Source organism: Pangasianodon hypophthalmus, chromosome 4 (genome assembly GCF_027358585.1).
Source record: "Pangasianodon hypophthalmus isolate fPanHyp1 chromosome 4, fPanHyp1.pri, whole genome shotgun sequence".
NCBI classification, from domain to species: Eukaryota; Metazoa; Chordata; class Actinopteri; order Siluriformes; family Pangasiidae; genus Pangasianodon; species Pangasianodon hypophthalmus.
The window spans coordinates 29,183,042-29,243,161 of NC_069713.1; the positions used below are offsets into that span (position 1 = coordinate 29,183,042).

The 60,120-nt window shown below is 38.6% G+C and overlaps 1 protein-coding gene across 1 annotated transcript; it reads left to right on the plus strand.

Moving 5' to 3' along the window:
* Positions 1-31,354: 31,354 nt before the first annotated feature.
* Positions 31,355-58,584, plus strand: rbm33a (RNA binding motif protein 33a). The gene is made up of 19 exons (XM_053233393.1): positions 31,355-31,532; positions 32,378-32,456; positions 33,642-33,690; positions 33,782-33,855; positions 34,212-34,446; positions 36,536-36,658; positions 36,787-36,955; positions 37,039-37,265; positions 38,496-38,802; positions 39,877-39,938; positions 42,085-42,211; positions 42,407-42,690; positions 42,857-43,117; positions 43,253-43,549; positions 46,153-46,638; positions 48,936-49,121; positions 50,334-50,513; positions 51,079-51,167; positions 52,280-58,584. The coding sequence occupies exons 1-19, from the start codon at positions 31,514-31,516 to the stop codon at positions 52,326-52,328; spliced, it is 3,303 nt and encodes a 1,100-aa protein (XP_053089368.1). The 5' UTR covers positions 31,355-31,513; the 3' UTR covers positions 52,329-58,584.
* Positions 58,585-60,120: the final 1,536 nt, after the last annotated feature.

The window sequence follows — 60,120 nt, forward strand, 5'->3', positions numbered from 1 at the left end:
ACTAGATGTTTTGGCTACAGGACTAGTTATCTAAACTAGGGGACTAGATATTTAAGGGACTAGACATTTAAACTAAGGGAATAGATGTCTAAAATAAGGGACTAGATGTCTAGACTAGAGGACTAGTTATCTAAATGAAGGGACTAGATGTTTAAACCAGAGAACTAGATGTCTCAACCAGATAATTAGTCATGTTAACAGTGTTGTGTTGCTGTTTCTCTCTCTCTCTCTCTCACACACACACACACACACACACACACCCTATGGGGAGGGGGCGGGGTCTTTAACGAGTGGGAAAAGGGAAAAGCTCCAGTGGTCGTGTCAGTGACCTCCAGTGGAACCACAGCAGGGCTCTGACAACCAAAGGAAATGAGACTCTGTGTGTGTGTGTGTGTGTGTGTGTGTGTGTGTACTAAGCACCTTGGCAACTCTTGATCTCCCATGTATGAGACTCCTAAGAAGTCGACTCGGTGCAGTGGACAAAAGAAAGCAGATTTATTGTGGAGAAGATCCTCTCTGTCCACACACACACACACACACAAATAATACTACAATGCACACAATATATATGGTCTTTATACATGTTGTAGTAAAAAAAATTTAACACCTTCTGATTTATAAGTAAGGAATAAACCAATCCGTGTCATGCTGTTATAGAAAAATAATAAAATATCAACGGCGGGATGGTGTGATGAAGCGGAGTTGATTAGTTTCCCGTAATGGCATGTCCCGCAGTGTTTTATTCCTCTTATATGACAATGACTTTTTGCCTGTACAGAATTACAGTTGGGGGGACACTGTTGTTTATTATTTTCCTATAACAGCATGACACGGAATTGTTTATTCCTTACTTAATGAGGTCCTTTTAACCCTTTATAGTTAGCACTATAGACCTGATTTGTCTAACATCAGATAGCTAGCTATATGTTTAGCTAACACTCTCCTCGCCTTATAATATAAACATTTAACGCTAATCATGTCGTCACTGTATGTCAAGCACGAGTTTCGGTACTTTTCAGCAAATTTGAATTTTACGTGGAAACAGAGAGTGCATGTTCTCTTGTTACACACAATTCAATGCGTGGTGTGTGTTTCTGGATCTCAGCTGTCAATCAAACTTCACTTACACACCCAGTGGGGGACAAGGTGTACAGAAGACGTCTATCACGTCTCGTAGCTGCAGTGTGCACGTATTTACAAGCCTCATGCGTGTCCCAGACAGACGGATCGACGGTGTACCACGGACAAAGAGCAGTGCTCAGTTAATTAGAAGTTAATGAGGAAGTGGGAGGAGTTTGCATTGAGTGTGAAATTAAAGAGACCCCAATGTGTAACCCTGGTGAAAATCTTCAAACCAACTGGCTGACTAAGGAATCTGAAGGCCTGTTAATTCAAATGTAAGAATGGGAGCAAAATGAATTCATTTAAGGTAGCAGTGCTCCAACATTAAACCCAACCGAAGCTTTTTATGTGCGGAGAAACGGACATCAAGAGCCGAGATAGTGTCAAGCTAAGACTGACAGCGCCATTACAAAGAAGGCGCTCAGCCGTATAAAGCCCGGAGTATCCGCTGTTATTCAGACGCTAATCAAAAATCGCACCTCAAGCGAAATGCGGGAAAAGCGAAAAATGTGTTTGTTGTGAGCGTTTCTGTACACATGGTTAGCAAAATCATTTACAGTGTTATCACTACGGCACTATTTTACACGCTCTGCTCCATTATTTCTCTGTTTTTCATGACCCAAAAGCATGGCGGACTTAAAGCTCATGTAGTTTTCCACCTTTGCTATGCATTTTGTTGGGTTTTTCACATTCACTGAGGTTTGATGTATTGCATGTGTTTATGTGTTCAGTACGAATGTTCAATATGAAAGCATTGTATAAAGGATATATTCAAAATAGAGAGCAAAAACATTTGTGTTATAATCCTCAAAGATAATTTTGCGACACGTAATGTGTGCAACGTGTTGAAACTAGTTTGAAACGAGTTTCAATGTTTATATATTTAATGTACAGGAAAAAAGTGGAGGAAAAATAAAACAGCGGAGTACATATAATAAAGAGTATATATAATAAAAATAATGAAGGAATGATTTTGTCAGTCAGTTACAGAAGCACTGACGATACATGAGGTACATGAGGAAAGCATATTTTGATGCAATTTATCATGTTATTTACATTACATCATTTCAACACCCAGCCCTATGTATATAATGACCGTATTATATGCAGTGTGAAGGTTTAAAATGATTGTAATGTACATATTATGCATGGACTTTGAACATGAACAAGCATTAGGTTGGTTTGTTTGAATATTTTGCACAAATATATTGCAGGGGACGGATGATCAATTAGAATGCATTGCTCACATTATATACATTCGCAATAGCAACAATGATGAAATTAAAATTGACTGGCACCTGCTTTGTTGGTCTACAGCACTAACCGTATATCTGATTAACTAACTGGGTGGAAGATGGAGGGAAAATAGAGAAATGGCGAAATGGAGAAATGGACGTGTGGTTATTATATTTTAATGCAAATCACAAGCTGGACCGAAATGAAGCCTAAATGAATGCGTTATTATGCATGGAGTGTACACCAATCGAGCATTTCTGTGCACGTGTATATCACAGGTGCTTTCCAGACAAACCTCACACAGTCACAGTCTCGACCAAAATCAAAGCAGACGCAGCTCTACAGTGTCGTACGGGATTGAGGGAATGGAAAATGGAGGGGTGGCTCCCACACATTAACTACATATTCATTTTAATTCTAAGTTTCAGCTTTGTAATCAGCTAAAAAAGAGGCAAAATTAATGTTTCATGCAGTAACATAGTGTGTTCAAGTGTCCTAAGGTGTTATGCATTTCTAATCTCAGTGTCAATCCCGATTGTCATTTATTATAAAAACGGAAGTAGGAAATGACAAAACAACTAGACAAAATAGATGTGTCTGATGGAAGGAATGGAAACTGGAGTGTGTGTTGATCACATATTATTTCAAATTATTATCACAAATCCAGCCCAAGTACTAGCAACTGGCACTTTCTAATTGATTTAGCTTTTAGTATTGCGGCTGCACAATATACTGTGCTTTAATCATCATAGCAATATTGGCCTTTAGAAGTCAATGTAGAATATATAAATGAGCTCTCTGTTTTGCAAACCATATTGTTATTATTAATAGATTCCAGATTTTAAAAAAATTCAGTGATCACGCCATTGGAAAGATCCAGAAAAAAAAAATTATCCATGGTTAAATCAATACACGTACACATTTTGTCCATATTGAGCAGCCTTATGAGGTTGTAAACCAAAAAATATGTGATTTTGAAAGAGAGACAGATGAGAATGATGAAGAAATGATAGAGGGAAGAGGAAATGAGTGGTATGGTGGCGCATTTTTAGACAGATCCCACATTATGTGAATGGCAGTTAGAAACTAGCACTTTGGTCTACAGCAAAATTACACACTTGTGGCATTGGTACTGAGAGACGGGTGAAAAAAAAAAAACAGATGGAGGAGAGAAAAAATGGTTGCTAATCAATGATATTTTTAGATATTTATCTCACGTAATCAACATACTAGCAACTAGCAACTGGGTCTACAGCAAAAGGAGACATATTTTATTTATTTAAGTAGCTGGCATAAAAATGAGTGAGAAAGAATGAAAAAAAGATGGAGGAATTGGAAGACATAAAGACCGTGAATGGTAAACCAGACACAATCACAATATCAGTCATAAATCCTAGCAATTAGTAACTAGCGCTTTAGTCTAGGAAAAAAAAAAGCAACCTATTTAATCAGTTTCAATGAAAATGTGGGATTGGTACACAGACAGACAGAAAAATGATGGAGGAAATCTGAAATGGCTGCTAATCAAGGACATAGGGGGATTTTTACCTCACAAAATCAAAATACTAGCAACTAGCAACTAGATCTACAGCAGAAGGAGATATATTTGAGTTATTTAGGTAGTAAATATGAAAATGTGTGAGGAAGGATGAAAAAAGATGGAAGAATTGGACCTGTTTATTTGAAACATCTCAAATCAGAAGCAAACCAGACACAACCAGAATGCTAGCAATTAATAACTAGCGCTTTAGTCTAGAGAAAAAAGGTGACCTATTTAATCCATTTAAATAAAAATGTAGGATTGTTAGACAGAGAGAGAGAGAGAGAAATGAAAAAGGATAGAGGAAAGGGGAAAATGGTTGCTAATCAAGGGTATTTTTAGACATTTACCACGCATAAACAAAATGCTAGCAGCTAGCGACTGGATCTACAGCTAAAAGTAGATATAGTTGATTTATTTAGGTAGTATATATAAAACTGTGAGTAAGATGAAAAAAGATTGAGGAAATGGAACAGTGGGTTTCATAAGGACTGTTTTTAGACACATTTCAAAAAGAAACCAGGCACAAGCATATATTCACAAAATATTCACAATATCAATCAAAATGCTAGCAATTTGGTCTAGAGAAAAAAAGATGACCTTTTAAATTCATTTTAATGAAAATGTGGGATTCATACACACACACACACACAGAGAGAGAGAGAGAGAGAGAGAGAGAACAAGATGAAGAGATGATGGAGGAAATGGAAAATGGTGGCTAATCAATGATATTTTAGTCATTTACCTCAAATATTAAAAAATATCAACCAAACTAACGATTAGATCTATAGCAAAAGGAGACATTTGATTTATTGACATAGTAAATGTAAAATTGTGCGAGGAAGGATGAAAAAAAGATTGGAGGAACTGAACGAGTGGGTTTCAAAAAGACAGAAATCTCAGAAATCATGAAACATGCTAGCAATTAGTAACTAGCACTATTGTCTAGAGAAAAAGTTGACTAATTTAATTCACTTAAATGAAACTGTGATTGGTACAGAGAGAGAGATAAGAGATGAGATGATAAAATGATGGAGGATGTGCAAAAAGGTTGCTAATCAATTTTATTTTACCTCACACATTCAAAATACTAGCAACTAGCAAACTGGGTCTATAGCAAAAGGAGACATTTCAATTAAATGGAGGTAGTAAATATAAAAACGCATAAGGAAGGAAGAAAAAAGATGGGGGAATTGGAAAACTGGGTTTTTGTAAAGATCGTGATTACGTGAATGGAACAACAGACACAAATGTGCTAGCAATTAGTAACTAGCGCTTTGGTCTGGAGAAAAATCGACCTACTTAATCCATGTAAATGACAATTTGGGATTGTTACAGAAACAGGAAGTGTGAGAGAGTGGAATTTCATCATATACCTCTAAAAAAAATATAACGTTATATCAATCAAAATGCTAGCAATTAGTAACTAGTGCTTTGGTCTACAGTGCTAAGCATATATACCTCAGTGGATTTACATGCCACCTTCTGTTTGGACCTCAAAGCACTTTCCGTTAACCTAAATTTCAGAGGTCAACCCAAAAAGTCTGACTCACATTCCACAGGGTCGGAGGCTTATAGCTAGAAATTCTGCTTTTAATATAAGACGAACACCACAATATCAATACTAACACTAGCAGTTAGCAGCTAGCCCTTGGTACAGCACCAACTGCATGTGTCTAATATGTTTAACTGGACAGAAAAGCTTGGTATCACGACGGAGGGATGGAAAAATAGTCGAGTTCATCACAGACGTCTAATTTTCATATAATATTAAAGGGAAAAAAACCCTGACCTGATCACAATCTCAATCAGAATACTAGCGACTTCTAGCACAGTGTATCTGATTTGTTTGATAAATGTGGTGAGTTTGTGTTTGTAAAAAAATAGAAGACTAAAAGAAAGATGGAGAGGTGGGGATGGGAAATGGTGGAGTGGGTGGAGCGAGGGAGTGTTGCATTGCGGCTGCCATTTTCTCGGCCTCGCTGTAAAAAAGAGCTTGTTCTCATCGGACTGATCTGAGATCGGATGACTGGGAGAACGAGGCGCTCAAACCGATCCTAAACCTGAGGAGATGGTTTCTGCGTGAACACTGGGAGGAAATAACGAGGCCCACCTTCAGAAACCAAGGGTACTCTGTGTACTGTCTACGGAACCACTGGACGTTTAGATGTTCTCACTAAATTCCACAAAACATAAAAGCGTTTTGAAAAGCGACTCTAATATTCACCGTCTATCAACTGATACCGATTTGCTTTTTGCTGCTGTGTGTTTTAGGAAGCTTTAATTCAATTTATCCCTAAAATTCGTTTAACCGTTTGAAAAATCTACCTAAAATTGAATTTGAGAAGTAAATTATAATTTAATGTGTTTATGGTTTTTTTTCTCTTCTTCTTAATGTAAGATTGCGAATTAGGGCCTGAATTTGTATATTCAAGTTTATATATAAACATATAAACAATACACAAGCTGGCTCATTCTTGGCCTTGCCTAATTAAAACACTTTAAAAAATCAGCACTCACCACAATACCAGTAACACATTTTTAAGCACTGAATATTTTATAATTCTGGGTTAAAAATATTTTTTTTAAAGAAAAAAAAATGGCTCTGTATAAATTTTCTAAAATGAGGAGATCTAGAAAAAGAGTTTGCACTGACGAAATTTAAAAATGTTCATGGCTGATTCTTTTTTGGAAACAATCTAAATGGAAAAGGCTAAAATTGATGCTTAATATAAAATTTAATAATTAAAAAAATATATTAAAAAAATAAGAGAAACTTTTATCTGCTGTATATTTTAACTCATATAATTATTATTAATAGTATTTTATTTTATTAATTTATTATATTATTACATATAATATTTAATGTTTTTTTATTATTTTATTATATATATATAAAATTATTAAATTGTTAATATAATATTAACTTAATCATGTTGCAATTTTTCCACATGATTATTAGATGATAAGTTTTAATAATAAGCAGTTTTGAAATGTAGAGCTTAAACAGCTTCTAGACCATTCTAAATATTTCTACATTTTAAAAAGAAATTAGATTACATTGAGCTGAATCAGTTCTACAGGAAATGTGCCACTAAAACAGGTTTAAAATTCAGGTCTAAAAAATATATATAGAATTGAACATGATGTAATACAGCGAACCAAAGTGGTACTTACAGGAAATGTGGAATTACACAATCACACTGGGGGAAAAAATAAACCGTCCTCGGTATTCCAGTTGCAACAAAAAGCAAAAATAAATAAATATATAAATATATAATAGAAAAGAAATAGGAGGGGAAAAAATCTAAAAATTGTCTGTAGCTAAATAAAAATATATTATAAAGGTGAGTTTTTAAGTACAAGTTTTACCTCACATAGCAAAAAAAGAGAAGTTTTAGTTTCACGCCCGCATGTTAATGGAATAATGTATCTTTAGCTTTAAATAATTTATCCTAAAGACTTAGAAAAATAAAAATTAAGAAAGTTAAAAATAATAATAATAAGTGACATGAAAAGGTCAGAGTTCACTTGGCCTGCTTGGTAACAAACAGAAACGGATAAAAGCGTCTAGACGGGTCAAGGTGCACGGCGTCGCGTCCCGAACGCCCTCGTGCAACATTTCCACTTTCCCACTGCAGACGTTTCCGGAAGGAGGGGTCACCGGTGGACAAGTGCGCACTCCGGAGGGTGCTGAGGGGGTTGAGTGGCGGGGGTCAGTGCTCCCTACTCGGCTAATCAAAGGGTACGGAGGGCAACGGGGCCAAAGAGAAAAGGGCAGAGCTGTGTGTCCGCTGTGCTTTGTCTCCATTCAGGCAGCTGGGATGAGCTTCCGCTGGCATTTCACACACACACACACACACACCACCTGGGGCCTTCCTAAGCTAAAAGCTCTGTCCTTGATTATGGAACGTGTGTTTAAACAGACACGCAGGATGGACACGGCAAACACACAGAAATGCCCCTCACAATCCTTATGAAAACCAAACACCAAGCTGTGTGTGTGTGTGTGTGTGTGTGTGAGTGAGTGAGAGGGAGAGACAGAGAGAGATGGAAAATAATTATCGTCTCCCATTCTCTTCCTTTTCCTTCAGAACAGCAGAAATAGTGATTAAACACATCTACGCATCATGATTTTAGTCGCTGCTAGCTAGATATTTCACGTACGAGTCTTTTTCCATTGAAAAAATCTAAATAATGTCGTAAGTTCACGAAGGAAATTGATCACTAGTGTTTTCTAGTGTCATTTTGACATTCTGCACAATCTATAATGCATAATGTAATATCATAATGTAATATCACTGACAGTCCGAATCTAAACGGGTACAAAACACCTGTGTGATCTGACGAAGAATATCAGACTCGTAGCTGTACCTTCCGAACATCTTACGACAATAAGCGATTCGTTACACATTTCGGAAAAGGAGATAACACAGCATGGGGCTGATTGGAGGACAAGCGCCCGGTGAATGAACTGATTACAAACTGAGAACCTTTCCAAGGTCTAAAAACTCGTTACGTTAAAGTAGCTATAAACAGTCGCTCCTTCGCCAGCGTAAAGCGTAAACTCCTCTGTCCTGAACATGGCAGAGAACTTAAAGTTGCAGCTTTACCTCTGACACTGGAGACTCCTTACAGATAAACATCTCCTTAAAGAAAACGATGACACCCTTTTTTTTTGTTACTGTAGAACCGATAACGTATTAGAACGAGTTCATTAATACATATAATTACGTGTAGCTGCACTACTGTCAGCATTACTGCATCGTCGCCTTCTGACCAATCAGAATGCAGAATTCTGTTTTACAGGATAATGCGACATAAACGTCTGGGAAAAGTCTTCAGAAGTTCACGCTTTTGCGGTTTCTCTGTAACACGACAAGCTGCGTTTCACTGGAACTAACTTCTTTCAGGGATGTTCCACGACATGTAACTATAAATGGATAAAAAGTATGATGTGTTGTTCTTTAATAAATAATGAATGGTAAAATTGCTGTGGTGTGAGAGGAATAAAACACTTCAGGATAGCAACAGTCGCTCTGCTTCACACACACACACACACACACACACACACACCTGATGCTCTGTTTTGATCAGCGATCATGTTGAAGTTGTTGTGATGCAACATGAAAGTGCGGCAGTTGAAATTTCGCACGGGAGCGGCACGTGCACATTCACACCATCGGATCAATTCGGTGGATGAAAGCAAACGGCCCTTACAGCGAGCATTTATTATTAATCATTTATTATTTACAATTTAAAAAAGTCATTTCAAGAAGGAACAGTGTAAGTGTAATGATCCAGTTTCAGGACGTTTGTGTGTTTGCGGTTACTTTATCGGATTCATACAAAGAAAAAAGAAAAAAAAAAAAAACAAACCAAAAGATGAAAACAAAACAAAGATGCTTGAAATGTTTGCAATCGTGAACGAAGTAGAAAGTAGAAAAGTGAAAAGAAAGAATGTTACAGTGAAAAAAAAAAAGGTAAAACGGAAAGTAGCGTGAAGGAGAAGCACGTTATGGACGTAAACGTGAAAACGCTGAGAAAACAGACGAGAGTGTGTGAGGATCGGTTTTAGAAAGAAAGAAAGAAAGAAAGAGTAAACGAATGGTTAGTCAAGACAAGGAGACAAATGAAGAAAGGACAACGTTTAAAAGAAGACTAAAAAGGATCGTGAAACTTCTCCAAATGACACACTATGATATCTATTTTATTGAGTAATAATTCATGCAGAAAAAAGTTATGATTTTTTTTTTTAGATTCTTGTAAACACATCATTAACTCTCTTTAACTTCAGCACAAACTTGTAGCAATATTTTTTTATGTCGATATAAAAGCTCTTTTTTTGGTTGCTGGGTTTCGTGGTGATTGACAAAGCTGTGTGTTTGCCTGAAGCAGCTGCTTAATGAAAGTGTGAAAGTGTGCGCCGTCGTCTTTATTAAACACACCCCCCCCCGATAAAGTGCAGATCGTTTTTTACCTCCGCTGTCTGAGGAAGACACAGAAGAAGACAGGATTAGGTTTAGTTTAGATTTGTCACAAAATGTTTTATTTTAAACTGCCTGGGAAAAAATAGCAGCGAGTGCTTATCAATAAATCTCACATGACCGGAAGGAAGGAAGGAAGGAAGGAAAGAAAGAAGACAGTGAAAAAACAAGAAATAGAGGTGAAAGAAAGAAAGAAAGAAAGAAAGAAAGAAAACCACTTTAATGAGTGGTAGGAATTAAAGAAGGAGAACGAAAACAAAGAGAAGACACAGTGAAAAAAAACAATGAAAGAAACTGATGAAAGAAAGAAAGAAAGAAAGAAAGAGTAAAGAAATAGGGGACAGAGAGAGAGAGAAGCAAGCAAACCAATAAAAACAATGAAAGAGATGGGGTGAAAAGAGAGAGAGAGAGAGAGAAGCAAGCAAGCAAACAAACAATAATAGAAAGAAAGAAAAAAAACAATAACAGAAAGAAAGAAAGGCAGTGAAGAAACAATGAAAGAGATGGGGTGAAAAGAGAAAGAGAGAGAGAGAAGCAAGCAAATAAACAATAATAGAAAGAAAGAAAGAAAGAAACAAACAAACAAATAACAGAAAGAAGGAAAGAAAGGCAGTGAAGAAACAATGAAAGAAACAGAAGTGAAAAAAGGAGAGAGAGAGAGAGAGAGAGAGAGAGAGAGAGAGAGAGAGTGTAAAGCAAGCAAAAAAAGAAGAGAGTCTTTATTACTGAAGACTTGCAGCGTAACAGCCACAGCCTGGGCACTGAACAGAAGAGGTGTGAGCAATAGTACACTGTGTGTCCTGCAGGATTGGGAAAATAATCACAGACGGAGTGGTGTGATGAAGAGGAGTTCCTCTGACTGAGTGTTTTATTCCTCTTATTCCACAGCAGTCTGCCAACAATGACAGCATTTTCTTTATTACAGAACGACGACTCATACTTTTTATCCGTTTAGTGCTGTGGAGCGTCTGCAAAACAACTCAGCAGCCTCGGGACTTTCCCGTGGTTACGACGTTACAGTGACAAAGCGCTGACACTGGAGACTCCTTCCACAGACGTTACGTAAACACCAGGAAGCGTCAGCGGATCGATGATTACGCAAACCCGTCCGCCGTACACGTCCCCGTGAGTGAGCCGTTACCATAGAAACGGTAACGTGCTAGAACCAGCGCTGCTGTTACGGAAAATTCATCAACACCTTCTGACCAATCAGAATGCAGCATCCAGCAGGTGTAAATGAGCTGATTGGCTGAAAGGGCACGCTGTTCAGATGGATAAATAATGTTTGATAAACAATGAAATCCAGGCGTGTTTTGTCTCCTCTGCTTCGTGTCCGTTATCCGCAGCTCCGTTGCTCTTACGTTCCTCCGGATAACGTTACAAAGCCAGGGCTCCGAGTCATCGGCTCGCATTGTCTGTTAAACGAGTGAAGGGAGAGAGTGAGTAGAAGAGAGGTGGTGAGTGATGAGGTGGTGAGGTGACCTCTGCTATCCGCTGGCTCTCAGTGCTGGAGGTTAATCCTCTTCAGGCTCTAATTGATAGGAGATAACTCTGACACCGCGGCCGAGGCCTTGTTTTTTTTTCGGGAACCTGACGCTGTGTGTGTTGAAACGTGAAATTGACATCTGGGGGGTGTGTGTGTGTGTGTGTGCGTGTGTGTTTGCGCTGGGCTCTGGCTTATCGACGGGCCGCAGCTCGGACGCAGTGTTTGTGAGGAGTGATCGGCGCGGGGCTTTAATCACTCGTTCACCTCTCACACCTGTTCACACACACGAGGAGAAGTGACTCTGCTGCTCTTAATGAGATCAACAGCGGACGGAGTGTTAATGCTTTAAAGAGCCGCGTGTTAAGGCGCTGGAATGCCTTATGGATCTCACGGCTCTCTCAGGGGACGACCAGAGAGACGACAGAGCGGACAGATGACAGAGCAGCAACGTTAAACTACACCTGCATGTGAGCGAAGAAGTCCTGCGCTTTTAAAGAACGACGAAGGAGGAGTAAAAGAAAGAGTTAAAAACAAACAAAAAAAAGTTTTTCAGAAACGTCCAAAAACCACTTTAATGAGTGGTGGGAAGTAAAGAAGGAGAACGAAAACAAGGAGAAGACGCAGTGAAAAAAAAACAATGAAAGAAACTAATGAAAGAAAGAAAGAAAGAAAGAAAGAAAAACAATGAAAGATATAGAAGAGAGAAAGTAACTATGAAAAAGAAGAAAAAGATTGTAAGGTAGAAATAAATATGCAAACAAAACAAAACTAAATAGCAAAAAAGAAGACTATAAAGAAAGAAAAGGGCAAAAACAGTGAAGAAAGAAAGAAAGACTCCATAAAAACTATGAAAGAAATGTGTGTAAAAAAAGGAAAGAAAAAGAAAGAAGATAAACAATGAAAGTTATAGAAGAGAAAAAGTAATTATGAAAAAAAGAAAGAGATTGTAAGGTAGAAATAAATATGCAAACAAAACAAATAGCAAAAAAGAAGACTATAAAGAAAGAAAAGAGCAAAAACAGTGAAGAAAGAAAGAAAAAAAGAAAGAAAGAAAGACTCCATAAAAACTATGAAAGAAATGTGTGTAAAAAAAAGAAAGAAAAAGAAAAAAGATAAACAAACTAACAAAAGAGACAAAAGAAAGGAAAGAACAGAAGAAAAAAAGAAAGAAAGAAAGAAAGATGGGAAAAAAGGATAGGGAAAAAAGAAAGAAGACGGTGAAAAAACAGCGTGTGTGTGTGTGTGTGTGTGTGTGTGTGCGTGTGTATTATCACTCCACCCTCCTCCAGTCCTCTCCCTCACTCACACCTGCAAGATGTATTACATTTATTGCATATTTATTACATTTATTACACATTTATTACATTTATTGCATATTTATTACATTTATTACACATTTATTACATTTATTACATATTTATTACATGTTTATGCTCTACGCTTGTTGCCACATTGATAATATAGGCAACTTGAATTTTCAAAGAGAGAGTGAAGGAGAGCGAGAGAGAGAGAGAGAGACAGATAAACAACAAAAAAGAATGCATTCCATTAATATTCAGCTATAACAAGCATGTCATTAATATTCAGCTATTAAAAGCGTTCCATTAATATTCTGTTATTAAACACGTGTCGTTAATATTCCGCTATTACAAGCATGTTGTTAATATTCAGCTATTAAAAGCGTTCCATTAATAATCCGCTATTTAAAGTGTGTCGTTAATATTCAGCTATTAAAAGTGTGTCGTTAATATTCGGTTATTAGAAGTGTGTCATTAATATTCAGCTATTTAAAGCGTGTCGTTAATATTCAGCTATTAAAAGTGTGATGAGCGATGATTAGCATGTAGAACCACAAACAAAGCAATGACTAGCATGTAGAACTGCAAACAGAGCGATGATTAGCATGTAGAACCACAAACAGGATGATGATTAGCATGTAGAACCACAAACAGGATGATGATTAGCATGTAGAACCACAAACAGAGCAATGATTAGCATGTAGAACTGCAAACAGAGCAATTATTAGCATGTAGAACTGCAAACAGGGCGTGATTACCATGTAGAACTGCAAACAGAGCAATGATTAGCATGCAGAACTGCAAATAGAGCAATGAGTAGCGTGTTGAACTGCAAATAGAGCAATGAGTAGCGTGTTGAACTGCAATAGGATGATGATTAGCATGTAGAACTGCAAACAGAGCAATGATTAGCATGTAGAACTGCAAACAAGGCGATGATTAGCATGTAGAACTGCAAACAGAGCAATGATTAGCATGTAGAACCAGAAACAGGACAATGATTACCATGTAGAACTGATGATGATGATGAGTAGTAGGTAAAATACAGCTCTACATGAACATGAAATCTCTCAGCTGCATCACACTGCAAAATAATATATCTAATGGTGCATACGGGTGTTCAGCTGTGTCACGCTTTTCTTGAAACAAACTCCTCCAGCAGTTATAGCTGCTCTTGGATAAGTGAGAACAGGAACTAACTTGCTTCACAGACAACAGTGAATGTAAGCAAATAGCAAATAGCTGTCATATAAAAGGAATAAAACATGTCATATCAAAAATATCATATATATATATATCATAAATATATCAGGTAGAGAGGTAAAAGGAAGATAAAGTATATTAGGCAATTAATAGAAAGAAAGAAAGAAAGAAAAAAGCACAAAAAAAGAAAGAAAGAATAAAACAAAAGCACACAAAAGAGAAAGAAAGAAAGAAAGAAAGAGAATGAAAGAAAGAAGAGCACAAAAAGAGATGAAGAGATATAAAAAGTGAGAAAGAAGGGAAAAATAGAAATAAGATTATACTATACTACTGTAACAGAATGACACATAGTGAGTCATTCTAGTGTTTTATCCCTTACCTGACTATTTGTTTGCATTAAAGATAAATTTCACAAATGGAAGAGAGAAGTAAAGTAAAAAAATCTGGCAGGTGTCTGAGAATGAGAAATCCGCTACATCTCATCTGAAAACTAGAACTGTGTCTGTAATGTAATGCACTAAAACACTGTAGGTTTGGGGTTTTCTCGTTATATTAATAAAGCTAGTTCATAATTGGTTTTGCATGTTAGCATACTGCATGCATTCGTAGATTCATGAGTCCTGTAGATTCTGATTGATTCACGTGAGCCCTCTGGGGCAGGGGTATATCTGTACCCCAGGGTGTCTTCCCTCAACACCAATGTGTTGCATTGAAATGTACGTATTTCAAGGAAAAGCGGCTACGCTTGCCAAAACACACCCTGAGAGGTGCGTCCTCAGTGGGAAGACAGAAAGGTAGAGAGAGACGTGAAGAGTCAACTTCAAGCCATCATGCAAGGCAAGCAGCAAGGAAGAAAGGAATCCCTGGGGCATGTAAGCACTTCCATCCTCTAAAGACTTCTTCAGAGAAACGACAGAATAAAGACAAGACTGAAATATCTAATATATCCAGCGGGACAGAACGGTGGAATACAGCAGGACTTGCGCAAGCCTGCAAATGAGGGTACCTTTGCATTTTGGTCAACGGTGCAACCAAAATACTGTGTGACTAGTAGAGCAAGTCTTAAAGTACGCTCCTGAAGTTATTATTGTTTGGTGTATGGATATGTGCATTAATGATCCTTGTAAGGAATGCAGTGGAACCAGAGGCAATCCCAATCCCAATCAGGAATGCTGGGTGGAAGCCAGGGATACACCCTGGATGGTATGCCGGTTCATTGCACAGCCTCACACACTCTTGAACACTCAACCACAACTAGCGGTGATTAAGAAATACAGAACAGAAAAGTGTAGCCCTATCATCGAGGGATCACGAATTCGAATCCAACATACCACAAAGGAAAAGCCGTCCATGGCCAGGAGTCCAAGGGAGCAAAATTTGCTGTGTTCGCTGGGTGGGAGGGACGGTGTTACTCTCTCCCTTGTCAATCAGGGCGCCACTGAACAATCTGTAAGATCATGTCTGCGGAAGAGGGCGGATAGTGTTTTCCTCCGAGTGTGTTATGCTGCCCTGTGACACAGCATAAGCAACAGCTCAAAAAAGATGATTCGGAGGAAGCATGTACTACCCTGGTGGCTGGCTGTCATGTGATAGGGAAGAGTTAGCAAAATTTGAGAGCAGCTACTTCACCTACAAGAATGTTTTTGGGAGGTGAGAGGAAACCGAAGAATCCAAAGGAAACGCAGATACGGGAGGAACGTGCAGGATCAAACCAGGGACCCTGGAGTTGTGAGGTGGCAATGGTACCTGCTGCACCACCATGCCCTCAATTCCTGGATGCATGTATTACCAAATATAAAGTATGGGATCTGCTGACCAGGATAAAAGGGACACTCATGTAGTTTTGAGAATTGACCAAAACCTTTAAAAAATTCAAGCAGAACCGTACCAGTGTGTAGCGGTGTCTTCCGAGACACCCAAGCCAGCTTGCACACTTCTTGAACTTCTCATGCAGCATAATACATGCAGAGAAAAGCGCTATCCACCTCCTTCCACATACAAAGAGCTCACAGACGCCCATAATTGGCTAGTGTCACTGTGATTGAGAGAGGAGACAGAGTATGCCCCTCCCACTCGGACAGCACAGCCAATTTTGCCCCCTTGGACCCCCGGCCATGGTAACAGCAGCATCACAGCCATCTCCTGATGATAGCATGAAGGCTTTTCTGTTGTGCCACTCGAAAGCTTTGTAGACAATTTCACCCCATCCTTGGACTGAAATCATCCCAGAGTTGGTGGAGTTCTGAGGATCACTGCTTTTCCAAGATTCCCTTTTAGTTTAGGAAAGTTCCAGAAACTATCGGAGTCACAAAAGAGATTCCCAACCGTTCCTTCCTTCCTCGTCTACCTTGAGATGTACCCAAGCGTAGAACACAGTCCAAAGGGAGTCCTTGAGTTTTATTTTAAAACTTTCTCACTTGTGCAACTGGCCGGGTTTTCAACTGAAACTGATGAGAGTTTCATGTATGCACTGGAAGTTATTCACAAGTTATTTATTTTTTTTTTACTCTGCACACAAATGAACTGAGGAATGAAACAAAATTCAAAGTAAGAAAATTCAAATATCGCTTCAAGGCCCTATCAGTGAAAATCCAGTTATTCTTTTCTAAACATTCCTACAACGGTGCTGTTGAATTCTATATTCTGTTTAGGCAGAAGGTGTTGATTAATTTTCTGTAACCTTCTTTCTACAAGATTGTTTCTATAGTAACAATTCAGATTGTGATTCAGATCATTGATTCTCTTGTAAGGAGACATTTATTTAACCTTTGTAGCAGTCAGAGATAAAGCTGTAATTTGAAGTTTTCCGAAGTTTTCTGGGTTTTTTTTTTTGTTGTTTTTTTTTTGTGGCTTCTCGGTTTCTTTTCAAGTCGCATTTTTTTTGTCTAACTAACTTCAAGAGAGAAAAAAGAAACGCTGCTGAGGGGAATGACTGATTACAGCTGCTCTAACATACATAAGAACAGGAACTATCTTGTTTCACAACATAAAATGGATAAAAAGTACGACGTGACAGTCTTTAATAATTACAAAATTGTCATTTTTGGGAAATCGCTGTTGTGTAAGAGGAATAAAACACTTCAGGATGCGCTGCTCTAGGACAATAATCACAGACAGAGGCAAAGCTGTAAGTTTTCCGACATCTTCAAGACAGAGGAGTTTACGCTTTGCGGTTTCTCAGTAACGATAAGCTGTCACTCTAAGAAAGAAAAAAAAAAATAGAGGCTGATGAGGGTCTGAATGTTAATAACGTAAGTGAAAACAGGAACTAACTTAAATGTAACCATACACGGATAAAAAGTATGACGTGTTGTTATATTTTCCTGTCATCCTTATTTAACATTTATGACTTATCATTAGTTATGACACAATGGATTCCCAAATGTATGAATTAATTCCATATGAATTTATGGTATGTGGTTAAATGTTGAAGGTTGTTTAGCTATAAATACTGGACGCATCTTCACAGCTGTTGTAAAGCTGAAAACCGAGAAAGGAGTGCAGGTCTGATTTAGATTTCATGGCTAATGGGAAACTCGAGAGAGCGAAGAATCTTCTGGAACAGTGTGTACCTGAGTCAGTGAAGCAGCGAAGTACTGGACAATAAGCCACAAAATCCCCCCTCACACACACACACACACTCATTGGCAACCCTTTTTTGCAGGGTTTAATATCACACACCAGCTTCTCACATCACAAAATCACAAAGAGCCAAAATAGTGCTTTTTTCCCCAAAAAACTTCAGAGAAATGAACTATGTTTAGAAATCTAACGTAATAAATAATTGGGAAGAATGTTTTAAACAAGCTTTATGAATGAATTTAATATGGAATAAATAAATTCAACAGTCTGAGATGTAAAAAAAAAAAAAACTGGCAGCAAGGAAAAAGAATAAATATGATAGCTGTAACATTAAAAATACTAATTTGTTGAATAATCTGAAAAATAAAAACTTAAGCATTTTTCAGTAAAAACATTCAGACATGCTCCTAAAAAAGATTTTTTTTTTTCAAATGCGTATACGATCCATAAACTCCAAAATCCAAAAGTTGATCATTAATTACATTATTATGATTTAATTTAAAGTTTAGAAATTTTGGCAACTTAATCAAATGAAATTAAAGCGAATTAAAGATGACATTCTTCTAAAAGCATGCAACAGATTAAAACATTTTTAATTTAAACAAACCAGTACAGCCATGCAGGAAAAAAAATATAAAATAAAAAAATATACTGAGGAGCACTTTCTGTGCGTTAGCTATACGATTATTTAATTAATTTTTTTAAAATATCTGACTAATTAGAGGCACTTCCATACAGACTTAACTAACGCTACACAGATTTAAAGCATTTTAACTATAGCCACTATTAATTATTTCAAGATCTGCAGAAAAAACTCTAATCATAAACATAACTGGAAGAAATTTATCGCAAAAAAAAAAAAGACTTTAAAGAAAAAGAAGAAATAACTGAGAAGATTACCATTTTGAGTATTTGCTAAGACCAGGAAAGTAATTTTAAGATTTGATGTAAATAAAACAAATCATTTGAAATTCAAAAAGCGATTCAGATTTTGATATTTTTTTTTCCGTTTCTTTCTTTCTTTTTATTTTAAATTCGTTATAAAATTTTCTTTCTCTTCCTTTTCATTCCCTCATTTCCTTTTTCCTTTCCTTTTCTTGCGAGAGAAACATGAAAGTTGGGAGCGTGACCCTTTACTATTTGTAGAAATTCACATAATTCAGTGTATTGGATCGGGGTGTTGCTACATGGCTGATTAAAAGAATATCTTTCTTAAAATATAAATAGATATTTTGGAGGAAATTTTAGAATAGAGAAGACATATCAACATGCTGATGTAATCTTTTTAATTCATGGGTGTAGCTGTAACCTAGGCTAAATTATTGACAGATGAATGAATCTCTGGTTTCTTCCAAAATGCATTTGTTTATGATTTCATTTCCATTTTCCTACTAGCAAATCAGCTACGTTCTTAAAGGAAGGCTTTGGAAAAAAAATAAATAAATAAAACTTATCAACACAATGAACCTCTAGGTCAAATCGAATCGATCAGCTGAGGCATGTTTGGTATCATACGTTTGCTGCTTTAGCTTTGAAATTTGAAAAAAAAATCATTTTCATAAATACGTACATGCCCAAATTTTCCTACACGTCCTTAATATGATATGGTTAAGTTAACTTTATCATCATCCACATCACTTTCCACTACAATTTCACCTTTAAACTTAAGAGGGAGATAAAATGATACCAAAATTGCACTAAAGGAAAAAGCGATTCTTACGTGACTGAATGATTTGAGGCGAAATTTATGCGAAATGTTTTACTTTTTAGTTTTTCCACTAGTACTCTGAAATTTTTAATTTTAAGATCATTTTTTCTGTAAAAGTTCTCTATTGATGTTATGCCGACTTGCTGATGTGATTCAGGACAAAGTGGGACTTAAAGTAATCAATAAACTGTGATCATGTAGAACAAACTGAGAATAATGAAGTAAAACACTCCATGTCGTGCTGTTACAGTAAAATAACCAACGACAGTGCGGTGTGATGAAGTGGAGTAACTGTTACCATGCTGAAGCTGATTATTTTCCGATAGCAGCACATCCTGAAGTGTTTTATTCCTCTTACACCGCAGCAATTTCCCAAAACTTACGATTTTATAATTAAACAATGTCACATCACACTTTTTATCCATTTATAGGTACATTTAATGCTGTGGAACGTCCGTTAAACAAGTTAGTTTCTGTTCTTATGTACTTTAGAGCAGCTATAACAAGTTGTTCCCCTCACCAGCTTCTCTTTTTTCTCTCTCTCTCTCTCAAAAAAAACGAATGCAGCTTGAAAAGAAACTGAGAAACCAAAAAAATATACATCTGTTATATCAGAAAACTTCAAGTTACAGCTTTACCTCTGACTGTCACAAAGCGCTGACACATAAATGTTACATTAACATTTCAGGATGAAAAATTCACCTTCACGCATCAACAATTACGCAAGTTTTTTTTTAAAAAAAAATCCGTTTATGTGCAGCCTTAATTCCCTGTGAATTAATCAACACCTTCTGGCCAATCGGAATCCAGAATTCAGCAGCGTTGGATACAACATAAATGATACGTGAAGTTAAATTTGTAAATACAGACTATTAATTGAGCTCCGCCTCTTGTACTAGCGTTCAGGTGTGCGTGTGTTTTAGTGGGCGTGGCTTTGGAGGGCGATCAGAAAGATTTAGCTAACTTTAGCTACGCACCTAAGTTTAATGAAGTCGTGTGGATGAAGATTCCTGCAGATATTTACGGAAAGATTTTGGGTGAGATAGACGTCCATTAGCTTCATTAGTCTTGTAGCTACGGTGCAAATCTGAGGAAGCAGTTCTCAGATAGGAGTAAATATTGCGTAAAATAGATTCGTTTTTGTCTGTAATAATAAATCCAAGCCTTTTAATGTAAAGCTGATGGTATAAAATTTTATATTATATATATATATATATATATATATATATATATATATATATATATTATTTCCTAAGTTTTAATTTGTGTTTGTGTGTGTTCGTGTGATCACAGCGTCCGTTTAGCTGACTCTTGCTTGGTCGGTAAAGTTGGGTGAGACTCCTCAGCTCGGAATAACGAGCTAGGGCGCTAAATCAGCTCCAGATAACTTTGTTCTACTTACTGTCAGTGTGCCACAGCATCGGGAGCGATGAACGACCGCCATCAGAACGACCAGAACGACCGCCATCAGCCTGTAAACATCACAAATACAAAGAAATTTTAATTGCAATTTTAAAACGTCTGGTTAAATAATAAAAGTATATTTATACACGGCGATAACCGGGTACGCAACGTACGGCAAAGTTATCATCACTGGGGCTTCAACATGTCATCCATAGAGTTGATGTGACTTTAAAAATGTTACAGTAAGAAAAACTGTAACTTGATTCTTTTAACTATTTTACTGAAATTGCGTAATTATATATTATCTAACCAAGGTTTGTACTTTTTATCACTTTTTTTTTTCTTTTTAAGTTAAAAATTCCACTGTGGCTCTAATTATTAATTAATTTATTAATAATTATACGTTATTTTTTGGCACATGCCTAATTATGTGCCAAATACTACCATATATAATTATATAAATATATGTAAGTTAAATTATTTAATTATTACGCTATATACAAAGAATATATATAATATAATATAAAGAAATACATACACACATTTATATATATATATATAATATAGAAAGGGTACACACATATGATGAATGTGTTTATATACTAAAAGAAAATCATATATACATGTGTGTGTGTGTGTGTGCAAGTTCTAAATGGTTTAATATGCTAATTTGGTAATAAAAATGCTGATACGACACAGTGAAATAAATATTTACTTATTTTCTACTATTCTAATTTTGTGATAATAAATTCTATGAATGCCAGAATGTATAAATATGTGTGTGTGTGTCTCTCTCTTTCTCTCTCTCTCTCTCTTTCACACACACACACACACACACACACAGTTAAGATTTCAGTGGTTGCTCAGGCCTGTCAGACGAGCAAAAACTACAATCACACACGATGTCAGATGTGGCATAAACAGTAAAATAAATACACACACACACACACACACACACACACAGAGTTTGACAGAAATGCAGCTGAAGCTTTGTGTAAAATGTTAGCACGACTTCTTTGGACTTTATTAAAAACAAACAAAAAAGCGTGTAATAGAGCTGCTGTGATAATTTCGTATTGCTCAGAAACGTGTGTGAGCTGATCATAGAAAAAAAGAAAGCACGCGCAAAAAATTTCATTGTAACGAAATTAATTATAAAATATAAAGCGACTCGAAATTCTGTCAGAATGCACGTTTTAGTTTTAAGCAAATCAACACAAAGCAGTGGAGGAATACAGGCTACTAACGTGTGTGTTTAGCGAAATCAACAACTTCACATACTGTTAGTTCTAATAACGTTAAATATAATCGAAGAGATTTTTTCGCTTTCTGTACACGGCCTGCTCTTTTTTTTTTTCAGTGCTCAAAAGTACAAGAATCATTTTCGAGAGTAAAAAAAAATTAAACTCATCTTTTAAGGTCATTTTAATATTATAAATCTTATATAGGTCCAGATTCAAAACACTGATCAGTTGTTGACATGATGCTTTTGTGTGTGTGTGTGTGTGTGTGTGTGTGTGTTCACATATTTGTATGTTTTGTTTTTTATTAATTTTACTCTTCTGTTGTCTTTGGGTGACACTTGAACATCAATAACTAAAACAATAATACGTAAAATTCATGAAAAGAAAAATAAAATTCAATAATAAAAAGAAAACATTCAACAAATGGCTGATATTTATATCATCAAACACCGAAAGGAAAAAAAAAAAAACGTCGTCTGAGAGCTTTCCGGTAAACATCCATAAAGAAACAAAATAAAACGGCAAAAACGTCATAAATCTGAGCAGCAGCTAAAAATGAAAACAATGTATTTTTTGCATATTACAATTATGCAACATTAAATTGCCAAAAAAATAGTTACATGTTCGTAATTACAGACATTAAAACTACCTCGGTGTATGACTCGACATTTTATTTCTCTTTCTTATCCCTATTTCCTGGTGGCTGTAGAAATAAACGAACGTCTTCGTCAGACAGGAAGTAGTTTATGGGAAAAAAAAAAAAAAAAAAAAAGACGTGTCCTTGTGTGACCATGTCGCAATGATAGAGAGGATATAAACGGTGGGAAATGTGTAGGTAAAGGGCATCTGAGGACAGCGAGGTCTCACGAGGGGATGGCAAAACGCGAGCACTTCGCTTGATCCGCACACCACACACACACACCCACACACCCACACACCTCACACACACACACACACACACACACACTCTAAGTATCACCGGAGATCCCTACGTATCACCCGAGTGACACTTTAACGCTTAAATACAAGCTAAAACGTTATAATAAACATCGTAATGTGCCGAATATCTCATTTCTGCTCTTATAACGTTCACGTTAAATATAATGAATGGGTAGTAAACGGAATGTCACGTGAAGAAAACGCGGAGGAAACACTGACGTATTTAGCCGATATTCGAGCGACGTTTCTCAGACTTTATATAATCTTTATATAATCGTCTTTCCTTAAGCTGTTCTTAAACAAATATTCTACGTTTATTATATATGATTTCTATAAATAGGAATTTTTTTGCTTTGGCAGTTCGTAGACAAAATGGTGTTTATATCATTCTGTGTATTTCTGAGGAAATGTTCTTTTATTTTCTTTCATGACTGCACGCTTTATTTATTTCCATCGCTGTAATTTCCTCTACGTTTTATTTACGCGAGTAAAAGATTGTGTTACATCCATCGTATTTTAATCCGTCGATTAAACATAATCAACTATTTGGTTAACATTAGATGTGTTTAGATGTCTAACTAGCTAACTAGCTGACTAGCTGACTAGATTTATATTTTAAAAAATAACATTACATTGTTATGAGCAAGGAAGCAACACCGTTTGCGTTTGAAGCTACACAGGATTAGAGTGTGATTTAAAAAGAGAAAAAAGAAGTTCAACGTGATTATTTTGACCCTAAATTAGCCGAGTCATTGTGATTTCAGTGTTGAGAGAATAACGATTGCGGTCCTCGTTTAAGCCGTGGTTGTGTTTCAGAATAAAAATCTCGATATATATTTCTATGGTTCTAATAATATAAATTCGAATAATTCTATGGTTGAAATTATACGTATATACTGATATTCAATCAATGACAACTACAATATAATTTTATATAAAGCCCTAATAAATAGTACAGTTTTATCTTTGTATACTATCACATTCTGCGTTAAAAAAAATGATAAAAATCATTAAAATCATTTGACTGTTTTATCTAAATGTGAGCGTTAGTGTGTTATTAAACCTAATAATTTGTCACAAGCAAACAGTATATGTGTGTTTGATCCGCATATGAGAGATGAGGTCATGTGACTGTTTACGAACGGAGACAGAGGCCTGAAGTGCACACGCACACACACACACACACACACACACACACAGTGCCTCGTCATGCACCAAACAGCTAAAGCACAAACTTCAATGTTAATTCTCCGTTTACATTTACAGGAAGTGAACAGCTTAAAGAAGGAAGTAAACAGGAAGTTAATGTAAACAAAGATGTCCACCTTGGTGTCCAGTATGGACCCTCTGTATATATATACACACACACACACTCACACACACACACACACACACACTCTCTCTCTCTCTCTGAAACATGAAGCAGCAAACTTCACACACACTCACAGCGCCTCCTCACACACTGAAGAGGAATAACCAGCGTTGCCAGATTGGACTGATTTCCTCTGAAACGACTTCTTTATAATACTCGATTATTAAAGACATAACAACATACTTTTTTTTATCCATTTATAGCTACGTTTAATGTTGTGTAACATCCTTTAAACAAGTTCATTCCTGCTGTTGCTTACGTTCTAGCAGCTTTAAACACTCGCTCCCTCATCAGCCTCTCTTTAAAAAAAAAAAAAAAACGCAGTATGTCTTGTTACTGAGAAACCGCAGAAAACCTAAACTGTTACAAAGCACTGACACTGGAGACTCCTTCCATAAATGTTAAATAAACATCCTCTTAGAGAAAACTTCAGGTCAACAACTGTAAATTTTTCTATAGTTTTCTACGGAACATCCACCAACATACGTTCCTGTGTAAGCTGTTGCTATAGAAACAGTAGCGTATTCAATTCGCTCATTAATATAGACTGCTGTTGAGAAAATCAATCAACACCTTCTGACCAATCAGAATCCAGAATTCAACAGCGCTGTGGAATAAAATTCTATAAACATCTGCTCTGAAATTTTGATTATTCTACTATATGATTATTATTTTTTATTATTATTATTATAAACATTTTAACACTTTGAAAATAACAAGAAACAGACTGGACGTGTGGCAGGAGGCGGGATTTTAAACGCTGTCAATCAAGCCGAGTTTGGACCAATGGGAATGCTCTCTGCAGAGTCTGTATCTGATCCTCGAATACGCCGGTTTGAATTAAGACTTCACGTGAATAAACAAACTGAAAGTGCGTGTGCACGGCGCTGATGCTTTTCATTTATCTTTGAATTTTTGATGCTTAACGTACAAAGACGCAGTTTGGTATTCTCACGGCTCTCTGTTTCTTTGTTTGACGAGAAGAATGGGTATGTGCGCTTGCTCGGTGAAAGCGCCCGCCCTCCCTCGTGCCCTCCCTCGCGCCCTCCCTCGTGCCCTATCTAGTGCCCTAAAGCATGGTATGAAAACAATCGTCATCAGATAACAAGACTTCTCAGTTAGAGAGCACAATGCAATATGATAATATAATAAATAATAATGCAAAATCCTGATTGAGTTGTCAGATTAAATATATAAAAAGACAGTTGGACAATTCTGACTGCATGCACACTTGAAAAGAACGATTTCAACCAAAAACAGGACGAGTACCAGACATTTTTCTTTCTTGAGAAGTAAAAACACATTTTTTTAAGTAAATAACGAGCCTAAAACCTTAAGTCTGACAGCAGAATCGAAACATATCTTATATTTTATAATGTTAAATTCATGCTCAGAATTCAAATCTTTTTGGCAGGTTTCTTGACTGGTGCTATTTTACGTAATGAATGAGACACTTACATAACGTGTGTTGTGCTGTTATGGGAAAATAATCAACCCTAAAGTCAATTATTTTCCTATAACAGCACGTCCTAAAGTTTATTCCTCTTACACCACAGCAGTGTGCCAACTCCTGATACTTTTTATCCGTTTATAGTTACATTTAATATTGAGAAACATCAATTCCTTCACTAGCCTCTAAAAAAAAACGCAGCTTGTCGTGTTACTGAGAAACGGCAATGCGTAGACGCCGAGTACTGACACTGGAGACTCCTTCCATAAATGTTAAATAGACGTCTCCTTAGAGAAAACTTCAAAGTATCAACAATTCTTAATTAATTCCATTTATCATGAGCCTTAGATTAAAGGATAACGAGTTAGCCTTTAATTCGTTGAATTAGCCGTGAATTAGCTGTTACTATACAAACGATAGTGTATTAATATAAACCTGTGATGTGATTTGTAGCTGCACTACTATCAGAGCTGCTGTTATAGAAAATTAATCAACACCTTCTGACCAATCAGAATCCAGAATCTGACAGAGCTGTGGCGTAACCAATAACAATAATAGTGAGGTGATAGCATGCTAATATGCTAAATAGGTCTCTTACAAAGGATTTTGACTGTAATGTTGGCAAATGTGTTACATAATCTTTAAAAACAGATGCTCAGCTCCTTTTTAGTTCCGTTTAGACTTTAAAATCCTCAATTTAAACGTTTAAATAGTTAAAAAAAAATAAGCTGAAGGGGGCGTGGCTTTGTGCTTGGCTTTGGATATGCCACTGTTGCCATCGCAACCAATTAGGAGCCGCCATATTGGATTCCACAATTCGAGTAAAAGCGAGCGTGGTGTTGTTGTTGTTGTTTTTACGTAAACGAGTGATATCTTGAAAAAAAGAGAGAGAGAGAGAGAGAGAGAGAGAAACCGGATGAGACACGCCATCATTCTGTGAGATAAAGGAGTGATGAATTGAGGTCACGTGACCGCAGGTGCGTCACCACCTGTGCCGCATCAGGGAGGACAAAAGGTGGTCGCGCGCTTCAAAGAGGGCGGGCTCGAGCGTTTGTCCGTTGAAGTTTAAAAGTGTTACCGTGACCACGTTACTAAGCAACGGCGCACCCGCAACGCATCCATACGTTAAAGATGAACAAGTCGCGCGTGTTAGCCATGATAACTGCCATAACAGCCTACAATAATAACATTGTTATAACGGACACGGTGTGTATTTGTTGTGTTATTGTTTCAAATACCGTCCCAGCTTCGTTTTAACGTTAAACACGGCCACGCGCCATAACCGTGCTCCTTACCTGTGCTTTAAATGAACTGTCTGATGAAAGAAACGTCACGGAATTAAAAAAAAAAAAGTTTTAAATGCGTTACAGTGAAAATCGGCTTCAGAGACTTCGAAAGTGTGCGTGTGCTGTCGGTTCTGGCGTCTTTCGAAAGTTCCGCCGAGTCTCCTGAAAGTCCCATCAGCGACATTTGCGCTCAGTTTGTTTCAGACACACTCCAGACAGACCGTCTGCGCGCGCACGCGGTCCACGCGCGTGCACAGGGTACAGCGAGCGCGCGCAGGAGACTGACGTGAGGCGAAACCAATGGCATCCAGGAGCCTCACTGAACAGGAGTGAAACAACCAATAACACAAGCACCACTCTGCAGTCTACACAAAGAAAAAACTAGTGCAAACCTCACACACACACACCATGCACATACTGTATCATACACACACACACACACACACACCATGCACATACTGTATCATACACTCACTCACACACACACACCATGCACATACTGTATCATACACTCACTCACACACACCCACACACTCACACACACACACACCATGCACATACTGTATCATACACTCACTCACTCACACACACCATGCACATACTGTATCATACACTCACTCACACACACACACCATGTACATACTGTATCATACACTCACTCACTCACACACACCATGCACATACTGTATCATACACTCACTCACACACACACACACCATGCACATACTGTATCATACACTCTCTCACACACACACACACCATGCACATACTGTATCATACACTCTCTCACACACACACACCATGCACATACTGTATCATACACTCACTCACTCACACACACCATGCACATACTGTATCATACACTCACACACACACACCATGCACATACTGTATCATACACTCACTCACACACACCATGCACATACTGTATCATACACTCACTCGCACACACACACCATGCACATACTGTATCATACACTCACACACTCACACACACCATGCACATACTGTATCATACACTCACTCGCACACACACACCATGCACATACTGTATCATACACTCTCTCACACACACACACCATGCACATACTGTATCATACACTCACTCGCACACACACACCATGCACATACTGTATCATACACTCTCTCACACACACACACCATGCACATACTGTATCATACACTCACTCACACACACACACCATGCACATACTGTATCATACACTCTCTCACACACACACACCATGCACATACTGTATCATACACTCACTCACACACACACACCATGCACATACTGTATCATACACTCTCTCACACACACACACCATGCACATACTGTATCATACACTCACTCACTCACACACACCATGCACATACTGTATCATACACTCACACACACACACCATGCACATACTGTATCATACACTCACTCACACACACCATGCACATACTGTATCATACACTCACTCGCACACACACACCATGCACATACTGTATCATACACTCACACACTCACACACACCATGCACATACTGTATCATACACTCTCTCACACACACACACCATGCACATACTGTATCATACACTCACTCACTCACACACACCATGCACATACTGTATCATACACTCACACACACACACCATGCACATACTGTATCATACACTCACTCACACACACCATGCACATACTGTATCATACACTCACTCGCACACACACACCATGCACATACTGTATCATACACTCACACACTCACACACACCATGCACATACTGTATCATACACTCACTCGCACACACACACCATGCACATACTGTATCATACACTCACACTCACACACACCATGCACATACTGTATCATACACTCACTCACACACACACACCATGCACATACTGTATCATACACTCACTCACACACACACACACCATGCACATACTGTATCATACACTCATACACACACACCATGCACATACTGTATCATACACTCACTCACTCACTCACACCATGCACATACTGTATCATACACTCACTCACTCACACCATGCACATACTGTATCATACACTCACACACACACACACACCATGCACATACTGTATCATACACTCACTCACTCACACCATGCACATACTGTATCATACACTCACTCACTCACACACACACACCATGCACATACTGTATCATACACTCACTCACTCACACCATGCACATACTGTATCATACACTCACTCACTCACACACACACACCATGCACATACTGTATCATACACTCACTCACTCACACCATGCACATACTGTATCATACACTCACTAACACACACACCATGCACATACTGTATCATACACTCACTCACACACACATACACCATGCACATACTGTATCATACACTCACACACACACACCATGCACATACTGTATCATACACTCACACACACACCATGCACATACTGTATCATACACTCACTCACACACACCATGCACATACTGTATCATACACTCACTCACACACACACACACCATGCACATACTGTATCATACACTCACTCACACACACACACCATGCACATACTGTATCATACACTCACTCACTCACACACACCATGCACATACTGTATCATACACTCACTCACTCACACACACACACCATGCACATACTGTATCATACACTCACACACACACCATGCACATACTGTATCATACACTCACTCACACACACATACACCATGCACATACTGTATCATACACTCACACACTCACACACACCATGCACATACTGTATCATACACTCACTCACACACACACACCATGCACATACTGTATCATACATTCACTCACACCTATGGACAATTTCGCACAGCTAATCCACTTACAAGCATGTTTTTTGGATGGTGAGAAGAAACTGGAGACCCCAGAGGAAACCCTCACGGATATAGTGAGAACATGAATAACTCCACACAGACACTAACCTGAGCTCAGATTGACTTTGTAATGAAATTCTGAGTTTTTAGATAAGTTAATTTTTTTTACATATTGCTCTATTTTCATTTTGGTTGATGGTTTCATACATTAACCACAATGTCGTTCTACCTGCTGATAGTAGTGCACTTCATCTGTACCTAAACCAGGGGTTTCCAACCCTTTTGGGCAAACAACCAACAACAAATCGATATTATGAATTCTCTGCAACCCCCTACACCCTATTTTTTTTTTTTTTTTAATTCTACATTTATAATATAGAACAATAGTAACATTTGAACATATTATAAGGTCAGTAACATACATATGTGTAACTTAAGTGAAAAAGGAATTTCTTAAACTTAAAGGAAAAAGTCAAAGGAATGTTCCTTGCACAGTTTTTAATGGGAAGGGTGAAATTTCTTGACGCAAATTTTCAGTCTCAGGATCAATACATACAGAATAAAACACGGCGGGGTGCGTTATAGGAAAATAACGCTGGGGTGGTGTGATACCGGCGTTTTTAATTTTATTTAAGCAATGAGTACAGATCAGAGTGAGTCATTCCATTAATAAAAGTCAAACACTCAAATAAAGACACAATGAGTCAAAATATATAATTATAAAAAGAAAAAAAAGGACATAAACATACAGTTGTCACTAACAGTTTAAACAAACAAAAAAACAACACTGTACTCTGAGGAGGATGATAAAGTTTTAAGGCCTTCAATGTAAAACTCCATTTTTTTAAATAAAAAACTTTGAAATTGGGTTTGTTGTTTGTGAATGTCCATTTATGGATATGAAATTTACTTTTTTAATTTATGAATCAGATAAACTGCCCCCAGGGGTTAATGAGTGCACTGCCCTGCAATGGACTGGCGTATTTCCGCCTCACGTCCAGAGTTCCCGGTATAGACTCCGTATCCGCCGCCACACGGAGCGGGATAAAGCAGAACAATTCATTACTCTGCCTAAAGTTTGCTTCAGTGGAAAAGGAGGCTAAAATGGAAGGAAAATAGTAATAAAGAAAAAATTCCCTTGGACCACAGCCAACCCAACTTTTTGCTTCCCAAATTTCACACAAACTCAGGCGGCCATGTTGTATGCTAACACTGACTATGGAAGTGTTAACATTTTCCCATACTTATATCCCATACATATGAGTTTACCTACAAGTTCAGAATAAATAAGCAATAGTTTCTAGAGGGAAATAACAGAAAGAACACGTTATAGCCTATAAGTGCCATTGCTGAATGTTTTTGGATAACTCTGTAAAAGCTATGAATTAGCTTGAAAAAGCTAATTTTTTGTTTTAAGGACTATACTCTGTTTGATTTTATATTTTTATTCTCAGACATTTTATTCTCAGACATTTCAGGGATGGGGCAGAGATTATATGTCAACATATAAAGCTTTTATTTTAGATTTGTTTGGAAATTTTGTCATTTGCCATTTAAGACACAAACAAGTCAACCGGCGGACATTTTGAATTCAGCACTTCCGCCTTTCATGGTACCCATAATGCAACGCGCGACTGAGACTGGTCCGCCATGTTTGTGTATGACTTCAGCGCCGTCTTCACATAAATACACTGACTATCCACATCAAGTCCCAAAAACACCCCGATAGCATCTGTCCCAATGCACTAATCCACAGTTTAAAGGAAATAAACACCCTGAAGACATTTGCCGTCCTCTGTAATGGCGGCCAGCGCCCGAGGTATGAGATAAAAACCTGTTAAATTTATTAACCTTTATTGAAACGGGGTATGTTAGCCATTTTTGCTAGCTAGTTAGCATGACGGGTTTTCTAACGCTTTATAGAAATGGAGTTACTCATGATAGAGTCCATAAGGGGAAAAAATATGCATGTTTACAAAATATTCTTTCTAAATATTCATTTCAATTAGAAATAAACCAGTTAAACGTTAGCTTAGCTTATGTAGGGGTTAGCTAATGTTTTATCTATTGTACATGTCGTGTCTGGGTGACTCGTGTAGTTTCGGATAATTTCGTATTTTTTCGGCTACAGTCCAGATTTATGGAGTTTATAATCCATAAAACAATCAATTTAAACTTGTTCACTCGACGAACAAGGCATTTTATATAGTAGAGTTGACTGTTTTAGTTATTTTAGGCTGTATCCTGTATAGTAAAGGTTCTTTATTGCTAAATAATGCACTAAAATATATATTTAGATGGCATGATGTTATTTTCATGCCCTATGTAGTGAGCGTACATATGGACTAAGGAGGAGAATGAACCAAGTGCTCACTTTTGGACACAGAATTTATTATTTTCTTTAGTACACATTGATGAAACCGTGTGTAACCACTGATGTGGTGACGTTCCCCATAAAGACATGTTTATGTAACATTTATGGAAGGAGTCTCCAGTGTCAGCGCCTGGGAACGGTCCATGATAAAGATGTAACTAAGTTTTCCGGCTGTAACGTGAATGATAACGTTCTATGACATGGAAGCCGGGATGACGTGATGTAGCGTATCACTGATTAGGGACACGTCCCGATTCAGGAGTTAATTACGTTGTGTGGAATTCTTCCAGATGAGGAGTTTGATGAGTATGATAAACCGGGAGCTGAGAGATCGAGGAGGCGAAGAGGAGATGATGATGACCTGGACAGGTGAGCAAACGCCCGTTTATAAATGATTAGTAATGTGTTAAAGGGATGTTGAAGTTGTACTGTATCTGTTATGAAGAGTGGTGTGTTTCAGTTAAGTGAAAGTAATGTAATAAAAATATATAATAATAATAATAAAATTTTATATAGCAAAATTAATTAACAGTGTTAAGTAAAAAATAAAAATTAAAAAAAATGTGGTATAAAATAAAATAATAAAAATCCAAAAAATAATAGCAGTGACAAAAAAGTAAAGAACAATATAAAAATATAAATATGTAATAAAATATAACAGTAATGTAAAAAAAAAAAAGTAAAAGTAATGCAAATAATAACAGTGACCAAAATTAAAAGCGCAATATAAAATTATAGTAATCATGCATATTAAAAATAGAATTAAAATAGTAAAATAAATTAAGTAAAATAATATGAAAATAACCTGACAGTGAAAGTCAGTAAAAAAAAAAGATTAAAAATTGTGTTATAAATAGAATGAGAATAGAATTATCATAGAATTAACAGTATGCTAATTAAAATAATAGAATACAGTAATATTGTAATATAATATAAGGAATGTGATGGTAAAAGTAATGCAAATAATAAAAATGCTACAATAATCGCAGGGACAGGAAAATGAAAATAATAGTATAAAATATTTTAAAAAAGAATGCATAATAAAAATAGAATAAAAATACCATAATTTAAATAATATAAAAGTAATGTGATGGTAAAAGTAAAATGGAACAGCTGATCAGTGACAGGAAAAAACAAGAAATAATATTTTATATAAAAAGTTAATATGAGACATACAATAAATAAAAGTCTTATTATTAAAATAATGAAAAAGTAATAAAAGATAGTTACATGCAGAAATTTTTTTTTGATGAACTTCAATCTTGATGAAAATGATAAAATGACTTTAGCGCACTCATGATGACATTTTGTTTCTCCTCTTCTGCGGAGTGAGAGACGCGCAACCGTTCACACTTTCCTCCTCCGGTGACTTTTCAGGAATTGATTTAACATTTGCGGAACATTTAGACGCCCGGCGGTTGATAACGTCTTTACCTTTCGCGCGTCGTCTTCTCGTTTCCGTCAGAGACGTTTGTTCAGTTAAAAGAGCGATTCAGAGAGTTGTGTGTTTGTTTAAAAAGGAGCGTGTTTCTAACCTGATTTCTCACTCACCAGTGATTTCGAAGGCGACCTGCTCGAGGAGGACTGGCTTTCATCCAAGAAGGTAGGTGTGCTGTTATGTAACTACGACTACACCTACACTAGATACAGAATGGTGCAGCGACCAACAATAATCGTTTCTAATCCTCCTGCAGAATCCGTCAGAGCTGTCAGACGAAGAGCTTAACGACGACCTGCTGCAAAGTGACGAGGAAGACCAGAACACGAGGTTTGATATGAATCTGCTGTTAAACAGTGAAGTGCTCAGTGCTCGCTGAACGAAACTGCTCGCACAGCAACGGGTTCTCAGCACGCTCTCGCTTCACGTAGCTGTGAATATCTTTGCGTAGATGCGATTCACGCCTCCTTGTGCTCATTTCTAATGACGCGATACTGCTCTGGCCTCTGAGCTGCGACCTGATTGGTTGGAATCTTAAAAAAAAAACACGACAAAACAAACCAAGCGATTGACGTCACTCGGCAGTTTGAGAATTTTTCGTTGCTAATCATTGTTAGACTTTTTTTTGGTAAACATTTACTCTTCTGTGCAGAATGGTAGATTTAAAGTGTGTGTGTGTGTGTTAGTGCGCAGGGTGCAGCTGTGAGCCTGAACGCGACGTCGGGTCTCAGCGAATCTTACGAGCTCCAGGAAGGAGATGAATACGCAGCGGAGGAGTACGGCGTGACGGAGGGAGAGGAGGAGGAGGAGTACAGGGCAGACGAGTACGGAGATGACGAGGGAATGGAGTACAACACGGGAGGAAACGAAGACGAAGTGCTGGACCTGCAGATCAACGAGCCGCTGGATGATGAATTTCAAGTGAGCACCATTTCCTTCTGTCGTCTCGCGTTTACTTCTATTGGTCGATTTATTGGTCCAAGTCGTCACGTTTGACGTTTCATGGTGACGGGGAAAGGGCAGGATGGCAGGATGTGGTCTCTAACTATTAAGTAGGTGGAGCTGAACACGATTTTATTTATTTATTTATTTAAACTCTTTGACTCCGCCTCTCTTTCCTGCCCGTTTGCACAAAGCTCTATTCCCAGAACCTAGAGTTAGCATGCTAACTAGCGTTAGACATCACTTTCAAGCGCACTCGGACATTCAGCTGCTTAAAAGCCAAGTTATATCACTATAAACACACCCAAATACGTCTCAAAATGATTTGCGAGGATGTTCATGAGCGCTGTAGCTGTCTTTTTTTTATATTCAAACAATTCAGAGCTTCATACAGATTACGTTTACTAAAAACTTACTCTGTTTTGGAAAAGTGCTGTATTTATTCTGGTTTTTAATGCATTTCTGGTTAATGTTTTTTTTTTTTTTTTTTTTTATAAAGCACAGCGTGATTTCTTTGCTCATAGGAGAATTATCTAGCTGTGCTGGGCACTTAATGATTTCAGACTGAGATGTGGGCGGAGTAAAGTGACGTAAACACAAACAAGCCTTTTAATACATTTTCTCAGCCTTGTAATACATTTGTCCTTAACCCATTTTTGGCTTAACCCATTTTTTTAAAAATCATGTTTTACAAATTTATCCATGTTATTTGTAAAAGTAAGAAATAAACAATAGTAATTAACTATTGCACCTTTAACTAAAACAAATGAGTGGCAGATGTACCGGAAACCCCTGTATATATGCGCACTACATTTAAGAGATTCTCTTTTTTTTTCTTTTTTTTTTTAATATATAAAGTGAGCGGTGTTGTCTCTAATTTCAGCGCATTTCTTTCTTGTTAGGAAGCCACATCTACACAGAACACCTTATTCCATCTTTTTTTTTTTCTTTTCATTCCAAACTTCTTTTGTCCTTCCACGTCACATCACAGCATCTAAAAAAAAAAAAAAAAAAAAAAGGATCTGATAAGAGGTGAAAAGATCATTAACCTCAGCCTTTTACACGCCGACACAGCCCAGATGATTGATGAGTTTGTTCCCTTCTTTTCTCACATATTTATTTATTTATGTATTGAGCACATGAAGGATCGGTGAATGGGCTTCTGGGATGTGTAGGATGTTGAAAGACGTTTTTGTCTCCCATACAAAGGATTTCAGATCAACTGAGACACCTTTTGAGCATTTTTCTGGATGAGATTGGTTGTTTATACATATAAACACACACACACAAATACTGTGTACAAGTGTGTGTGTTGGTGTGATATCTCTGTTTTCAAGGTCATGGTTTTTGTGTTGGAACATCAACACACATCAATTCAACGCTATACAAATATATACACACACACACACACAGTATATAATGCATATATATTTTTTTTAGTGAAGATCTTTGGTGTGTATTGTGCATGTAAACATTCAAATGAGACTTGTGCCCGTGATATTGTGCCTGTCACTGAGGTGTGTGTGTACACATAAAGACGACTCGGTCAATGATATTGTTGCCGCACGGCTGTGTGGGTGTGTGTTTTATCCACTTTTTCAGTGCGTCGTCTTGAATATTTACATCTCATTGAATTTCAAATGAAGGCAGGAATACTAATGGGGCATAGAAATGTGACCAAGATCCCCACAGTTATGCTAATTCAACACCCCTCTTCCATCTTACATCGCGCCCCTACCACACACACACACACACGCACGCACACGCCGTTCCTTTTCTCACACGTGACGTTAACATGTTCATTCCGATCCTCGTCTGCACCCGTGCGAGCTTTAATCATCATCATCATCATCATCATCATGGGGGTTTTTCTTGGGGTTTTTCAGCTATCAAGCTCAAACGCAGATCGGTCCTGTTTCACAGACGTTCCCCAACAATAAATGTATCTATAAACGGATAAAAAGTATGACGCGTATGGTCACTAATGAATATAAACGGCAGTTGTTTGAAAATCTGCTGTGGTATAAAAGAACACAAGTTGGGACTGTCTTCCTGTCTTTGCCTGCAGGTCGAGGACTACGGCGCTGAGCCCCAGGAAGTGCAGCCTGACCAACAGGAAATGACTGAGGCGGAGGGGGAGGAGCCTGAGGAGGAAGTCGAAGATGTCTCCCAGGTTACAGAAGCAGAGGAGGTGAGAGATGACTATATGGAAATGTACACACTGTTTCCTATTTAGGTTTGGGAAACGCCCAGAGCGCGCTCTGTCTAGTGTTAATGAACGTCCTGTCGTTTTGTCGAGTAATTTTTTTCACTCTTAAGATGGAGGCCGAAGCCGAACCTGAGACCGAGACGAAGGAAGAATCCGACGAGGACGAAGAGGATGATGAAGAATCCGAGCGGCTGCGGTTCAAAACCGAGCGCAAAGACAGCACCGTGGTCCGTCTCTCCGACGCCACCAGCAAACGGCGGAACATTCCGGAAACGCTGGGTACGTCCGATAAAGAAACTATCCCTCAGCCTTGTTTTATTATCGAGCATTCGCGTTACTGGTTTTTAATATTTTCCTTTCAGAACTGACCGAAGAGGCCAAAGCGGACCTGCTGGAGTTTGAGGAGAAGGAGCGGCTGAGGAAACAAGGTCGCTTTGGTGGACGAGGGAGAGGAGGAGGAGTAGGTGGAGGAAGAGGAGGAGGACCTCCCGCGTTCGGGATGGGAGGTTTCCGTAAAGACGGAGGCGTAGGAAGAGGACGGATAAACGAACACAGACCTCCACTGATGCCAATGAACTTAGGCATGCAGGTAAACACTTATTGTTCACTTAAATCGTGGATCCTGATTGGTCAAAAGGTGTTGACTGATTTTCTATAACAGAGGCTCTGACAGTAGTGCAGCTGCACATCGCAGGTTTAAGCTCACTTCTTCAGCGAATAAACCACCTTGAGATGTGCTGTTAGAGGAAAATAATCAACATGAGGGATGGTGACAGTATTGAGGACTTGTTTCTTGTGTTTTTTTTTGTTTTTTTTTACTCTGTTTTGGATTTTAATATTTATTATTTCTAACCCAGGTCATGATCTTGTTAAAGGTGCAGTCAGTGATTCTTAAATGTTCTTAAATACGTGCTCAGAGGAAAAACTCTGGTCTCCAGGTGTCAGAGCTCCGGGTTTAGCTCTTAACCGACACCTTTTAGGCATTTAAACCATTTGTGGCGCATTAAACCGCCACTCATATACGTCCGTCCTTTCAGGTTCACGTGCTTCAGTGGAACAGAGTAGGTTTGCTTTAGAAAAGTCAATTAGCTCAACTCTCACTCTTATCCATGTTGATACACGGATTACCCCAAACGACTTGGCAGGAGTCCATCAAACAGCATTACGCCAAATTAAATCTGCACTTTGTCTAAGGATTTAGCTCTCTTTGCTTATTTTATTATTAAATATCCATCGAGGAGTGTAATCCCCTCGCTTTTTTTTTTTTCCCCCCCTTCTTTACTTTTTTTTTTTTTATTCCTCTTTACGGATGAGGAAAGCCGTGTCATGTCTGGTCCTGGGAGCGTGTCTCTCTCATTTATTTATTTATTTATTTTTTAAAAAAAAGAAAAACACAACACAGACTTCAGAGGTGCGTAACGGTTTAATTGAATTTTTCTCCCCTTCGCATATGGAGTTAAAATTTTTTCAGAAAGATTAGCTCAAAGCTACAACTTCATAAAGAAATGTTTCCAGATGTTTATTGGGCAAAATTTAGGACAAAGCATTGAAAAAATGCGAATCGTTTTTTTGTTGTTGTTTTTTCCCTGTACCGTGTTGCATATTCTAAAGAGGAACACTAAAATGAAGCTAATTTCTATTTTTTAAATATATATAATTTTTATTGAATATTTTATATATACTAGACATTGTTTATTATATGCGCATTATATATATTTTGTTATTATGTTGTATTATTATATAAGCTAGACATTATATATTATATATTGTGTACTATTTTAGTATGTATTATCTTGTTCTCTCTCTCTCTCTCTCTCAGCCGAGAATAATTCCTCCTCAGTCGCATCGTCCTCAGCCGCGCCATTCCGTCCAATGTGGAGGTCCCAGTCTTTTCCCCACGCCGCTCATCCCGATCCCCCAGCAGCCTCTGCAGTCCCTGATGCCTCCGCGCTCACCGGCGCTGCACCAGAGGCCGCAGCAGGACCTGCAGCCGCCGCGCCCTCACGGACACCCACACGCACTTCCACACACACACTCCAACCAGCAGCAGCACCAGCAGCAGCAGCCCAAGAACATTCACATCAACCCACATTTCAGAGGGCCGTCGTCGTCCTCACCTGTGCACGGTACGGGACCTCGCAGTTCTTTCATTCACCCAGTTTTTAAAAGTGCAGGTAAACCGAGAACAGTTAACGCAAGACCCGTTAACGCAGACCGTCTAGAAGGTGTGTCTTTAAGACCATATATGGAAACGAGAGCAGCTCTGAGTGGGCGTGGCTTTATAACTACACCATGTATAGAAATCTGTTGATGTCGTTAAGACCATATATGCAAATGAGAGCGGCTCTAAGTAGGCGTGGCTTTATGACTACACTGTGTATGGGTATATTTAGGTATTTTTGAGACCATATATGCAAATGAGAGCAGCTCTAAATGAGAGCAGCTCTGAGTGGGTGTGGCTTTATAACTACACCATGTATAGAAATCTGTTGATGTCGTTAAGACCATATATGGAAATGAGAGCGGCTCTAAGTAGGCGTGGCTTTACAACTACACTGTGTATGGGAATATTTATGTATCTTTGAGACCTTATATGGAAACGAGAGCAGCTCTGAGTGGGCGTGGCTTTATAACTACTTTATAACTTTATATGGACGTGGCTTTGTAACTCTATAGGTCTATTCCTATGAAATCTACTGAAGTCTTTAAGACCATATATGCAAATGAGAGCAGCTATAAGTAGGCGTGGCTTTATGACTGCACTGAGTAAGGGGAATGTTTAGGTATTTTTGAGACCATATATGCAAACGAGAGCAGCTATAAGTAGGCGTGGCTTTATGACTACACTGTGTAAGGCGAATATTTAGGTATCTTTGCATCCATACATGGAAATCTTTAAGTAAAATAAAGGAAGTCACTGGCATTCCTGTCTCCTCTTATATTTTATAACATGAGCTAATCTGCCAGGATTTGAGAGAATATATTTAAATCATTGAAACAATGTTATAATTCTACTAACTGCTAGTGCCCCTTTAGAAATATTTGAGGGCTGTGTATTTGTATGAAGAACCTAGACACGCCCACCGGACAAACCGATTTGCTGATTAGCTGAGGAGTTGGTGTTATGGATGTAGTATCACAGCAGTGTCTGTATGATAAATGTGAAGTGAATTGGTATATTTGTGTCTGTCTCTTCACAGTTCCGTTGGTATCATCTGCCCCAAATCAGCCCAGACCCAACCTCGGCCCTCAGAGATTCCCGGTAAGCGAGCACACTTCACCTCACAGTAACACAACACACATTGTGAGTTAAACACTGCGTCTCAAACGGAGTACTGAGTAACTGAGTATTTGCACACAGCGCCCCCCGGTGGTGTCTGCTTTGGCTACAGCCTTTGATTAGGGACGCATCAGTACACACACTGGTATCGGGTACACATCTGATATCAGGCTTGTTTACTTGTACTTGTAGTAAATATGTGGCTATGTGGCGTAATCCTCGTTTACGCTGTCACACTAATGGCCAAGCGAAATGTTAAGAAGAAATACGGCATCTACGTAAATGTCTTAAATATTAAACAGTGTGGCTTGACGAGAAAAAAATGTCTACAGACAGCGTTAGATAAGTCACGCTCTTCTCCACTGCAGCTCTACATGATCCAAGCTAGCTAAAAATCAACAAGCTAACGTTATAAAGAACGAGAATATTCGCGTAAATGCGTGAACACACACGTACGCTTTTCAGGGGTACTCTGTAAACGTAAACGGAGCTAAAGAAAACGTTTCACGACGTCCCTGGTTGATTACTACGAGTATCTCGTACTTGGTCTTGTATCGATGTATCCTTACTTAGAATAAAGCGTCCACAGTATATAGAAATCGAAATTATAGAGCTTGTGCACGCAATTTAGACAAAACGCCTTAAAAATGCACTAAATGGATGTGTGTCTCAGAGAGGATTGAAACACTGGTTAAAAATGATTAGTTGAATGAAATGGTTGAAAATATTTCACATCACCTCACACACTCTGGATTAAACCGGGGGTCCCTCGGACTAATTGAGCTGCGTACGCACGCTTGGATAGGTGTAAGAGGTTTTATATTTTATATTCCTGCAGTGTTTTTTTTTTTCGTATTTGGACGTTATTTAAAATGCTAATGCAGAGCAGCAGCAGCTACAGTCGTCCCTCTGGGTGTCTGATTAGCATCGATTATCATACAGGGACGTCTCACCTCAATATCAGCTCTCCGATGAATATTAACGCTGACTTTGTGAATATTAATCGTAAACACATACTTGATCCTGTATTGGATTTTATTTTCCATGTATTCTAAACTGGACCATAACATTTTGAATTTCTTCTTTTATATAAAAATCCTTTTTTTTTTTTTTTTTTTTTTTTTTTGGTTAGTCAGATAATTGTGTAATGTTATTACATAATGCATTATTGCATTTAACTTAATTTACTAGATTGTTAGATTATTTTGCAGCCTGTTTATTATATAATTTGCGTATTAATCGCGTGTATTTGCTGAAGTCATGGTGTCTGGACGCATTGCAAAATGAATTTTTGCTAATATTTCATGCTAATAAAGCTAAGCGTAAACTTCTGGAATTCAACAATTTTCATATTTTAAGACGTTATTGCACATTATTATTATTATTATTATTATTTTACACAATTAGTGTATAAAATTCATCATGTAAATCCCTGTTAGAAGCTTCACCTTGGCTCCTGAGCCCCCAACCCCAACCCCCCGCCCCCAAAATGGTCGTTATTTGTCTTTCGGTGTTTGTTTTATCTCTCATGCAGATCATATCGGGTCACATATTGACCATCTCAGTGCGTATTTGCTGAGGATTAGCGCAGCGCTGTGTTTTTATCATGCAGCGAGGCATTGTGGCCGTCTTTAAGCTCCCATTGTGTTAGATCCGCTGACCTTCTTTTTTTCTTTTTTTCTGAATTCCCGAGCCCACCATTCTCCTTTGCTCTGCGTAGCTAATCCGGCTGATTGACTTTCCCTTAAGTAACTTTTTCTCCAAGCGCACCTTTGCTTGGATTAAAAGCTCGATCGCATCTTAAGTCATTTGTAATGAGCCGAGATGAAGCGGCACGGCTCTTTATGAGCAAAGTGTAATTTCTTTGAGAGAATAAAAGAGTCGGTGATGAGGGGATTGGTATTCAGCAGGGAGATTAAGAGGATCGTTATCTCAGGATGGGTTTTATTAGCTAACCTTATTTTTTTATATATAAATAACCTTTTCTGAAAATGTCAGAGGGCACTCCATAGCATTGAGATGATGTCACTGTTTTCCTAACTCCCTCCATCACGACAACTGGGGAAGAGAAAGGCCGTCGAATGCATTTTTCGTGTGTCGTTATCATTTGGCTCACGTTTCGTCTCAGGGCCCTGTGGATTTCCCGCAGCACCTCCAGGGTAATTTCCTCCAGCCTCAGAGACCCCCGCCTCAGGAGCAGTGGAGAGGACCACCACCACCTCCTCACCAGGAGAGGGAGCCATTCTACAGCAACGGTAAACCCGAGAATGCGGCTGCGTCCCAAATAACAAATAACAGCCTGCTAGCTTATTGACCAAAACCTGACGCTAAACACATGAGAGATTTTAGTTCATAATCTTCAAACTGACTTGCAGTTTCTCAGGGACGTTTGCCTGCATTGGATTATTGGTAATGTACAAGAATAACACTGTTCACTCTCTGTTGCACAGAGCCACGTTTTCCAGCCCAGCCCCTGTTTGATCTCCCAGGCTCCGCCCCCCTGTTGAACAACAACATCCTCCCTCTGTCCTTCCCTCAGCCGGGGCCGGGGTTCTGCCCCCCGGGCGGTGGAATGTTCCAGAGAGACCTTCCTCCTCCTCGCCACAATCTGCCCCCCCCTCAGCCTTCTCCTGCCCCGCCTGCGCCCCGCGGTTTCATGGGACACAGACAGCCGTTTCCTCCACAGCAGCACAACGCCCCCTTCAGTCCTCAGCACGGGCCATTCGGCATGCAGGTAACACACACACACACACACACACAATTACGGAAGAAACAATGTCATTTTTTCAATCTACATATTCTCTCTATTATAGACGCTGTGTAAATTGTATCTTATATGTTCAGTTCTGACTTTTTTCTTGTGTGTGTGTGTGTGTGTGTGTGTTTGTTCGTCTTAACAGGGCCTAATGCAGCCACACCCTCAGCCGCAGCACCACGACCCGCCCCTACCTCCGCATCATCACTCAATGCACCAGCATCAGCACAGACAGGAAATTCCTCCTCTGCCTCATAATCAGCATCACCAGCATCAACACCAGGGCCAGCCTGGGCAGCAGCATCCCATCATGCACCTCTCTCAGCCGCCCTTCCGTCAGCCCATTCAGGGTGGACCTAGACAGATGAAGCCCCGCCCACAAAACAACATGGGTCACTTAAGAATGGTACGAAAATATATATATGTATGTGTATATATATATAAGTAGAGATGAGATGCCAGACTGAGGGATTTGGAGTCTTAAGATTTACACTGGTGTGTGTGTGTGTGTGTGTGCGTGTGCGCGCGTGTGTGCGTGCAGGGGTCACCTTCGTCCCTGCAGCAGCTCCAGAACCTCCCTCAGCGCAACAGTAACCTGCGCGAGCTCCCCATCGCCCCCGGCAACAATGACCCCGTCCGCCCCCCTCAGCCTAGGCCCATGACCAGGGTCACCCAGAATGCCCGGCCTGGTCAGGGGATTGGGGGAGGAGCCATTGGACGAGGGCGGGGTCTTGCTAAACCTGCCCCGACTCCAGGCGCTTCAGAGATGAAGAATGAAATACCAGCCCCACAGACAAGCACACCTGTACAAAAACCAACGCCAAACACACCTGCACAGGTAAACACAGCCTAACACATCTGCACAGGTAAACACAGCCTAACACATCTGTATAGGTAAACACAGCCTAACACATCTGTACAGGAAAACACAGCCTAACACATCTGTACAGGAAAACACAGCCTAACACTTCTGTACAGGTAAACACAGCCTAACACATCTGTACACAGCATAACACAGCTGTACAGGTAAACACAGCCTAACACTTCTGCACAGGTAAACACAGCCTAACACATCTGCACAGGTAAACACAGCCTAACACATCTGTATAGGTAAACACAGCCTAACACATCTGTACAGGAAAACACAGCCTAACACATCTGTATAGGAAAACACAGCCTAACACTTCTGTACAGGTAAACACAGCCTAACACTTCTGTACACAGCATAACACAGCTGTACAGGTAAACACAGCCTAACACTTCTGTATAGGTAAACACAGCCTAACACATCTGTACAGGAAAACACAGCTCAACACATCTGTACAGGAAAACACAGCCTAACACATCTGTACAGGTAAACACAGCCTAACACTTCTGTACACAGCATAACACAGCTGTACAGGTAAACACAGCCTAACACAGCTGTACAGGTAAACACAGCCTAACACATCTGTACAGGTAAACACAGCCTAACACATCTGTACAGGTAAACACAGCCTAACACATCTGTATAGGTAAACACAGCCTAACACATCTGTACAGGTAAACACAGCCTAACACATCTGTACAGGAAAACACAGCCTAACACATCTGTACAGGAAAACACAGCCTAACACATCTGTATAGGTAAACACAGCCTAACACAGCTGTACAGGAAAACACAGCCTAACACATCTGTACAGGTAAACACAGCCTAACACATCTGTACAGGTAAACACAGCCTAACACATCTGTACAGGTAAACACAGCCTAACACATCTGTATAGGTAAACACAGCCTAACACATCTGTATAGGTAAACACAGCCTAACACATCTGTACAGGTAAACACAGCCTAACACATCTGTATAGGTAAACACAGCCTAACACATCTGCACAGGAAAACACAGCCTAACACATCTGTACAGGAAAACACAGCCTAACACATCTGTACAGGAAAACACAGCCTAACACATCTGTACAGGAAAACACAGTCTAACACATCTGCACAGGAAAACACAGCCTAACACATCTGTATAGGTAAACACAGTCTAACACATCTGCACAGGAAAACACAGCCTAACACATCTGTACAGGAAAACACAGCCTAACACATCTGTACAGGAAGACACAGCCTAACACATCTGTACAGGTAAACACAGCCTAACACATCTGTACAGGTAAACACAGCCTAACGTGCCTGCACAGGTAAACACAGCCTAACGCGCCTGCACAGGAAAACACAGCCTAACACATCTGTACAGGAAAACACAGCTCAACACATCTGTACAGGTAAACACAGCCTAACACATCTGTATAGGTAAACACAGCCTAACACGCCTGTACAGGTAAACACAGCCTAACACATCTGTACAGGTAAACACAGCCTAACACATCTGTACAGGTAAACACAGCCTAACACATCTGTATAGGTAAACACAGCCTAACACATCTGTACAGGAAAACACAGCCTAACACTTCTGTACAGGTAAACACAGCCTAACACTTCTGTACACAGCCTAACACATCTGTACAGGAAAACACAGCCTAACACTTCTGTACAGGAAAACACAGCCTAACACATCTGTACAGGAAAACACAGCCTAACACTTCTGTACACAGCCTAACACAGCTGTACAGGAAAACACAGCCTAACACTTCTGTACAGGAAAACACAGCCTAACACAGCTGTACAGGTAAACACAGCCTAACACTTCTGTACACAGCCTAACACAGCTGTACAGGAAAACACAGCCTAACACAGCTGTACAGGTAAACACAGCCTAACACATATGTATAGGTAAACACAGCTCAACACATATGTACAGGTAAACACAGCCTAACACATATGTATAGGTAAACACAGCCTAACACGCCTGCACAGGTAAACACAGCCTAACACGCCTGCACAGGTAAACACAGCCTAACACGCCTGCACAGGTAAACACAGCCTAACACGCCTGCATAGGTAAACACAGCCTAACACGCCTGCATAGGTAAACACAGCCTAACACATCTGCACAGGTAAACACAGCCTAACACAGCTGTACAGGTAAACACAGCCTAACATAGCTGTACAGGTAAACACAGCTCAACACGCCTGTACAGGTAAACATAGCTCAACACATCTGTACAGGAAAACACAGCCTAACACGCCTGTACAGGTAAATACAGCTTAACACATATGTACAAGTAAACACAGCCAGGCACACCTGCACAGGTAAACACAGCTCAACACACCTGTGCAGGTAAAAGTAGCCTAACACACCTGTACAGGTACATGGTGCCAAACACACTTTGGACCTGGCCAAGCTCATACATACATTTAACATGTAAATGCAGCCAAATGCATATAAATGTAGTCAAGCACGCCTATACCTCTATGCATAAATATAGCCTAGCACACCTGTGCAGGTAAACACAGCCTTGAAATGCTGAAATTCTTTTTAATCATCTATTGTAGGATGAGGATGAGGACGAGGAAACGCGTCAGTACCGGCTGAAGATTGAGGAGCAGAAGCGACTGCGTGAGGAAATCCTTAAACGCAAGGAAATGCGCAGGCAGATGCAGGCCGGCGCGCGCAAAAAGGAGCTGCTGGAGCGCCTCGGGGGCCAAGTAACACCCCAAACAACCCCCATGCAGACTCAAACCACCCCGACTCAACCCCAAACCACCCCAACGCCCCCCGCCGCCGCCCCCAATGGCGTTAAATCCCGCCTACAGAACCCCAGCGTAGAGCAAAAGCAGCGTACGCAGAACCCACAGAGACACGTTCCACAGCTCCAAAGTCCCAACGTCAACGTCACGGCGCCTCCAGAGGAGAACAAGATCACACCGATCCAGACGCAAGCCAACGCTGTGAGGAAGAGGACCATCATGCAGCGCGTTAACACCAGCGGCTCGCCTCAGATCCCACAAAAAGTGCGAGTTGTTAAACGACTAACGGGCGTGAGTACACATTTATTATCAGGTTACAGCGCAGTGCATAAGTATTCACCCCCCCTGAGCTTAATTGGGATTATATGTCATGCATCTACACAAAATAGTCCATAATTATAAATATATAGTTAGCAAAATTAGTTACAAATACTTTTTTTTTATATTTTATTGAGCAGGGGTGAATGGTATTACAAAAATATTACATCACGATCCTCAAAGGCATTTCTACATTACACGATATGGTTCACAATACATCAGTTTACGAGCAATTTCCCAGCAGTACAGTTTGTTACATATTAAAAAAAACCTTTATAAACTTGCTTTTGTGAATGAAGGTAATAAAAAGCCATGAATTTCCCGAAAAATAAAAAAAGGTTGTTGGAGATTCAGCATTTATATGGAAAAGGTTCTATGGACTGATCAAAGCTAAAAAAGTAACTTTTTTGTCCTTAACATGAAAACACTAGTCACCCTGAGAACACCATGAGTCTTTATTGTGAAGCATGGTAGTGGTAGCATCAGTCCAGCATTTAGTTCCAGAGTATAATAATTCAGAATGTGGAGCGGTTATGTAAGGCACACTGAAATGGATCAACACACTGTGATGTAGTCGAATGACTACTGGAGGAAAAAAACAAAAAAAAAAAAAACATGCCATAATATGACTGGTAAGGTCTGTAAAATATGATATTAGGAAAAAAGTCAAGCATCAGACTTCATTCGTGAGACACGTAGGCCTGATGTAAAGTTCACATCCCGCTGTGTCCTTTCAATATTTTTCTTCCATCCTGTCATCTTTCTTTGAATCTGGACAAAGCGAACGAGCGTCAGTTTATTGTGAACGTCCTTCTGACTGTATTAAATCCATAACGTATCCGTGTGATGGCACTCGTCTCTAATTGAGCACGCTCGTTACCTTTTAAGCGCTGAAATGGCACTCGTCAGAGTGAGCCGTTTGGCATTTCAGATTTCGACAGCGGCTTAAAGGTTCGCGAGTCTTCTTCAAGTCATTTTGCTCCGTCGGGACCGTAAAACTTTATCATTTCTTGAAATTTGACACAGACTCCGCTTCGTAAATAAATGTCTTAACCATGAAAAGAGAAGGGAAGTGGGAAAAAAAAAAAAGAATCTCTTCTCATCTCATCCTCGAAAATGGATTGACGACGTTATCTTCTCCCTCTCCAGCCGTCTGACGCTGATCCGTGTTAAAATAGGTGTCAATCCCACGACGGGCGCAATTAATCTTCTTCCTCGTCGCAGGTATCGCTGTAATAATACCTGCGGGAGAAGGGGGGAAAAAAAAAGAGGGACGGATATTCTTTTGAGCTTAGCGCTGGCGATAAGAGTAAATGAAACGTTCACAAAAGCAGCAGGGAGGAGGAGGAGGAGGAGGAGGAGGAAGAGGTGCGGCTGAGGGAATTGCAGCTTAGCATCCGACAAGCAGCTCTGGATTTTCTATTCAGCTGCGTTAATCTGTCAGCGCATCAGGCGGGAGAATGATAGCGTTCAGAGACGACGGACAGATAGATTCACTCGTCAGCGCAGGAGCTCGGGTCAGAATTGTCATAATCTCTTGTCATATTGTTCCTTCAGAAAGCTCGTGGACAACAACAAACTGAAGCAAAGAAATAGGCTCTATTAATAAAGATAAAGATCAGACAGTTAATAAATAAAAGTTGGAAATAAATTTAAAAAATGAAGAAAAGTAAATGCTGCAAGAAACATAGCGAAAAGGTGTGGATTTTTAGCGCACACAAAATGGAGACAGCTAGCATCCTTGCTAATGGTACAAGGACGTTAAGGACTTTGTAATGATTTATTTAAAATGTATTTTTTTAATGAATCATTTATATTCAAATTTACCTCATCAGTCAATATCATAATATGACTTTAGAAAAAAGAACGAAAGACTTTTTTCTTCTTCACGTGATCTTTAGGAAATATGTTCCGGTTGAACATGTGACTTGTGGACTGTTCCAAATATTTCATAGGGGTGAATTTGTTCAAAGTTGATTTGAAATGTAGTGAAATGTATTTTTGTAACTTATACATGCACGATGTATGGAGGGGGGAGATGTTTCAAGTATGAGATGTTACACATTAAGGGAAAAATAACATGATTTTTGAAGTGTTAAGTGTGTAAAATGGCTTTTAACTTAATTTTATAGGATCTAGTTGTAAATGTTTTATCAGTGGGACACAAATCAGCGTCAAAATCATCATCATTCCTGACGCCTGTTAGAGCTAATATTATGCCTCAGACATTGTGTATAAGCAGAATAAACAGGCTTATCTTTATTCCACAGGGAGAGGAAGCTCCGCCCCTCCAGAATCAGCCGCAGCAAATGATTGGTCGAGCCACTCCTCAGCAGAGACTGAGCGCCGTCAGGAAGGTCACGGTGGCAACAGCTGGACCACAACAACCTCCGCAGCAGCAGCAGCAGCAACAGCAGCAGCAGCAACAGCAGCCTGAAGTGAACCAGAGTAACCGGGTACGTCCTCAAACGAGCTAAAAACCCACAAATGATCCTGTATTCAGGAAGAACTCGGAATTCCGTCCTTTTTTTGACCTACAAAGTGGGGAAAAACATCAACACCTCCATGTTCTGTTACAGTTAACAAACATATGTGTGTGTTGATTGATCAATCAACACACACACACACACATATATGTTGTTGTAAACAACAACAAGTGCTGTTGATGCTGTCAGCAGCCATTTTGATTTGACGTCATTTGATGATCTCGTGATTGAGGAGACCATCCGAAGTTCCTGAGTACAAATTCAAGGCGGCATTAACTTTGTTTTTTTAATGTAGGAAGTTACGGATTACGAGTTTAACTTAAAAAGGCTGAGGAACGTTCCAGAAAACACGCACCTGTCACAGGATGAAGGCCTTGTCCAGACCAACTTGGGCACATTTGCAAACACATTTTCGAATCTGCTCTTTAAAATGAATAACTCTTTTTTTAAAAAAAAGAGAGAGAATGAGAGGGAAAGAAAGAGAAAAAAACTCCACCTATTTATACATACTAGCTTGGACGATGGGAAATATATTTTTGTATTTTTTTTTTTCCCCTCTTTTTACATTTTTTTTGTCTCTAGTTTGTTGATGCGTAAAAGTGCACAATGTTTTTTTTCTTCGTTTCTCATGTTTTTTAGGTTTTTTTTTTTTAAATATATTTTTTTCCGCTGTGTTTCTCTTTCTCTCTCCCTTTATTATTATTTTTTCCATTGTTTTCTTTCCCTCTATTAGATGTGGTTTTAGTTATTGTCCATACTGGGGAGCTGGGGGTGGGGGTTATTAAATAATTTCATAAACAAACAAGTAAGTAAATAAATAGTCAAACAATTTTCAAGTCAAGTAATTGTCACATGATCACCACAAGATGGCAGAAGGTATCGCAGTGTTGCTTCCTGTATTAGGAAATTTAATTTCATGTTTGATTAGTATATAAGCAGCGTTGGGAAAGTGTGTTTTATGATCGCTTTCAGAGTGCCGAATGGTGACGTTGGACTTCTGATTGGATGGTCGTGAGTTCAAATCCCTTGAGCAAGGCCCTTAACCCTCAACTGCTCAGTTGTATATATGACAGATTTTCTATTGTTTTTGCGTTTCATTGTGGACAGGAAACTGAAATATAACACGTTAGTGTGGACTAGGCCTAAGTTTTGTGTGTGTGTTTTGGTCTCGTCACTGTGCAGGTGGTGGTTTCGGGTCGGGGGCGTGGTCGTGGTGCTCGTGGCGGTCGGGTGGCGCCGCAGAACAGGCAGAATACCCGAGCTGCTGAGTCTCAGCCCAGCACGGTGTCTATAGACGGCCTGTCGTCCTCTACCACCGAGAAACAGATCAAAAACCTGCTCAACTCCATCGGCCCCATACAGGTACAACATATACAATTCTGGATTCTGATTGGTCAGAAGGTGTTGATTCATTTTCTATAACAGCAGCTCTGTAAAGCACAGGTTTATATCAATGCGTTTGTTCTAATAAGTTATCGTTTCTATAGCAACAGCTCATTCACAGAGACGGAAAGAAAATCACAGTCTTTGATAATGGTGAATTTTTCCTGTAAGGAAATGTTTATTTGACATTTATGGAAGGAGTCTCCAGTGTCAGATGTTGATCATTTAGTTGATAAACTAAGTTCTAACTTGAGCAGAGATGGTGTTAAGTGTTATGCAGTAACACTTCAGTACACTGGGTGGCGCTAGTCACTCAGTTTCCTGTGTATGTGTCGAGAGTGTATCTGCTATATGAGTATGCAACGACGCCATCTTGTGGCCAGAGAGCCTTTATTAAAGCTCTTTACAAACAGAGCAGGTTTCTGTGCTAAATGTTCAGAGAATAATAAGACGCAATACAGTCACACTTCATAAAGAGAGTAAATCAGACATTTCTCTGTCTATATCAGTGATTTCTAGTTTAAAGGTGTGTTGTGCTCTGTAGATGTTTAAGATGATGCCGCAGCAGAGGAAAGCCATCGCTACGTTTGTGAATCCTCAGCACGCTCTGAGTTTCCAGCACAGCTTCCACAGGTGAGCACAGTTCACCTGGAGCTTCTCCGTTTTTTTTTTATTTTTCATTTTTGTAAAACGGTGCTCTCTGAAGTAGCGTCCTCTCTTTCTGTAAATGCACTAAATTGAGAATGTTTTGAGTTTTTTAACGCAAAATAAAATGTTATGTATGTTCGATTTAACTAACAATAAACAAGTATGTAGTTAAATATATTAATTAGGAATATAGGACCCAAAAGTGCATTACTCCTATTAAAACGTGTTAAATCTAATAGCTTTTACTAATAATTTTAACGATAACGATATTCAGAAATTGATTAAAGACCACTGATCAGCACAGGCACATTCAAGCATATGCACACGTGCTACTATGTTATCGTTTCTATAGCAACAACTTACACGCGGACTTGCATTTTAGATGCTTCACCTATTCTGCGATTAATAATAAACATACTAAAAATGTACCGTTACATAACAAGTAAAAATGTGTAAATGTTGATATGGTGAAGTTTTCTGAAAGTACATGTTTATTTAACGTATAAGGAAGGAGTCTCCAGTGTCGGAGTTAAAGCTGCACGTTAACCGTAAGTTTTTCCGACATCGTCAGGACGTTTAAGTTGTGCTTACGCTTTGCGGCTGCTTATCAACATGACAAGCTGTGTGTTTTAACTTCGAGAAAAACAAGAACCTGGTGAGGGAACGACGGTTTGTAGCTACGTTTCTTAATTAAGAACGTTTCACAACATTAATCGTAACTATAAACAGATAAAAAAGTACGACGTGTCGTTTGTTAATAAATTAATTGTAATGGTTGGCAGTTTAAATCGAAAGAGGTTAAACATGCTGGTTTGCACAGATACGTTAAAACAGTTTGAGCAGCAGATCAGCGGCGAATACCGTCAGCCATTTTCACGCTAGACATGCGATTTGTAAAAAAGACTGATTATAAATAAAGTTTTTTTTCTCTCGTGAATTACGATTTTTCTACTGTTACATCATGACTGGAAATAAAACGCTGCTGTTGGTTGAATACGACTGTTTTTTTGTTTTGTTTTGTTTTTATTTGTTTGTTTACTGCAGGTAGCTTATGTAAATAGCTTAGCAGCTAAGTTGTTTGTGTTATGATCACGCAGGCACATGATCGATCTGTCCCACATCGACGTGACCATTATCGACGGCTGAGGATCAGGCGAACGAGAGAACGATCAGCACAAAGCCGAGAGATCGAAGCAAGCTCCTGGAATCAAGGCCGTGTTTTACTCTAAAGCTCTCAAAACACTAAAGCAAGTTTCAGAGGAACTAACGGGAGAAACAATGGCAAACGACTCGGATTTAATCATCCATGGTTTCACTGAGAGCTGCTGTTCCTGCTTTGTGTTACGTACTCCACTGATAATTCCCAAAACTGAGTCAAAGGTGGGGAAGTCGCTGTGACTGTAGACACGCCGTTTACTGTTATTGTTATTATTATTATTTTTTCTTTCGACTGATTGATCAGTAAGTGAAACGAGAGAAAGGCTGTTTTTTTAAGCGAACCCGCGTAGTCAATAACGATGACGCACGATAATGGTTGCTCCCGTCTTCGTATACACTTTTAAATACACACTCCTGGACAAGATTTCCATTTCCTTGAGATTGAAAAGCAGGCTGGAGCTGTAGTCTTTGCCACCACTAGAGGGCAGCATGCGAGTAGAAACCACCATAAGAGATTTGTTCACACGTAATTATTGAATAATTTACGTAATTCGCTTTATCTGAGGTCATGAAGTATGTGTAGTTCATCTTTCAGCTCAGGTCACACTTTACGATCCCATTTATTACAATTAGCCAATATATAATCAGCTTTTATTAGAAAGGTTTTATTTTGGATCTCTGATTGTAGGTTTAAATATTAACTTGCTATTTATTTTATTATCATAAATCCTCAATGGCTAGTTTTCCAGAACGGCTAAAAATTCAAATGTTCATATTTCTCTCGTTTTCCTTTCATGAAATAATTGGCAGTAAGTTGTTTTTTTTTTTGTTTGTTTGTTTAGATTTATCCACTTAAATGAAAATAGTAAAAACACACCCGCGCTTCGACGTCCTGCTTGCGCTCCATAAAACGTGCGGTTGTATTGGTCTTGCGAGAACGTCGTCGTCTTGGCTTTTCCAGTTACACTGCAGCATTTCCAGAGTGCTTGAACATACTAGCATCTTAGCATTTGATCATTTTGGATAGGCTAATAGCAGCAAAGCCACAATCTGAGAGTTTGTTAACTAGCGTTGTGTGTAATTAGCAGTAGTTTCCTTTCTGGTTGTTAGATTTTGGGACCACAGTGTTTTTTCGCTCTCGCTCATGGTTTTCTCTGAGGTAGTTTTTAACGCTAGCTGCATGCTGTGTCGTAATTAGCCTATACAAGTCGATCTTTTCTGCTCTGATCAGCTATAAAGAGGTTACAGTGAGGCATATTAACAGTTTTTTTTGTTTTGCTATGTCCTAAACTTTCAGCACATTCCCCCAGATTCCCCAGTTTGAAGGAATATTAGACTAACACTGCTAATTTCACTCTAGGTCTTTGAGTTTCCTTCATTTTTTCCACTTTAGCTATGCTAACAGTGTAATGTTTACAACTTCCTCGTATAATTCACAGCTAGAGCATTAGATTTCAATAAGATTGAGTTCTAAAGTACACTTGGCTTTTTTCCGCTCAGTTTTCATCTCTTGTTACATCCAAACATTGTGTTTGCGTCTGCGTCTGAAGGATTGTTATGTTATGCTAGCTCTGTGCTAACCTGTATAGATCAATTTGTGGAGATTTTAAGTGGTTAGGGTTTTTTTCTGAGGTAAAAATGTCCCTATTTTTATCAATTTGTTCACTGTGTTGCTTCAGTGCGCTCCTCCATTTCCCAAATTTGAAGGATTGTTATGCTAGCATTGCTAACTAGCGTTCTAGCAAATATAGATCAGTCTTTCTTTCTCTATTCCTCTCTCTCTCTTTCTATTTTCTGTTCTTCATTATGTTATCTTTAATGGTCGCTTTTATTATGATCTGCTTCCTGTGCTACTTCCCAGTTCCCTCAGTTTCTCATTGGGAGTCTGAGGGGTTAGCTTGCTAGCATTGCTAACTACTTTGAGGTAATTATAGATCAGTCTTTATTTTTCCCCCGGACTCTTGTGGTTTTAAAGGCTGGAGTTGTTTCGAAGGGCATTTTCATTCTTTTTCCATTTAAGTCCAGGCATTTAGCGCTTCAGAGTCATCAGGATTGAAGGTTTGTTACGCTAGCTTTGCTGATTAGCGTTGTGAGTGAACACAGATCAGTATTTTCTCCTCACGGATCCTGAGTTATGATATTTTCCTCAGCTCTAGATGGATGTTTCATTACATTTTTTTCCATTTTCGCACAGTTTCCTCAGCGTGTGTTAGCTAGCGTTTATTGCTAACTAGCGTTGTGGGTGATTACAGCTCGTTTTTTTTTTCCTCATGTTGTGGTTTTTAAAAGTATGGATGTGTTTTGTGCTACATCACCGCACCATTTCCATTGAGTTATTTGCGTTTTCACCCAATTTCCCTAATGTGAATGAATGCAACTTTCTATTTGCTTTTTCCGATTAGCATAGATGCTGCCCTCGTCCTCGTTCCTCTAGCATTAATTATTCATTATTCCTCTATTCTACGCTTGTCCAGGAGTTGCTGTGTGTCGGGAGCAGCCGCTATCAGTGCTCACGCTTATGTACATAAGACGTGGCTACATTAGATATTTGAGGAACACCAATTCTAACAGTGGGTGTTTTTTTTTTTTTGTTTTGTTTTTTTTTCTTTTTCCCTTTCCTCCCCCCTGATTATAATTGTCAGAATTTCTTTTTTGTACTAAACCACATCACTGCTGGATTGTTTTACACATTCTGTTTAACGAAGCACGCTTAGGCCAGAGGTTTATCTTTGGCAAGCTTATTATTTGAAGACGTTTTAAAGATTAAAAAAAGGAAAAGAAAAAAGAATAAACGATGGTCATGTGTATACACTGTAATGATACGTATGTGCAGGCGGTTCACTTTAAAGGTTTTCTGTATGCGTGAGGGGAAAAAATGTCTGTTTTCCTCATTTCACCATCTTAACTTCTCCATCCAGGTGTTTTGGGTTTAAGTTTTGCGAAAAAAAAATACTTTTTGAATTTTGCCAGCTGATGTTTTTAGATGTTTTTTTGTTAGATTCTTAAGGCACTTTTTTCGGGTGACTTCTTGAGTTCTTTTTTTGAGCTCGGACTCAAAGAAATATTTTTTTCTCCTGAATGCATGAAAAAATTTGAAACCTAAACAAGCTAAAAGTCAATACTGCTTTCACATTTGGCCTTTTTTTTGTTCCCTTTTTATATAAGTTAGTTAGCTGATACTAGCTAGGAATGGTAAGAGTGTTGCTATGGTTACAGTGTGCACGAGTGTTGCTATGGTTACAGTGTGGTTATGTTACGTGCTCTGGGCAGCTATTTTCTTTCTTTTTTTTTTTTTTTTTTGAGGGAAAAAAAAAAGACACCAAGTGTGAAAGCAACTTAATTCAAACACCCTGATTGCTTTATATAATATATAAATATAAATATATCTAAAAGTCAGTTTTTATTTAAAAATGATAGCTTGAATACATTAAATAGATTAATATGTCAGTTATTTATTTATATCTTGTCCACAGGTTTTCTCATAAGCATTGGTAAGATGTCGTGATCATTCTGTATGTGCATGCTGAATTTGTGCTCATTTTTATTTTATGTTGGATTATTGATTTATAAATTCATTAATTTATTTATATTTTTTATTTATTTATTTATTTTACGTTTTGACCTTCAGATTAAGTGCACTTTAAGTCTTCATTTATATGGATTTTCTAAAAATCCTCATGCATTTGAAGCGTATCAGCTATGCTGACCCGTGTCACATGACACATTTCTAATACTTATATAAGATTTAAAAAAAAAAGGGAAAAAAATCTTATAAGAAAGAAACCAAGGTTCATATTGAATCTGAAAGTAACTTCCTTCGAAGTTTGTGGCTGGAAGATTTAGCAGCTGCATCTTTTTTAACTGTATTTGTTTGTACTGTCATGTGGTTCAGTTACTTGAATGTTTTGTAGGATTATTTTTTGATGATCTTGCAACAATAGCCGGGCCGTTATTTTTTGTGATGCTGGAAACTTTTTAAAAACCTGTTTGTACATTGAAGGTTACTGTGTCTATTCTATAATTAAGAATTTGTTGAAGGATAGACTGGTCATTTAGGCTAATTTTATATATTTCACTAATTTGAGCCTCTTCTTTTGCAGGTTAGATGTTCCAGAGACTGCCGAAGGGGAGTTTTTTATTTTATTTTATTGTATTTGTATTAAAGGAACGGTTCAGCGACAATTCCCCAGATGTAGTCGATCAGCTGAAGACGTGTTTGGTGTCCACTGTTAGCTTCTTCACTTTCCAGCAACAAGGCTAATGATGATGGGGGGAAAAAAAACATCCTGAAGTGATGCAGCGTAAATGCAGAATTTTAATATTATTTTAAAAATGATGTTTTTTGTAGCTATATGAAGATTTTATATGTTTAGGGAAAATATTAGCCTCATAGCTCCAGTGCAAAAGCTACCATCAGACACCAAGTGTTTCAGCTGGTCGACTCCAGATGAGGTAACGGAGAAGTTGATTTTTTGGCAAAGTATTAGTTTAAAGCCTTTATTTATGTTTGACATTTCACCATAGCTAGCACATTTGGCTAAATTGGGATAATAATATCTTTTAATATCTCTTAAAAGCTGAATTAGAATCCAATCAAAGCACAGAGCCTTTCAGTGGATTTGAACTCAGAAACTTAAAGGGGCAGTATGTAATTTTTACAGCCCTCTGCTGCCTTCGAGACGACTGACACTAAAACATCGCCAAGCCTTCGACTTCCCACAACCGTTAAATTTATCTTTGAGTTGCCTTTTAAATAATAAGAAAAGGGTAGACTTGAAAGGCTGTGTTTTGGCTTGAGGGGCGGAGCTAACTTTGGGGCCAGAAAAATGTAAACAGAAATCGATAAGAGCCATTGTTTGCTTGTAAAGGTGTAAAATTACCTTAATTTTTATTTTGGTGGTGTTATCGTTTATAAAGCAGAATCCATTCTAAATTTGGTTTTGTTGATACAGTGGATTAGAACTCAGAACCTTCTGGAATGTTAAAGTAGCAGTGTGTAATTTTTTTTACAGCCCTCTGCTTGTTTCTGAGACTACAACTGAAAGAAAAACTTTAAACTTCACACAGTTGTTAAAATTATGCTCAGTTTCTCTTTTAAGTAAAAGAAATGTGGCTGTGTTTTGGCAGGAAGGGGGCGGCAGAGCTAATTTCTGGGCCAGAAAAAATGTAGTCAGAAATATGAAATGAATTAACTTTTATAAACGTTTACTTTTATTTGTACCAGTTTAACTTTTGCAAAGCAGCATTCAGTGTAAATACAGAGCATTACAGTAGATTAGAACTCAGAACCTTAAAGGAGCAGTGTGTAATTTTTTAAAGCCCTCTGCTACCTTTGCAGAGCTGAATCTTTGAGCTGAACAGGAGGCGGAGCTAACTTCTGGGCCAGAAAATATAAACAGGAACCTGAACTGAAGAGCCAGTAAGAGGCATTAATTTTTGAATTTTTGTCAATTACAGTTTTTTTGACGGTGTCTTTGAAATGAGCCGATTATTTAAGGTCTAGAAACGGTTGTAAATTTTACATACTGAACCTTTAAGCGCTGAACCGCACCTTTAATACAGATTTATGAAAAATCCTGCCCTGATTTCGATCCAACTAATGACGGGTTTGTCCACAGCGTGTGTTTCCTGCGAGCGAGTTTCACCTCTAATGAGATTACGTTTCTCACCAGGTCCAGGGCCGATGAACAGATTCACCATCCTTCTACCTCCGTCTTTTCTTTCTTGGCAGAATTGTTAAACACTAGATAGAGAAATCTGTGCATTCTTTCATCTCTGTATCTCTATAATCAGCGTATCGGCTCGGCTTCTCCACGCTGACTGCACCTTTAATGTTCACATGACGTGCTTTTTTTTTTTTTTTATATTAAAGCAGGGAGGACGTGGCGCGTGGATTTCCTTAGTTTGTTTACCGTGGATCAGTGACGCTGCACCCAAGCGAACATTCACACACTCGTTCAGAGCTCCGAGCGATTTGTCTGTCTGTTACACACACACACACACGCACGCACACACACACTTCTGCGTTGTTGTTGTGGACTCGAAGGGAAACGCTCCGTATAACAGACAATTTACTGTACACTCCAAAAGTCATGTGATCACTCGTTACTGTGTGGAGTGAACTGTGTGTTCCTAAACTGCTGTCATGGACGCATCAGTGTGTACACATCCTCTTTCTGTCATCATGTAAATGTCAATGAAATGTAAACACAAATCCAAACAGAATAAATCTACCTGAAATAAATGTGTGTGTGTGTGTGTTTGCTCATCTACACAACAGGGACAACTTTGAGTGTTAAATTTTGTGGGTACAGAAGTGAATCTCAAATAACACACACCAGTGTATTTCTACAACACAGCACAACACACCATAAAAACACAATTAGCAGAACTGACCTGTGGCAGTAGTGTTGGAATTGTGGGAATAGTGTCGGAATAGTGTTGGAATTAAGAGAATAGTGTTGAAATAGTGGGAATAGCATTGGAATTGTGGGAATAGCATAGGAATTGGGTTGGAATAGTGTTGGAATTGTGTTAATAGTGGGAATTATGAAAACAGCATTGGAATTGTGGGAGTAGTGTTGGAGTTATTAGAATAGAGTTGGAATTATGAGAATACTGTAGGAATTATGAAAACAGCATTGGAATTGTGGGAGTAGTGTTGGAATTATGAGAATAGTGGGAATTATGAAAACATCACTGGAATTGTGGGAGTAGTGTTGGAATTATGAGAATAGTGTTGGAATTATGAGAATACTGTAGGAATTATGAAAACAGCACTGGAATTGTGGGAGTAGTGTTGGAGTTATTAGAATAGTGTTGGAATTATGAGAATACTGTAGGAATTATGAAAATGGCATTGGAATTGTGGGAGTAGTATTGGAATTATGAGAATACTGTAGAAATTATGTTGGAATTATGATAATTGTGTTGGAATTATGAGAGTAGTGTTGGAATTATGTTGGAATTGTGGGAATAGCAATGGAATTACAGGAATAGCATTGGAATTGTGTTGGAATTATGAGAGTTGTGTTGGAATTGTGTTAATAGTGGGAATTATGAAAATAGCATTGGAATTGTGGGTATAGTGTTGGAGTTATGAGAATTGGGTGGGAATTGTTTTGGAATTATGAGAATAGCCTTGGAATTGTTGGAATTATGAGAATAGTGATGGAATTATCAGAATAGCTTTAGAATAGTGGGAATATTGTTGGAATTGTGTTGGAATTGTACAATTCAGTGGACAAATGAGTTAATTTCTTCCTTCTTTCTTTTTACTAAATGTCTATCCTCCCTTCCTTTTCAGGAACCTGTCGTTCTTTTTACTTTCTCATTTTTCCTCTTTGTCTTTCATTCATTCTTTTTTGTTTGCTTTTCTTTTTCATTCTTGCGCTCATTTTCTTTCTTTTTTCTCGTTTTATATTTTTTCTTTATCCCTGGTTTCAGGTTCTTTCTCAGTTGTTCTCTCTTTCCTGGTTTTGTTCTTGAATTTTCTCTTTTTTTCTCTCATCTTTCTTTCTTTCTTTCCTTCTTTCTCTGTTCTTCTGTCTTTATTTATTTCTTGTTTTTGTCCTTTCGTTTGATTGATTGATTGATTGATTTAATTCTTTCTTTCATTCTGTTTTATTTCTTTTTTGGTTGTTCATTCTTTTCTTTTTTTTTGCTCTTCTCTCTCCCCTCATCCTTCCTTCCTTCCTTCCTTCCTTCCTTCTTTCTTTCTTTCTTTCTTACTTTCTCATTAGCTACATCAGATTTTGAATCTCTTTAGATTACTCATTAC

Bases quoted from the DNA above. Each gene is read 5' to 3' on its own strand.
- rbm33a (XM_053233393.1), top strand. The intron at 46,639-48,935 runs GTGAGTACACAT...TTTATTCCACAG, and splicing joins TTGTTAAACGACTAACGGGC to GGAGAGGAAGCTCCGCCCCT. The intron at 49,122-50,333 runs GTACGTCCTCAA...GTCACTGTGCAG, and splicing joins AAGTGAACCAGAGTAACCGG to GTGGTGGTTTCGGGTCGGGG.